The sequence below is a fragment of the Piliocolobus tephrosceles genome, chromosome 6, assembly GCF_002776525.5.
Source record: "Piliocolobus tephrosceles isolate RC106 chromosome 6, ASM277652v3, whole genome shotgun sequence".
Lineage (NCBI taxonomy): Eukaryota > Metazoa > Chordata > Mammalia > Primates > Cercopithecidae > Piliocolobus > Piliocolobus tephrosceles.
This window is the reverse complement of record NC_045439.1, coordinates 51,392,993-51,465,081: the sequence shown is the minus strand read 5'-3', so window position 1 is coordinate 51,465,081 and position 72,089 is coordinate 51,392,993.

Sequence of the window (72,089 nt, the reverse complement as noted above, 5' to 3'; positions counted from 1 at the left end):
GATGCTCTAGAATTCAGAGAGAGACCCCTATCTAACTCATTTGCAACTCCAGGGCAGGGATATTCTCAAGGCTAATCAAACTGTGGATGATTTCCCGGCCAGGTTATATATAAGCAGCATCAGATTCAGAAACAGTTGAGTGGTTTGCCCAGTACATTGCATGTAGATGATTTCCAACAGACATTTACTTAATTTTACTTAAACCAGAAAAGAAAGACATACTATATCAGAAAAAAGTTTGCAATTAATACTAAGAGCAATTCAAAGATTATGAGTAAAATATCACAGGAAGCACTGTACCTCCAACTTGAGTTTGCTTCCTGAGGTCACGTGCGTGAGTGTGTGGTAGTCTACATGCATGTTCATGATTCAGGACTGAGCGAATATGTGAATTTCACGTCAACTTACTAGACTCCTACAGGCTTAAAACAATGCAATTACCAAGTTTCTGAAATCAGAAATCTGAAATTCAGTCAACACTAGACTTTTGAGTTTGCTAGTATTCAGTTTAAATATTTGTTCTGCCTTGGTGGATATGTTATCTATGGCAAGTCACTTTACTTTCCGGAAACCCAGTTTTTTAAGATGTAAGGTTGAGATGATACTTTGCCTAGACCTCTAGGAAGCAGAGCCAAGGCAAGGACTAAAGCACTGAAGCTTTCTTTGACAAATGCAAACCCAGAGCCATGCATGTAAAGGGAAGTAGGGAAGCAAGGCAAGGAAAGATGAGGAAAAATGTGATGCCATGTGCCACTGGGCTGGCCACTGCTTTACAGGAAGTTGTTCAGCAGGGTATTCTTTAGAAAGCTTATAGAAACCATATCTCAGAGCTATTCATGCAGGGGAGAAAGGAGAGGGACTTATGGATTCAATCCCTTACTATCTCTTGTCTCCCGTTGGTACAGATTGACCTCATTGGCAACTACCTCCTCCCCAGCTTCAAGGTTGCATCTTCTAGCCCTTTGGCGACTGCTCAGGAATCCCACTCCAATGGTCTGCAGTGTGGCATTTGATCCCAGTGTGGAAGCAGAAGGGGATTCAGCGATGATGAGGCTCAACAGGTACGGTGTGAAAGCTGGGCAGACCCAGGGGTTCACGTGGATGCTGATCAGCCAAGGGTGCTGGGCAGGGGCACAATAAAGGTGCCCACAGTGGTGCAGCCTGAGAGAAGCCTTTGGAATGAAGCAGGTGACCAAGAGAATTGAGAAACCACACAAAGTTTATGCGCAATCCATGCTGGTACCTACCACATAGAATTCTAGTCAAAATTGAACTCATGAGAAGTATAGAGTGCAATACCTGGTGTCGCAGTGACCATGTGGACTCTGAACCAGATGACTTGAGTTGACTTTAGCTTTGCCACTTGAAACCATGTAAATGCAGGTAAGTCACTTGCTTTAAACCTTGGGAATCTCACTGTAAAAGCAACGATAATAATTGTATCTATTTTGTGGAGTTTGGGGGAGGAATAAATGAGATAATACAGTACCTAGCACAATGCCTCATGTGGGGTAAGTGGTCAGTAAATGTTAGCCTTGATGATGACGATAAAGATGATAATGAACCAACAGTGTTTTTATGTAAAGCAAAAATTTCGTTCCCTAGATTCCTGGGTTCCTGACGCAATTCTTCTTTAATGTCAATTATGTATAATTGTCTGAGGAAATCGTTGGTATCTGGCATTTTCTATTTTTTGGTTGCATTCTTGTTGTAGTTGAATTATATTAAATTTGATTTCAGTTTCTCTCAAAACCTTGGTTGCTGGAGATTTACCCAGTGGCTGAATGTGATAGCAGCAACTGCTGTAAGAAAATCACTATGCAGACTATCGGGCAGCAAGATCTCTTAATAAATCTTGAGCCTGGTCTGAAGTTTAATAACTTTGAAGGCAGCCGTAGTTGGCCAGTCAACCAAAGACACATCAACTTTATTAATATGATGTTATGGAGTCCTTATCAATGTATGCATCAGTGGGCACCCTAGCAACAGAGCGCATCTCAGTGCTGTCTATGAACATTTTTGGTTTCTGGTTTCTGCAATACTTTCTGAGTATGGATGGATCTATGTCTTCCACTAGAGGCGAACTAAGTGATTTTCATCATTCAGGGCTGAAATGTCGTTCCTCATGAAAAAAAGAACTAATTATATATACTTAACTTTAGACACTTTTGTGTTTTCTTGAAATAAACCAGGAAACAAGTAGTTAAAAAAATGGAATATGTTGCCTAAATTCACCATAGATGTAGGACAAATCCCAGCAACTCAGATCAGATGTCTGTGTGGTCTACATACCTTTGAAAGCTAAGTGATTTGGAACAGGGTGTGTGGAGAAGGTGCAGGAGCCAGGGTACTTCCAAGGAGGATTTACATAATGCAGTTCCCTTAGCCTGTCACCGTCTCTCCCCTCCTCTACATACACTTCAGCCTGTGAGCCCCTCTCATCTAGCTCATGTACCCTAACTCAACAATAGATAAATACAGACCTCTGAGAGTTGCCTGAATAAGAAAAAAAACCTCAGTTACTGACCTGGACCAAGGGCAGTAGTTCTGTATTGAAGGAAATCATTTTCTCAGCAGGCTTACTCAGCTACATTTTCTCAGCAGGTTTACACAGGTACTACAGATTGGTTACAACGATGGATTTAGACTCACTCAGATATTAGTTTGAGTACTGTTCTATCATTTACTATTTATGACTCTAGGCAGGCTACTGAGTCTCTGCTCCTCAGTTTTCCTATTTCTAAAATAGGGTTGATGATGAAAAAAAAGATGATGATGTTAATTACTCTTTAAGAAGCCCCCTAAATGCCCCCTAAACTATACTATGTGCTTCATCTACATTCTTTCACTCATCTTCACAATAACTCTTTGATGATTTTACTATCACAACAGACAGCACTCTTTAAGGAGTAGTTACTATCCTGCTCACTGCAAATGTCCACCACTGTTACTCCAGGAACTCTTTCATTCCTAACTCCAGATACTGCTGCGAGGATGTGACAAATATTCTCATCTGTTTTCTTGAGGCATCAAAGCCTTTCCCTTTTTGTCTCAGTGCTAGATATATCCAAGATATACTGATGGCAAGGATATTTTGTTCCATCATTCTTCCAAGAGCTGCGTAGTACATGTAGTTTTGTCTTATATTATTTAAGGATATTGATCTGTTCTACTCCAAATTGACTTAATGAAGAGTCTGAATGAGGAATTGTTCTACAGAATCAGGCTTCCTTAAAACTGAATAAAATTTTAAAAGATAAAAATAAAAGCAATAATAAAAATAATCTTCCCAATAATTCTGTAAAATATCTTTTAGACTTAGGTATTGAATTTTCTTTGGCACTGTCAGGAGATTTTGTAATTCAAACTGTTCTTTGTGCGGCAGTTACTTTGTGACATTAGCTCCATTTTATAGATCTGTTCTATTGATGCCGGTGCCTACAGAGCAGCAGCCCTGATCAAGACAGGTAGTCAGCCTCCAGGAAGGTGAAATCTCTACTGCCGGAGACATTATAATATTCATTTCTACCCTTGGCTGTGATTTATTAGTAGTGTTTGGATGGTAATTTAACTTAACCCATAAAGCATTGCTTATGGGTTATCAGCAGTTTATCATAGGCAGTGCCCTGCATCGCATTACACTCTAAACTCCTGAACCCATCCTGAGAACAATCACAGACACAGAATTACTTGTGCTTTTCCAAAATGGCATATTTATTTTAGTTAAAAATTGTAACTTCCTGTAACCTATTAGTTGACACATTTTTTAAAAAGTCAAGCACAGTTGCCTATAAGAATATGCAGAACTGTAAGAAACTTAACTGCAGAAGCTCTGCACTGCTTGTGGAATACACACTAGGCTGCAGGATCCACTGGCTCACTTGGGAGTGTTGGGAAGGGCAGGGGCTCCTACACTCACTTCCAGGAGGTCTGGGATTGGGCTTCCCTTGGAAGGTGTCCCCCGCTGAGGACTCTGAGCCTAAAGCCCACTCTGAGCTCATTTCAAGGACACTCTGGAGTCCTCTTCTGTGTGCAGTGAGACTAAGCAGAAACCCAAGGAGCAGGTTTATGGCTGGGGTTGCCCAGAGGCAGAGGATTGGCCAGTGTGACTTTACAAGGCTTCTTCTAGTTTAATGAAGTCTCTTCTGAGAGACTGTGACACTGCCACTCCTCTTTAAAAGCCAAGGATGATGAAGAGAGAGCTGAAGGAAGAAGCATGGCTGTGGTATTTTAAGCAGCTCAGCAAAATGGTAATGAGGTGATTCGCAAACAGGACCAACTGAATGGCCTTGTAGGGCCTGTTGAACACACAGGTCAGGGCCTAGTCTACAGAGCTTTTGATTCAACTTTTTCATAGGGCCTGGATCTTTTTTTTTTTTTTTTTTTGTCAACTTTATTGAGATACAATTTGCATAACCTTTTGTTAGGGCCATACCCATATGGACTCATTTTAAGTACAAAGTTTGATCAGCTTTGATGATAGTATATGCCCCTGTAACCATCACCACAATCAAGATACAGAACATTTCCATCACCCAAGAAAGTTTCCCGTTTTTTGTACTCAAGCCCTGCTTACCCCTGGACCCAGCCATCCATTGATCTGCTATCCGTCCCTATAATTGGTGCCTTTTCTAGAATTTTATAAAAATGGTGTTATATAGCATATTTTCATATGTCTAGCTTATTTCTCTCAGCATAATGTTTTGAGATTCATTCATTTGTTTGCATTTCTGATTGATCCATTCCTTTTAATTGGTAAGTAGTAGTCCATTGTTTGGCTATATTGCAATTCGTTTATCTGTTCACTTTCTGATGGACATTTGGGCTGTTCTAGATTTTGGCTATTAAAAATAAAGCTGCTATAAGCAACCATGTGAAAGGTCACTGTGGAATTGCTGGGTCATAAGTGTTTGTTTTACGTTATGAGAAACTGCCAGATTGTTTTCCAAAGTGGTTGAATTAATTTTGAATTCTAACCAGCATTGTTCGAAAGTTTGTTACTCCATATTCTCACCAACACTTGGTATCATCAATCTTTTTAATTTTAGTCATTCTAGTTGGATATATATATATAATTACTGTAAGTTCTGGGAAACGTGCAGAACGTGCAGGTTTGTTACATAGGTATACATGTGCCATGGTGATTTGCTGCACCCATCAACCCATCATCTACACTAGGTATTTCTCCTAATGCTATCCCTCCCATAGCCCACCCACCAGCCCCCGATAGGTCCCAGTGTGTGATGTTCCCCTCCCCGTGTCCATGTACTCTCATTGTTCACCTCCCACATATGAGTGAGAGCATGTGGTGTTTGGTTTTTTGTTCCTGTGTTAGTTTGCTGAAAATGATGGTTTCCAGCTTCATTCATGTCCCTGCAAAGAACATGAACTCATCCTTTTTTATGGCTGCATAGTATTCCATGGTGTATATGTGCCACATTTTCTTTATCCAGTCTATCACTGATGGGCATTTGGGTTGGCTCCAAGTCTTTACTATTGTGAATAGTGCTGCAATAAATATACATGTCCATGTGTCTTTATAGTAGAATGATTTATAATCCTTTGGGTATATACCCAGTAATGGGATTGCTGGGTCAAATGGTATTTCGAGATCCTTGAGGAATTGCCTCACTGTCTTCCACAATGGTTGAACTAATTTACACTCCCATCAACAGTGTAAAAGTGTTCCTATTTCTCCACATCTTCTCCAGCATCTGTTGTTTCCCGACTTTTTAATGATTGCCATTCCTAACTGGCTTGAGATGGTATCTCATTGTGGTTTTGATTTGCATTTCTCTAATGACCAGTGATGATGAGCTTTTCTTCATGTGTTTGTTGACTGCGTAATGTCTTCTTTTGAGAAGTGTCTGTTCATATCCTTTGCCCACTTTTTGATGGGGTTGTTTTTATCTTGTAAATTTGTTTAAGTTCCTCATAGATTCTGGATATTAGCCCTTTGTCAGATGGATAGATTGCAAACATTTTCTCCCTTTCTGTAGGTTGCCTGTTCACTCTAATGATAGTTTCTTTTGCTGCGCAGAAGCTCTTTAGTTTAATTAGATTCCATTTGTCTGTTTTGGTTTTTGATGCCATTGCTTTTGGTGTTTTAGTCATGAAGTCTTTGCCAATGCCTATGTCCTGAATGGTATTGCCTAGGTTTTCTTCTAGGTTTTTTTGTGGTTTTAGGTCTTACATTTAAGTCTTTAATCCATCTTGAGTTAATTTTTGTATGAGGTGTAAGGAAGGGCTCCAGTTTCAGTTTTCTGCATATGTCTAGCTAGGTTTCCCAACACCATTTTTTAAAATAGGGAATCCTTTCCCCATTGCTTGTTTTTGTCAGGTTTGTCAAAGATGAGATGGTTGTAGATGTGTGGTGTTATTTCTGAGGCCTCTGTTCTGTTTCATTGGTCTATGTATCTGTTTTGGTACCAGTATCATGCTGTTTTGGTCACTGTAGCCTTTTAGTATAGTTTGAAGTCAGGTAGCAGCATGCCTCCAGCTTTGTTCTTTTTGCTGAGGATTGTCTTGGCTATATGGGCTCTTTCTGATTCCATATGAAGTTTAAGGTAGTTTTTTCTAATTCTGCGAAGAAAGTCAATGGTAGCTTGAGGGGAATAGCATTGAATCTATAAATTACTTTGGGCACTGTAGCCATTTTCACAATATTGATTCTTCCTATCCATGAGCATGGAATGTTCTTCCATTTGTTTGTGTCCTCTCTTATTTCCTTGAGCAGTGGTTTGTAGTTCTCCTTGAAGAGGTCCTTCATATTGCTTGTAAGTTGGATTCCTAGGTATTTTATTCTCTTAGTAGCAATTGTGAATGGGAGTTCATTCATGATATGGCTCTCTGTCTATTATTGGTATATAGGAATGCTTGTGATTTTTGCACATTGATTTTGTATCCTGAGACTTTGCTGAAGTTGCTTATCAGCTTAAGGAGATTTTAGGCTGAGACATTGGGGTTTTCTAAATATACAATCATGTCATCTGCAAACAGAGACAATTTGACTTCCTGTCTTCCTATTAAAATACGCTTTATTTCTTTCTCTTGCCTGATTTCCCTGGCCAGAACTTCCAATATTATTTTGAATAGGAGTGGTGAGAGAGGACATCCTTGTCTTGCTCCATTTTTCAAAGGGAATGCTTCCAGCTTTTGCCCATTTAGTATGATATTGGCTGTGGGTTTGTCATAAATAGCTCTTATTATTTTGAGATACAGTCTGTCAATATCTAGTTTATTGAGAGTTTTTAGCATGAAGTGGTGTTGAATTTTATCAAAGACCTTTTCTGCATCTATTGAGATAATCATGTGATTTTTGTCATTGGTTCTGTTTATGTGATGGATTACGTTTACTGAGTTGCTTATGTTGAACCAGCCTTGTATCCCAGGGATGAAGCCAACTTGATCATGATGGATAAGCTTTTTGATGTGCTGCTGGATTCTTTTTGCCAGTATTTTATTGAGGATTTTCACATCGATGCTCATCAGGGATATTTGCCTGAAGTTTTTTTTTTGTTGTTGTGTGTCTGCCAGGTTTTGGTATCAGGATGATGCTGGTCTCATAAAATGAGTTAGGGAGGAGTCCCCTTTTTTCTATTGTTTGGAATAGTTTCAGAAGGAATGGTACCAGCTCCTCTTTGTTAGAATTTGGCTGTAAATCCCTCTGGTCCTGGGCTTTTTTTGGTTGGTAGGCTATTAGTTACTGCCTCAATTTCAGAACTTATTATTGGTCTATTGAGGGATTCAACTTCTTCCTGATTTAGTCCTGGGAGGGGTCTGTGTCCAGGAATGTATCAATTTCTTCTAGATTTTCTAGTTTATTTGTGTAGAGGTGTTTCCAGTATTCTCTGACGGTATTATATATCTGTGGGATCAGTGGTGATATCCCCTTTATCATTTTTTATTGTGTCCATTTGATTCTTCTCTCTTTTCTTCTTTATTAATCTGGCTAGCAGTCTATTTTGTTAATCTTTTCAAAAATCCAGGTTCTGGATTCATTTATTTTTTGAAGGGTTTTTCATGTGTCGATCTCCTTCATTTCTGCTGTGATCTTAGTTATTTCTTGTCTTCTGCTACTTTTTGGATTTGTTTGCTCTTGTTTCTCTAGTTTTTTTCATTGTGATGTCAGGGTGTTGGTTTTAGATCTTTCCTACTTTCCCCTGTGGGCATTTGGTGCTATAAATTTCCTTCTAAACGCTACTTTAGCTGTGTCCCAGAGATTCTGGTACATTGTGTCTTTGCTCTCACTGGTTTCAAATAACTTATTTATTTCTGCCTTAATTTTGTTATTTATCCAGTGGTCATTCAGGAGCAGGTTGTTCAGTTTCCATGTAGTTGTGTAGTTTGAGTGAATTTCTTAATCCTGAGTTCTAATTTGATTGCATTGTGGTCTGAGAGACTATTTGTTATGATTTTCATTCTTTTGTATTTGCTGAGGAGTGTTTTACTTCCAATTATGTGGTCAATTTTATGATAAGTGTGATATGGTGCTGAGAAGAATGTATATTCTGATGATTTGGGATTGAGAGTTCTTTAGATGTCTATTAGGTCTGCTTGGTCCAGAGCTGAGTTCAAGTTTTGAATATCCTTGTTAATCTTCTGTCTCATTGATCTGTCTAATACTGACAGTGGGGTGTTAATGTCTCCCATCATTATTGTGTGAAAGTCTCAGTTTCTTTGTAGGTCCCTAAGTAGGTCTCTAAAAACTTGCTTTATGAATCTGGGTGCTTTAGGATAGTTAGGATAGTTAGCTCTTCTTGTTGCATGGATCCCTTTACCATTATGTAATGGCCTTCTTTGTCTCTTTTGATCTTTGTTGGTTTAAAGTCTGTTTTATAAAACACTAGGATTGCAACCCCTGCTGCTGCTGCTGCTGATGATGATGATTATTTGCTTTCCATTTTCTTGGTAAATATTCCTCCATCCCTTTATTTTGAGCCTATATGTGTCTTTGCATATGAGATGGGTCTCCTGAATATAGCACACCAATGGGTCTTGACTCTTTATCCAGTTTGTCAGTGTGTGTCTTTTAATTGGGGCATTTAGTCCATTTACATTTAAGGTTAATATTGTTATGTATGAATTTGATCCTGTCATTATGATGCTAGCTGATTATTTTGCCCATTGGTTGATGGAGTTTCTTCATAGTGTCGTTGGTCTTTAAAATTTGCTATGTTTTTGCGGTGGTTGGTACCAGTTTTTCCTTTCCATACATAGTACTTCCTTCAGGAACTCTTGTAAGGCAGGCCCGGTGGTGACAAAATCTCTCAGCATTTGCCTGTCTGTAAAGGATTTTATTTCTCCTTCACTTATGAATCTTAGTTTGGCTGGATATGAAATTCTGGGTTGAAAATTCTTTTCCTTAAGAATGTTGAATATTGGCCCCCACTCTTTTCTGGCTTGTAGGGTTTCTGCAGAGAGATCTGCTGTTAGTCTGATGGGCTTCCCTTTGTGGGTAACCAGACGTTTCTCTCTGGCTGCCCTTAACATTTTTTCCTTCATTTCAACCTTGGTGAATCTGATGATTATGTGTCTCAGTGTTGCTCTTCTCGAGGAGTATCTTTGTGGTGTTCTTTGTATTTCCTGAATTTGAATGTTGGCCTTCTTGCTAGGTTGGGGAAGGTCTCCTGGATAATATCCTGAAGAGTGTTTTCCAGCTTGGTTCCATTCTCCCCATCACTTTCAGGTACACCAATCAGACGTAGGTTTGGTCTTTTCACATAGTCCCATATTTCTTGGAGGCTTTTTTCATTCCTTTTCATTCTTTTTTCTCTAATCTTGTCTTCACGCCCTATTTCATTAAGTTCCTCTTCAATCTCTGATATCTTTTCTTCTGCTTGATTGATTTGGCTATTAATACCTGTGTATGCTTTGGGAAGTTTTCGTGCTGTGTTTTTCAGCTCCATTAGGTCATTTGTGTTTTGCTCTAAATTGGTTATTCTAGCTAGCAATTACTCTAACCTTTTTTCAAGGTTCTTAGCTTCCTTGCATTGCATTAGAACATACTCCTTTAGCTCAGAGGAGTTTGTTATTACCCATCTTCTGAAGCCTACTTCTGTCAGTTCAGCAAACTCATTCTCCATCCAGTTTTGTTCCCTTGCTGGCGAGGAGTTGTGATCCTTTGGAGGAGAAGAGACGTTCTGGTTTTTGGAATTTCCAGCTTTTTTGTGCTGGTTTCTCCTCATCTTCTTGGATTTATCTACCTTTGGTCTTTGATGTTGATGACCTTTGGGTGGGGTTTCTGTGTAGACATCCTTTTTGTTGATGTTGATGCTATTCCTTTCTGTTTGTTAGTTTTCCTTCTAACAGGCTCCTCTGCTGCAGGTCTGCTGGAGTTTGCTGGAGGTCCACTCCAGGCCCTTTTTGCCTGGGTATCACCAGTGGGGGCTGCAGAACAGCAAAGATTGCTTCCTATTCCTTCCTCTGGAAGCTTCATCCCAAAGGGACACCTGCCAGATGCCAGTTGGAGCTCTCCTGTATGAGGTGTCTGTTGACCCCTGCTGGGAGGTGTCTCCTAGTCAGGAGGCATGGGGGTCAGGGACCCACTTGAGGAGGCAGTCTGTCCCTTAGCAGGGCTTGAGCGCTGTGCTGGGAGATCCTCTGGTCTCTTCAGAGCCGGCAGGCAGAACGTTTAAGTCTGCTGAAGCTGTACCCACAGCCGCCTCTTCCCCTAGGTGCTCTGTCCCAGGGAGATGGGAGTGTTATCTATAATACCCTGCCTGGGGCTGCTGCCTTTCTTTCAGAGATGTCCTGCCCAGAGAGGATGAATCTAGAGAGGCAATCTGGCTACAGCAGCTTTGCCGAGCTGTGGTGGGCTCCACCCAGTTTGAACTTCCCAGCAGCCTTATTTACACTGTGAAGGGAAAACTGCCTGCTCAAGCCTCATTAATGGTGGATGCCCCTCCACCCACTAAGCTCGAGTATCCCAGGTCAACTTCAGACTGCTGTGCTGGCAGCGAGAATTTCAAGCCAGTGGATTTTATCTTGCTGGGTTCCATGGGGGTGGGATCCGCTGAGCAAGACCACTCAGCTCCCTGGCTTCAGCTCCCTGTCCAGGGGAATGAATGGTTCTGTCTCACTGGTGTTCCAGGTGGGGTATGAAAAAAAAAAAAACCTCTTGCAGCCAGCTCAGTGTCTGCCCAAACGGCCACCCAGTTGTGTGCTTGAAACCCAGGGCCCTGGTGTAGGCATCCCAGGGAATCTCCTGGTCTGTGGGTTGTGAAGACTGTGGGAAAAGCGTAGTATCTGGGCCAGAGTGCACCATTCCTCATGGCACAGTCCCTCACAGCTTCCCTTGGCTAGGGGAGGGAGTTCCCTGACCCCTTGCACTTCTCTGGTGCAATGCCCCACCCTGTTTTGGCTCACCCTCCGTGGGCTGCAACCCCTGTCTATCCAGTCCCAACGAGATGAGCTGGGTACCTCAGTTGGAAATGCAGAAATCACCTGCCTTCTGTGTTGGTGTTGCTGGGAGCTGCAGACTAGAGCTGTTCCTATTGAGCCATCTTGCCAGCCACCCTCCAGATACTTATATTTTTAATAATCTCCTGGATGATTCTAAGGAACACCAAAGTGTAAGAACTCCAGCTTTTAAAAATCAATAGCTTCTGACCGGGCATGGTGGCTCATGCCTGTAATCCCAGCACTTTGGGAGGCCGGGGTGGGCAGATCACGAGGTCAGAAGATCGAGACTGTCCTGGCTAACACGGTGAAACCCCGTCTCTACTAAAAATACAAAAACAAAATTAGCCAGGTGTGGTGGCAGGTACCTGTATTCCCAGCTACTCAGGAGGCTGAGGCAGGAGAATGGTGTGAACCTGGGAGGCGGAGCTTGCACTGAGCCGAGATCATGCCACTGTATTCCAGCCTGGGTGACAGAGCGAGATTCTGTCTCAAAAAAAAATCAATAGCTTCTGATAGCCTGAAAGCAACCCTGTTCCTGAGTCTCAACCTCAGCTCTAAGGCTGCCCCCGCTGTTTCACCCCTGGGCTCATCACTAATAAACAGGGTCCTGAGGACTCAATCTTTCTGGTGTCTGAGCATCCAGGCTTGCCTTCTCTGTGCCACTCTTGCCCACTAACTCTGTAAAGACCACCTCCATGTGCTGTCCTCACACCCGCCAACTCCATTACTAGTCCCTTGGAGCTGAATTATATTGGATGAGTAGGTGTTTGGAAGTGTAGGAGGTCACCTTCCTGACAGAGGGACAAGCAAGAACAAAAGTTCATAGTGATAAAATAGCCTAGCCCATTTGGGAAACCCAAAGTAACTAAATGACCTTGGAGCATAGGTCAGAAAGGAGAACCAGCCCACACAGGGCCTGTCTGCCATGGTCCAGGGTTTGAACTTTCTTCTTGGAAAGGCTGAAATGTGTGTTTCAGAAACTCTTCTGTGTTTCTGAAAAATTACCCTAGTATCTGGGAGGAAAATGAATTGGAGGAGAGGAACAAGAGAATAGAAAATTAGAAGTGTCGTGTTGTATTCCAGATGTATCCCCAGGACTTAGCCCAGTTCTGACTTCTTGTAGGTACCTCGTAATTATTTTTAAATTAAAGAGTGAAAAAAGGTGAATGAATCTTTTTGTGTTACTCACTTGGGTTTTTCTGTGTCTACCCCCACTCTCCACCCCACCAAAAGTAGTAGAACATATTAGGTGCAGAGCAGGAGGCACTGGGCCCTTCTCAGGTCTAAAGATCATCCCGCCAAGGTAAAGTACTTTGCCGGTCTCTGGAGCTGCCTTGTCATCGTCATAGTTTTGGTACCTTTCCCACCTGGTCCTCACTCATTCCTTCATTCAGCAGTCTTTGAATATTTATTAGGAGCCAGGTGTAAGCTGGGCATAGGGAGATGAGAAAACATTATCTCTGCTCTCAAGAAATTTGTATTATTTCCTCTCATCTGTAAGTCTTAAGCCAGGGCCTGTGAATTTTTTCAATTGAGGGCCAGGTAGTAGTTTTGGCTTTGCAAGTCACTTGATCCATTGCAACTATTCAACTCTGCCATGGTAGTAGCTAACGCAGTCACAGGTAATCCTAAACTCAGAGGCCTGGCTGGGCTCCAGTTAAACTTTATGGGCACAGAAACTTGAATTTCATGTCATTCTCATGTGCCATGAATGTTAGTCTTCTTTTGGGTTTTTAAAAAAAGATCTTTTAAAAATGATCAGGGGTTGTCCAAAACCAGGTCGGGGCAGGGCAGAATTTGGCCCAGGGCCTCAGTGTGCTTACCCCTGCCTTAGGTGCTTTTCTTATAATATATGGACAGAAATCTCTTTATTTTAACCCCAATATGGTCACCACTACCAGGAAACTCGTTCATGCTTGCATCTTTGTTCACCCTCCAACCCCCCATCCCGCCCACTCTAATCTGAAATCTGTGCTATCAGAATAACCTTCTTCAACATAAACATGATCCATTATTCAACACCCACCCTCCAGGTGCCCCCAGAGCTGTGCTGTGGGTGAATCCTAGCCCCCCAGGCCCTTCTGTGTCTGCTCCTCATGGCTCCTCTCTGTTCTTCTTTCCAGCTTCTTTCTTGCCCCTTCCCATCCCAACACTCCGTACCCTGGCTGTTCTAAGCCCTTTGCAGCAGCTCTCTCCAGCCTGTGTTCCTGGGCCCATTGTATTTTCTCTGCCTTGGATCATTAACCTTTCTATGTGGTGAACTCCTACTTGCTTTGAAGGCTCAGCCCACATTACAGCTTTAGGTAGTCTTCCTTGACCTCTCAGCCCAGGCAGAATTAGACATGCCTCCTCTGGGTTCCCAAGACTCCATGATACCTACTAAACTTGTAGCACCTTGAGGGTTGTGTCTTGTCCTTTCCTGAGTCCCCAGTTCAGTGTAGACCATATAGAAGATGCTCTTAGATATTTTCATGAATTCTCAAACATCAAGACCTATTTTTATATAATATATATAAAAACAAGTATTGTACATACACTCCTTTATTATTTTTCTCTTCCTAGTTTGATATAGTACTGCCACCATTAAAATTTAAGCTTTTAAGTGTAGACATAGAGTCCATTTGTCAGTATAGAGCCTCCCCTTCCTTTGGAATCCATAAAAGAACACTCTACAGCTCATGGACTCTCCAGTGGGGCCTCTGGGTGATCATGGTGACCTTCATTAAAATAACTTTAACCACCTTCCCTATGAGGAAGCACAGAATGTCACCGAGGTCCTGTTGGTCTTTTCCTTTGACAGATGAGGAAACTGCAGCCTCAGAACAATGAAACAGCTTGCTCAAGGACACTCGGTTGGTAAATGACAGAAAGAAAACAGGGGCTGGGAGTCCAGCCTTGGCATTACTAGCATTCTAAGTTTTCAGGCAGCTTGCCAGCGAAAGCGCTGTGCTCTGAATGTAGATTTGTAATTTATGAGCGTGGAGGTGTGGGGTGGGCGGGGGGCTTGGGGGTGTACCTAGGAGGCTGGGCCATGGTAACCTTTCGCTCTTCACATTCTCTGAATAGGATGCCTTGTTTGCTTTTCTTGCTGCTTTTGTGTATCAGTCATTCCCTTAAAACAGCCACACTCATTATAGCTGGCAAACAAACGGTCGGGAACTAGGCAACTCCAATTATTTAACTCAGCATGTGAAACCATTCAATCAGAGATCACAGGACTGAGGGGCAGTATTAAAAAAGAAATAGGCGCCCTGTCTGGCCCCCAGAACGAACTCGTTTCAGGAGAGAAGAGAGCTTATATTATTTATTGTGGCAGGAATAAGATATACTGTAGTATGTAAATGAGAAAAGGACTAGATGATAAGAGCATGGAAACCAGGGTTCCATCTGAACTCCCTTGCTGAGTTCTAGTTCTTTCCTCTTCCTTGTTTCTAGTTTAAATTTTGGAACAATTATTTAATTATGGTGTAACTTCATTTCCTCACCATAAAATAGAATCACTGTTATTTTGTATCTTTGAAGCTGTCTTATGATACTGCTGTGAAACCTGGCATGCTGCTGCCGTCATCATCTTGCACTCATTCAAATGGTTATAGTTATTGAAGTACCAAAAAGACCACATTAAACAGTGGTTTCAGCTGCAAGAGGTATAATTTGGTGGCAGTTCCGCCATGCACACAGATACATTTTTAAATGTTTAGAAATCATAAGCACACATTTAATTTTTCATTTAATTTTGTGTTCATCATCTTTTGATTTAAAAAAAAAAATAGTATAGGCAGCCTTTTGTTAAGTATAAGATTGTAGGGGGTGGGGCACTGTCTGGGAAATGTAATAATTGAAAAGCACATTGAAGGCTGATTTGGAAGGAGATGCCACAGATGGCAAGAGTCCTTCCTCTTTATCATTTCTGGTTTCAGAAAAGAGCCTTGCAGGGCTAAGTGTACAAGGGAGCAGGAGGCTGCCGAGGGACAGGAGACTTCCTCACCAACCAGCCGTCACTCAGAGCAGCACACAGGGCTCTGCGTGCTCCCTTTCTGTCTCTCCTGAGGTGTTGTTAATTTGTAGAACATTATTTGAAAAATACTTGCTCTGTTTGTCGTCAAGGATATCATGCATCTTTTCTCAGAAAAACAAGTTAATGCTCTCATCTTGATGAAGTTTAAATAAATAAATGTACAGTCATGAGAAATATGATAGGATGCAACTTCTTTTTTATTTTCTGTTTTTAGAGTTGGCGTCTCACTCTGTTGCCCAGGCTGGAGTGCACTGGCAGGATCATAGCTCTCTGCAGCCTCTGACTCCTGGGCTCAGCCTCCCAAGTAGCTGGGACTACAGGCATGCACCCTCACACCTGGTTAATTTTTTAAACACTTTTTGTGGAGATGGGGGTTTCACTTTGTTTCTCAGGTTGGTCTTAAAATCCTGGCTTCAGGTGATCCTCCTGCATCCTTGGCCTCCCAAAGCACCAGGCATGATCCACCACACCCGGCCTAGGATGCGACTTCTAAATAACCACGTGGAAATATGCTTTTCTCAAAACATACAACGGCATGGGCTAACCTCTAACACCTCCATTCAGTAAAATTAATTTTGCGTAAATGCTACCCAGAAAGCCCCTTTGGTTTTGAGGGGTGTGTGTGTGTGTGTGTTTTCTGTTTTGGAATTTTTCTCTTTTAGTTCTCATTGTCCCTCAGAGCTGTTCTTCTCTCTCATATGGCTTTGGGAGGCCACTGCTAGCCAAATGCTGCACAGATAGTCAAAGTCGGTAGTGCGCAGTGTGGGCAGTGCAGGAATTACTGGGGATTCAACCCATGTATAAGGTTTATGCAGCCTTCGTGAAGTCTGGACCCTGTAATAGGTCTTCTAAGTAGGCATGACGAGGATTTTAATATGTACTATCTCTCCCATTTCATTTGAATTGAGTTCTGGGGTCCAATGTCAGTGGAGGAAACTGGAGTCGTGTGCCCTGAGCAAAATGTCATATTCTTTCACTGCACAGACAGAAAGACCTGGAGGTAAAGAGGACCTAGCAGGAGAAACAGGGTAAGTGGTGGCCAGGCCCATGTTAATTATTGTAATTTGATTGGTCAAACAGAACCTTGGAACCATTAGGTCACTCTTTGGATTGTTTTGCATTTCTGTCTACCTGTCCCTTTTGTTTTAAAATCTCTATGTTTTAAAATTCATCTCCCCGCAAAAAAAAAAAAAAAAAAAAAAAAAAGAAAATGTGTGTGTGTGTGTGTGTGTACATATATGACAGATTTTAACTCTGACCAAGAAAAGCCATTCCCAGTAGGAATCATCCTGAACCACAACTCAACTGTGGGCCTGAGGCAGCCAAGAAATAATCTTTTTAAATATTCCGATCAGGGACTTGGAAAACAGAAAATTTAAAACTTCAGCTCAGAAGTGTATGATTAACTCTGAGCGGATATGGTGGTTCTAGCCACGTAATTTTAGGCATTCTAATTGGCAGTTTAAAAATAGCAGAGTCGCAGGCTGCTCCTCTGTGCTGCTTCTCGCTTTGTTTCGCCCCTGAGTATGCACTGTATTTAAGGAGTCTTAAGGTTGCTGGTGACAGGCTGGGAACCATGACTCTTATGTCCCGTCTCCCAGGTCTGCTGGATTCTGTCCTGACACACCACAGCATCATACAAACTTGTGTTTTCTTAGGATTATTCCTAGCCTCCGGCTCACAGACATATTCCCCCTCCTTCTCTAATAACTAGGTGCTTAAAAGTAGTGCTTCGATGATAATATTCAAGTAAATCAATTTCTGGGTACCTGAAACTTCCAGGTGAGCTGCGTCGTTTGCTTGCCAGGTAATAAGTACTTCAGGATGTCATCAAGAAAAGGAAAACACTGATTTAAAATAACCAATTATTTACAAAATTCTTTTCCGTATCTATGTGAGGCAATGTCCATAAGATAAAACAAATATTTGTTTCTCTTTGCTGCTGTTTCCATGGGCAGCAAGATGACACATCAGCATAGACACCACGAGGGAGCTGCATTTTCCCCTTTCGCATTTCCAAGGAATCCCAGGAGTCCCATCTGGTCTAGCATAAAAGTCACATATCTTTACCTAATTTTGGCCTCTGAGTTTTCCTTCTGGGAGACACTTACTGCTTCACTGTGGAGGGGTCTAGAAAGCCAGCTGGGTCTGTGGAGCTGCTTGTAACACCCCAGGAACTGTTGTTCTGCCCCAAGCAGGGGGTTTGTTGGGGCCCATGCAGGGGGAGTCTCAATGGGCAACCCCCATTCCCCATGGGATGTGGTTTATTATTCCTGCTTTGAGTTTCATTAACACAGAATCTTGCACTTTCCCAACCAATGATGCCACAAAAGAATAACCTATATTAAGTCCATAAATCTCAGACTGCCAAGTCCTTGGAATATCAATTGATGAAACTGTCCGCTTTCTAACCTGAGGTGAGTAATAAGTTTCCCTCTCCATTTGCATCACAAGCCTCAGGGTGGAGACAGCACTGCTATTCTCAGGGCACCGTTTTCTCTCTGCTCTCTTCCCTGCTGGGTCTCGTAACCACTGCTCTCATGCCTCTTAAACCCTCTTGTAGGCGAGCATGGCGGCTCAGGCCTGTAATCCCGGTACCTGTGAGGCCACAGTGAGAGGATCACTTGAGACCAGGAGTTAGAGGCTGCCATGAGCTGTGATTGCACCACTGCATTCTAGCCTGGGTGACAGAGCCAGACCCTACCTCTAAAAAGAAAAACCCAACAACAACAACAACAACAAACATCCTCAACAACAACAACAACAAAAACCCTCTGATAATGCACTGTTTTTGAAAACAGGAAATGAACAAAGCCGTTTTTGCCTAGCTGGCTGGGAACAGAAGGTGAAGCCTGCTGATAGGATTCTTGTTTTTCATCCCAAGCTCTTGGATACACTTTAGGAATATTAACCAAGGCGTGTGTTCCTTTTCTCACTCCTCAGTGTCTCCTTCAAGCCTCTTCCTCTGGAGCCAGAAAGAAGAGGATTCACAGGAAAAGAGAGGCTATTCCCTCTCTTCCCAAAGAGTCATGGTGAGAAAGGAGGCCTGAGGGTGGAGAGAGCCTTCGCTCTCCTTTCACCGGCCACCCCTTCAGCAATGAAGTCATTCAGTCATCAAAGGGACCTGTAAGAAGGTCCGCCTGTTCTCCTGTGAACAGTGGTTAAGAACGCATTCAAGTGGTTTCCAGCGGGATGAGGCTGGGTGTGGTGGAGAGGGCTTGGGATCATTGTTTAAATCACTTGGCAGGAACACTGGTCCATTTTCCTTTGGTGACATGGCAAGGGAAAGGGTCTGGGACACCAGAGGTCCCTCTTTCCTGATGATCAAGTGTGGCCATGCCCTCTTTTCTGTGGAAACATGGGATTGAGCCATACTTTCCTGGTTCTTCATTTCATTACATAGTGTGGGCTTCCTTTTATGCTTTGAAAAGTGACTTCATTACTGTTCTCATCTGATTTCTTTTTTACATCTTGCTAACAAGGCCTTCTGCATATTTGCAGGTATTGGATTGTGAGTCTGTTTTTTCTTTGTATTTACATTACTTTTTAAAAATTAATAGATTATATTTTTGGAGCAGTCTTAGGTTGACAGAAAAGTGAGCAGAAAGTGCAGTGCTCCCATGTGGTTCTTACTGCCCTCAGTTTCCCTTATTATTAACACCTTTTGCTTTTTATTAACATGAACAGCAGTGTCAGGTAAGAATTTTTGTGATGATAAAGGACTTTCGCTTCCATTATCTCATTTAATAGTGGACTGCACAGGAAACAAGAGTGTTACATGATGGTAGACATCATCATAGTTAGTGATGGGTTGGGGACAGCTGGAAAGCCCACAGAGTCTCACCCCATCCCAGTTCTCAGGAACCTAACCATGGTGAAGATAGATTCATAAAAGAAGTAGGGTTGAGGCGAGTTCCCCAGCGCCCAGAAGGGAAAAATGGGACTATTTCCTATTGTTGCTACAACAAATTACATTAATGCATTAGCTATTTATTCTGATGCTAAATAAATAAATAGCTAAATGCATTTAGCTATTTATCCTAATGCTCTGTCTTCTCCCGCCCTCCCAACAGGTCCCAGTGTGTGATGTTTCCGTCCCTGTGTCCTTGTGTTCTCATTGTTCAGCTCCCACTTATAAGTGTTTGTTGTGTTTAGTTTTCTGTTACTGTGTTAGTTTGCTGAGGATAATGGCTTCCAGCTCCATCCACGTCCCTTCAAAGAACATGATCTCGTTCCTTTTCATAGCTGCATAGTGTTCCATGGTGTATATGTACCACATTTTCTTTATCTAGTCTATCATTGATGGGCATTTGGGTTGATTCCATGTCTTTGCTATTGTGAATAGTGCTGCAGTGAACATATGCGTGCATGTATCTCTATGATAGAATGATTTACATTCCTTTGGATATATACCCAGTAATGGGGTTGCTGGGTCAAATAGTATTTCTGGTTCTAGGTCTTTGAGAAATTGCTACACTGTATTCCACAATGGTTGAATTAATGTACATTCCCACCAACAGTGTAAACGTGTTCCTATTTTGCCACAGCCTTGCCAGCAACTGTTGTTTCTTGACTTTTTAATAATTGCCATTGTGGTTGGAGTGAGATGGTATCCCATGGTGGTTTTGATTTGCATTTCTCTAATCATCAGTGATGTTCAGCTTTTTTCTTGTTTTTTGGCTATATGACTGTCTTCTTTTAAGAAGTGTCTGTTCCTGTCCTTTGCCCACTTTTTATTGGGGTTGTTTTTTGAAGAATCTGTTTTCTTGCCTTTTCCAACTTCTAGAGGCTGCCTTCATTCCCTGGCTAACAGCCCTTTCCTCCACCTGCAAAGCCAGCAATGGCAAGTTGAGTCTTTCTCATATCACATCTCTCTGACATTGACTGTTCTTCTGCCTCCTCCTGTCACATATAAGGACTTTTGTAATTAAGTAATTAAGTTATGCCCATGTGCACAAAACAGGAGAATCTCCCCATCTCAAGGTCAGCTGATTAGAAGTCTTCAGTCCCTCTACAATCTTAACTTCTCCTTGCTGGGTGAGGTAGCATATTCACAGGTTCTGGGAAATAGGACATAGACATCTCTGAGGAACATTTTTCTGCCAACCATATGAAGCATTGTCCTGGAGAAGTGGAGCCTGGAGTCAAAGTCACCAGTGAATTGCAATCTCATCCTCCTCAGGTGTAAATGGAAACTGAATGACTTCTTCATTCAGTTCATGTGTCATTCCCTCTGGGAAGCCTTCTGTATTGTCTGGCCTGGCCAATACAGAAAACAATAGACACATGTGGCTATTGATTACTTGAAATGTAACTAGTCTAAGTGTAAAATGTACATTAGATTCCAAATACTTAGAACAAAAAAGAATAAAATACCTTACTAATGGTTTTGTTTGTTTTATCAAAGACAGGGTCTCATCCTGTTGCTAGGCTGGAGTAAATGGTGTGATCGTGGTTCATTGCAGCCTTGACCTCTCAGGCTCAGGCAATCCTCCCACCTCAGCCCCCTGAGATGCTGGGACTATAGGCACATGCCACCACACCTGGCTAATTTTTATATTTTTTTATAGAGGTGAGGTCTCACCCTGTTGCTCAGGCTGGTCTTGAACTCCTGGACTCAAGCAATCCAGCCACCTCAGCCCCCCAGTGTGTTGGGATTACAGGTATAAGCTGCGATGCCCAGAATTACTAATGATTTTTAAAATATTGATTATATGCTGAAATTTTAACATTTTGATATATTGGATTAAATAAAATTGTGAAATTACCAAATTAATTTCACTTACTTTGTTTTGTTTTTGCTTTTTTAATGTGGCTGCTAGAAACTTTAAAGTTGCATATTTGGCTTGTACTACATGAGGGGTCTTTAAAAGTCCATGGAAAGTGCATATTATGAAACCATGCATGGATTTCAATATTTTTTTGCACCAAAATAAACTTTTAGTAACTTGTTACAACACGTCTGAATAGGATCTAGTTTGAGGTGCTAAGAAGGATTAGCCATCAGTTTGAAAAGAGCTTCCATCAAAGCAACATGAATTCTGCTAAAATTGAAGCAAAAACAAACTTCATAATTATGATAAAGCTTGGGTGGAAGAATCGTGAGATCACTGATGCTTTATGAAAAGCTTATGAAGACAATACCCCAAACAAATCAGCAGTTTACAAATGTATAACTCATTTTAAGAGGTGGCTAGACAATGTTGAATCTGAAGCCTGCAACAGCAGATCATTCACATTAATTTTCAAGGAAAAAGTCATCTTGTTTTTGAAGAGGACAATTAGCAGAAAAAATAACTGACACCATAGACATCTCAATTGGTTCAGATTATACAATTCTGACTAAAAAATTAAAAGTTGAGCAGATTTTCCACTTGACTGATGCCAAAGCCTTTGTGCCCAAATCAGTTGCAGACAAAAGCAGAACTTTCCATGGAAATTTCAAACAAGTGTCATCAAAATTCTAAAGCATTTTTTCAAAGAATTGTAATAGGAGATGAAACATGGTTTCACCAGTATGATCCTGAAGACAAAGCACAACCAAAGCAATGGCTACTAAGAGGTCGAAGTGGTCCAGTCAAAGCAAAAGAAGACCAGTCAAGAGCGAAGCTCAGGGCAAAAGGTTTTTAGGATGCACAACGCATTTTGCTTGCTGACCTTCTGGAGTGCCAAAGAATGATAACACCTGCCCATTATGAGAGTGTTTTGAGAAAGTTAGCAAAGCTTTAGCAGAGAAACACCCAGGAAAGCTTCACTGGAGAGTCCTTCACTACAACAATACTCCTGCTCATTCCTCACTTCAACAAGGACAATTCGTGTGAGAGTTTCCATGGGAAATCATTGGTCATCCACCTTATAGTCCTGATTTGTCTCCTTCTGACTGCTGTTTCCTAATCTTAAAATATCTGCAAAGGGCACCCATTTTTCTTCAGGGTATAATGTACAAAAACTGCATTGACATGGTTAAATGCCCAGGAGCCTCAGGTCTTTAGGGATGGACTAAATGGCTGGTATGACCACTTACGAAAGTGTCTTGAACTTGATGGAGTTTATATTGAGAAACAAAGTTTATATTTTTTATTTTTATCTTTTCATTCCACTTTCCACAAACCTTTTGAAGTTTGTTTGTATTTTTATTGGCCAGGTCTGCTCTGGGCTGAGCCAAGTGCTTCTTCCATGTGCTCCTGTTGTCCTTTTTTTCTACCTCTAACACTTACCTTCCAGCATAATTATCAACTTGCATGTCTACTTTCCCCACATGGTGAGTTCTTAAAGGGCAGGGGCTATGTCTTGTAAATCATTGTATCCCTCGTTCTAGTATGATGCCCAGAATGTTGTAATACTAATCGTTGTCATAATCGTAATTAACATTTATATAGTGCTTACTATGTGCCAGGCTCTGTTCCAAGCGCTTTGCCTAATAACTCATTTAATCCTTACAACTCTCTCTAGCTATGTGGGTTTAGGAAGTTATTTTAACATTTTGTATCTCAGTTTCCTCAACCATAATATGGAGATAGTAGTACCTACCTCGTAGCTACTTATAATGTGAGGGTGGCTTAACTAGTTATTTTATATATACATACATATTCACATACACATGTATGGATATACATGCATCCATATACATACAGTAGTACTCCCATCTGCAGCTTCACTTTCCATAGTTTCAGTGATCTGCAGTACAATAGATATTGAGAGAGAGATAGAGGCCACATTCACATAACTTTTATTATAGTATATTGTTACAATTGTTCTCTTTTATTATTAGTTATTGTTGTTAATCTCTTAGTGTGTCTAATTTATAAACTAAACTTTTTCATAGATCAAATAACAGGTATCATAGGCATTTCAAGGTATACATTTTACCTATATGCATAATATAGGAAAGATATAATGTATATATAGGATCCTGCACTGTCTGTGGTTTCAGGCATCCGCTGGGGGTCTTGGAAAGTATCTCCCACAGATAAGGGGACACTACAGTACATACCTTTATATACATATTATTATATATATATTCTCTCTCTATAATATGTAAGTATGTATGAATGTATGTAATACTTATAAAAAGTTTAGAAGAGGGCCTGTACATCCTCAATGTGATGAAAATGTTTTTTAAATAAGCAACTCTTTAAGAAAGGCACTACTCTTATCTCCATTTTAAAGATGTCAAAACTGGCACAGAGAGGTTAAGCAACTTGCCCAAGTTTGCACAGCTTGATAGTTTTAGAGACAGGACTGTAACGCAGGCCGTCTACACCTTTTAAATACTATGTTGTACTGCTGGTTAATATTTGAATGCATGAATGACAATATAAGTGAATTAAAGAAAGCTCTACAATAAAGTGATTTACTCAACACTGCACTGCTTATTGGAAGAAAAGTTGGGGCTAAAAGTCAAATTCGTAAAATTGAAGATGATTTAAGAGGATGACAGTGGTTGGTGAGGAGCCTATACATTATTCACACCTTAATGAGAATCAATTTAATAAGACTCTTATCTCTCTAACATTTACTGAGGTTAGTTGTACTGAGGGAGAGAATGGGAATAGCAATGGAGAAGAGCAGAGAAGAATCTGGGGTTGTGAGTGTGAGGTTAAGAAAGACCAAGACTGGGTAACATAGACAGTGAATGTTTTGCCAGCAGAGAGACCCGGGGACAGGTTTGACTTTAGAAGAAACTTCAAAGTTGCAGCAGTTTTCTTTCACTCTAGTCAGGCCTGCTCAAAGAATAGACTAGAATTGGCTATGATTTGGAGATTACAAGCCCTGCCCGTAAAAAGTACAGGGTACAGAAAAAGGGTTTGCTGCTCCCATTTCCAGGCCACATGCATTCCATCTGCTTAGGTAGAAGCATTCTACCCCGACTTTGTTTCTCTCATCTGATGAACTGACTGTAGAGAAGAAGCAGGGATAGATGGGAGACTCACATACTTGCCTAGAGTCATCTGATGTGACCCACTGTTGTGTGGTTTGAATGTGTCCCCCAAAGTTCACGTAATAAAAACTTAATCTTCAATGCAACCGTGTTGGGAGATGGAACCTAATGGGAGGGGTTTAGGTTATGAGGGCTCCACCCTCAAGAATGGATTGATGCCAATCATAAAAGTGCTTGTTTCTGTGAGTTTGATCTCTTGCTCTCTCTGGCACATGTGATCTCCTGCCCTTCTGCCTTCTACCAGGAGATGACACAGCAAGAAGGCTCTCATCAGATACAGACTCTTGACCTTGGACTTCCCAGCCTCCATAACTGTAAGAAATAAATCACTATTCTTTATAAAGTACCCAGTCTCAAGTATTCTATTATAGCAACACAAAACCAACTAAGACACCCACCAAGGGGATGTATAGGAACTTAGTGGTGAGATGGATTTTACTAATCATATCTTACTAAAAGCAGTGGTTTTACACTTCAAAATTATTCAGTTCCTGTAGCTCAGGCATAGGTAATCAGGCCAAAGTACATAACTTAAAAATAATGATTTAACAAAGAAAAATTTATCTTTGTCCATGACTCCAAAGCAAGGAGGCAGTATCGTTAACTCAAGGAGTTCATTGGAGCCACCAATAAATTGTTCACTTCTTGATGTATGGTGTTAGGGTCTTCTCTAGATGTGGTTTGGGTATGTCCCAGAGACCTGCCAACCTTGGCACATCTACACTGGCAATCTCTTTGGTTCCATCTCAGGCTATCGGAAAATCGAGGTCATTCTGCAAGGCATGGACTGTAAATTTCCAACCCCGAGTCTAAATGTGCACAAAGTGGTATGTGTATGTCTCTAGCCAGATTTCACTGCCACAGAAGGTGAGGGAATCAAAGGCAGGGGCTGGTCTTTAAAAGGCCTGGAGAAATTTATGACTCAATTTAAAATCACTTCTAGTTTATCAAAGCAAAGGAAATGGAATCACAAGCTTCAGGGCAGGAGCAGATTTTCTTTAAGAATGAAAGAGGAGCCTGTCCTTCTATCTAGTCTTTCATGACAGCAGAATCTTTCCCCAAATCTCACAGATTTAGCAACAAATCAATGATTAAGTAAAATTTATAAATGTCAAGACTGCCTTTTTTATCTTTGATGAATTGGATGGTCCAAGAGCCTCCTGGGGTGGCTCAACGACAACAGAACAGAAGAAATACACAGCATAGGTATACCCAAAGCTTTGAGTTTGGTCTCAAACTTGACCATTTACCTATGTGACCTTCTCCAAGCGACTAACTATTCTTTTTTTTTTTTTTAATTATACTTTAAGTTCTAGGGTACATGTGCACAACATGCAGGCTTGTTGCATATGTATACTTGTGCCATGTTGCTGTGCTGCACCCTTCAACTCGTCAGCACCCATCAACTCGTCATTTACATCAGGTATAACTCCCAATGCAATCCCTCCCTTCTCCCCCGTCCCCATAATAAGCCCCGGTGTGTGATGTTCCCCTTCCCGAGTCCAAGTGATCTCATTGTTCAGTTCCCACCTATGAATGAGAACATGCGGTGTTTGGTTTTCTGTTTTGCGATAGTTTCCTGAGAATGATGGATCCATGTCCCTACAAAGGACACAAACTCATCCTTTTTTATGGCTGCATAGTATTCCATGGTGTATATATACCACATTTTCTTAATCCAGTCTGTCACTGATGGACATTTGGGTTGATTCCAAGTCTTTGCTATTGTGAATAGGGCTGCAATGAACATACGTGTGCATGTGTCTTTATAGTAGCATGATTTATAATCCTTTGGGTATATACCCAGTAATGGGATGGCTGGGTCATATGGTACTTCTAGTTCTAGATCCTTGAGGAATCGCCATGCTGTTTTCCATAATGGTTGAAGTAGTTTACAATCCCACCAACAGTGTAAAAGTGTTCCTATTTTTCCACATCCTCTCCAGCACCTGTTGTTTCCTGACTTTTTAATGATTGCCATTCTAACTGGTGTGAGATGGTATCTCATTGTGGTTTGGATTTGCATTTCTCTGATGGCCGGTGATGATGAGCATTTTTTCATGTGTCTGTTGCCTGTATGAATGTCTTCTTTTGAGAATGTCTGTTCATATCCTTTGCCCACTGTTTGATGGGGTTGTTTGTTTGTTTTTCTCGTAAATTTGTTTGAGTTCTTTGTAGGTTCTGGATATTAGCCCTTTGTCAGATGAGTAGATTGCAAAAATTTTCTCCCATTCTGTAGGTTGCCTGTTCACTCTGATGGTAGTTTCTTTTGCTGTGCAGAAGCTCTTTAGTTTAGTTAGATCCCATTTGTCAATTTTGGCTTTTGTTGCTGTTGCTTTTGGTGTTTTAGACATGAAGTCCTTGTCCATGCCTATGTCCTGAATGGTATTACCTAGGTTTTCTTCTAGAGTTTTTATTGTTTTAGGTCTAACATTTAAGTCTGTAATCCATCTTGAATTAATTTTCATATAAGGAGTAAGGAAAGGATCCAGTTTCAGCTTTCTACTTATGGTTCGCCAATTTTCCTAGCACCATTTATTAAATAGGGAATCCTTTCCCCATTTCTTGTTTTTCTCAGGTTTGTCAAAGATCAGATGGCTGTAGATGTGTGGTATTATTTCTGAGGACTCTGTTCTGTTCCATTGGTCTATATCTCTGTTTTGGTACCAGTACCATGCTGTTTTGGTTACTGTAGCCCTGTAGTATAGTTTGAAGTCAGGTAGCGTGATGCCTCCAGCTGTGTTCTTTTGACTTTGGATTGTCTTGGCAATGTGGGCTCTTTTTTGGTTCCATATGAACTTTAAAGCCGTTTTTTCCAGTTCTGTGAAGAAACTCATTGGTAGCTTGATGGGAATGGCATTGAATCTATAAATTACCTTGGGCAGTATGGCCATTTTCACGATATTGATTCTTCCTATCCATAAGCTTGGTATGTTCTTCCATTTGTTTGTATCCTCTTTGATTTCACTGAGCAGTGGTTTGTAGTTCTCCTTGAAGAGATCCTTCACATCCCTTGTAAGTTAGATTTCTAGGTATTTTACTCTCTTTGAAGCAATTGTGAATGGAAGTTCATTCATGATTTGGCTCTCTGTTTGTCTGTTACTAGTGTATAAGAATGCTTGTGATTTTTGCACATTAATTTTGTATCCTGAGACTTTGCTGAAGTTGCTTATCAGCTTAAGGAGATTTTGGGCTGAGATGATGGGGTTTTCTAAATATACAGTCACGTCATCGGCTAACAGGGACAATTTGACTTCTTTTTTTCCTACTTGAATACCCTTGATTTCTTTCTCCTGCCTGATTGCCCTAGCCAGAACTTCCAACACTATGTTGAATAGGAGTGGTGAGAGAGGGCATCCCTGTCTTGTGCCAGTTTTCAAAGGGAATGCTTCCAGTTTTTGCCCATTGAGTATGATATTGGCTGTGGGTTTGTCATAAATAGCTCTTATTATTTTGAGATATGTTCCATCAACACCTAGTTTATTGAGAGTTTTTAGCATGAAGGGCTGTTGAATTTTGTAGAAGGCCTTTTCTGCATCTATTGAGGTAATCATGTGGTTTTTGTCTTTGGTTCTGTTTATATGCTGGATTACGTTTATTGATTTGCGTATATTGTACCAGCCTTGCATCCCAGGGATGAAGCCCACTGGATCATGGTGGATAAGCTTTTTGATGTGCTGCTAGATTTGGTGTGCCAGCATTTTATTGAGGATTTTTGCATCGATGTTCATCAGGGATACTGGTCTAAGATTCTCTTTTTTTGTTGTGTCTCTGCCAGCCTTTGGTATCAGGATGATGCTGGCCTCATAAAATGAATTAGGGAGGATTCCCTCTTTTTCTATTGATTGGAATAGTTTCAGAAGGAATGGTACCAGCTCCTCCTTGTACTTCTGGTAGAATTCAGCTGTGAATCCATCTGGTCCTGGACTTTTTTTGGTTGGTAGGCTATTAATTATTGCCTCAATTTCAGAGCCTGCTATTGGTCTCTTCAGGGATTCAACTTCTTCCTGTTTTAGTCTTGGGAGAGTGTAAGTGTCCAGGAAAGTATCCATTTCTTCTAGATTTTCTAGTTTATTTGCGTAGAGGTGTTTATAGTATTCTCTGATGGTAGTTTGTGTTTCTGTGGGGTCGGTGGTGATATCCCCTTTATCATTTTTTATTGCGTCTATTTGATTCTTCTCTCTTTTCTTCTTTATTAGTCTTGCTAGCAGTCTATCAACTTTGTTGATCTTTTCAAAAACCCAGCTCCTGAATTCATTGATTTTTTAAAGGGATTTTTTGTGTCTCTATCTCCTTCAGTTCTACTCTGATCTTAGTTATTTCTTGCCTTCTGCTAGCTTTTGAATGTGTTTGCTCTTGCTTCTCTAGTTCTTTTAATTGTGATGTTAGAGTGTCCATTTTAGATCTTTCCTGCTTTCTCTTGTGGGCATTTAGTGCTACAAATTTCCTTCTATACACTGCTTTAAATGTGTCCCAGAGATTCTGGTATGTTGTATCTTTGTTCTCATTGGTTTCAAAGAACATCTTTATTTCTGTCTTCCTTTCGTTATGTACCCAGTAGTCATTCAGGAGCAGGTTGTTCAGTTTCCATGTAGTTGAGCGGTTTTGATTGAGTTTCTTAGTCCTGAGTTCTAGTTTGATTGCACTGTGGTCTAAGAGACAGTTTGTTATAATTTCTGTTCTTGTACATTTGCTGAGGAGTGCTTTACTTCCAATTATGTGGTCAATTTTGGAATAAGTGTGATGTGGTGCTGAGAAGAATGTATATTCTGTTGATTTGGGGTGCAGAGTTCTGTAGATGTCTATTAGGTCTGCTTGGTGCAGAGTTGAGTTCAATTCCTGGATATCCTTGTTAACTTTCTGTCTCGTTGATCTGTCTAATGTTGACAGTGGAGTGTTGAAGTCTCCCATTATTATTGTATGGGAGTCTAAGTCTCTTTGTAAGTCTCTAAGGACTTGCTTTATGAATCTGGGTGCTCCTGTATTGGGTGCATATATATTTAGGATAGTTAGCTCTTGTTGAATTGATCCCTTTACCATTATGTAATGGCCTTCTTTGTCTCTTTTGGTCTTTTTTGGTTTAAAGTCTGTTTTATCAGAGACTAGGATTGCAACCCCTGCTTTTTTTTGTTCTCCATTTGCTTGGTAGATCTTTCTGCATCCCTTTATTTTGAGCCTATGTGTGTCTCCATGTGAGATGGGTCTCCTGAATACAGCAAACTGATGGGTCTTGACTCTTTATCCAATTTGCCAGTCTGTGTCTTTTAATTGGAGCATTTAGTCCATTTACATTTAAGGTTACTATTGTTATGTGTGAACTTGATGCTGTCATTATAATATTAATTGGTTATTTTGCTCATTAGTTGATGCAGTTTCTTCCTAGCCTCGATGGTCTTTACATTTTGGCATGTTTTTGCAATGGCTGGTACCGGTTGTTCCTTTCCATGTTTAGTGCTTCCTTTAGGGTCTCTTGTAGGGCAGGCCTGGTGGTGACAAAATCTCTAAGCATTTGCTTATCTGTAAAGGATTTTATTTCTCCTTCACTTATGAAACTTAGTTTGGCTGGATATGAAATCCTGGGTTGAAAATTCTTTTCTTTAAGAATGTTGAATATTAGCCCCCACTCTCTTCTGGCTTGTAGAGTTTCTGTCGAGAGATCTGCTGTTAGTCTGATGGGCTTCCCTTTGTGAGTAACCCGACCTTTCTCTCTGGCTGCCCTTAAGATTTTTTCCTTCATTTAAACTTTGGTCAATCTGACAATTACGTGTCTTGGAGTTGCTCTTCTCGAGGAGTATCTTTGTGGTGTTCTCTGTATTTCCTGAATTTGAATGTTGGCCTGCCTTACTAGGTTGGGGAAGTTCTCCTGGATGATATCTTGCAGAGTGTTTTCCAACTTGGTTGCATTTTCCCCCTCACTTTCAGGCACCCCAGTCAGATGTAGATTTGGTCTTTTCACATAATCCCATACTTCTTGAATGCTTTGTTCATTTCTTTTTCCTCTTTTTTCTTTAGACTTCTCTTCTCGCTTCATTTCATTCATTTGATCCTCAATCGCTGATACTCTTTCTTCCAGTTGATCGAGTCGGTTACTGAAGCTTGTGCATTTGTCACATATTTCTCGTGTCATGTTTTTTATCTCTCTCAGTTCGTTTATGGCCTTCTCTGCATTGATTATTCTAGTTACCAATTCTTCCATTCTTTTTTCAAGATTGTTAGTTTCTTTGCGTTGGGTACATAATTCCTCCTTTAGCTCTGAGAAGTTTGATGGACTGAAGCCTTCTTCTCTCAACTCGTCAAAGTCATTCTCTGTCCAGCTTTGATCCATTGCTGACGATGAACTGCGTTCCTTTGGAGGGGGAGATGCGCTCTTGTTTTTTGAATTTCCAGCTTTTCTGCCCTGCTTTTGCCCCATCTTTGTGGTTTTATCTGCCTTTGTTCTTTGATGATATGGTGACGTACTGATGGAGTTTTGGTGTGGGTGTCCTTCCTGTTTGTTAGTTTTCCTTCTAACAGTCAGGACCCTCAGCTGTTGGTCTATTGGAGATTGCTTGAGGTCCACTCCAGACCCTGTTTGCCTGGGTATCAGCAGCAGAGGCTGCAGAAGATACAATATTGCTGAACAGCGAGTGTACGTGTCTGATTCTTGTTTTGGAAGCTTCATCTCAGGGGTGTACCCTGCTGTGTGAGGTGTGTGGTGTCGGTCTGCACCTAGTGGGGGATGTCTCCCAGTTAGGCTACTCAGGGGTCAGGGACCCACTTGAGCAGGCAGTCTGTCTGTTTTCAGATCTCAACCCCCTGTTGGGAGATCCACTGCTCTCTTCAAAGCTGTCAGACAGGGTCGTTTGCATCTGTAGATGTTTCTGCTGCTTTTTGTTTAGCTGTGCTCTGTCCCCAGAGATGGAGTCTACAGAGACAGGCAGGCCTCCTTGAGCTGCTGTGGACTCCAGCCAGTTCGAGTGTCCCATCGGCTTTGTTTACCTACTTAAGCCTCAGCAATGGCAGACGCCCCTCCCCCAGCCTCGCTGCTGCCTTGCCCTTAGATCGCAGACTGCTGTGCTAGCAATGCGGGAGGCTCCGTGGGAGTGGGACCCTCCCGGCCAGGTATGGGATATAATCTCCTGGTGTGCCCATTTGCTAAGAACGTTGGTAAAGCACAGTATTGGGGTAGGAGTTACCTGATTTTCCAGGTGTTGTGTGTCTCAGTTCCCCTGGCTAGGAAAAGGGATTCCCTTCCCCCTTGTGCTTCCCAGGTGAGGCGATGCCTCACTGTGCTTCAGCTCTCGCTGGTCGGGCTGCAGCAGCTGACTGGCACCGATTGTCCAGCACTCCCTAGTGAGATGAACCTGGTACCTCAGTTGAAAATGCAGAAATCACCCATCTTCTGTGTCGCTCGCGCTGGGAGCTGGAGGCTGGAGCTGTTCCTATTCCGCCATCTTGCTCGGCCTTCTGAGAAAAATCTTTCGCAACTAACTATTCTTTATGTAACAGATTGAGGGGAATGAAATAGAAGATCCCTCATCAAATGTTCATTAGTTATTTGATGGTGTACAGTAGTCCAGTCTGCAAGCCATATGAACAAGTACGTTGAAGCACACTGGTAGATTTCTGTATGTATGACCTAGGCTCTGGGAGATAGATGTACCTGACCAGAATGGGTGCAACTAAGTGGTATTTATGGCTGCTAGGAACAGAGACCTGACCAAAGTGGCTTAAATACACAGGATTTATTTCTTTCACATATTGTGAAGTCTGGAGGTAAATAGAGACTGACCATAGCTCAACAGCACAAAGATATCACAACTGAGGTGTTTGTGATTTATTTGGACATTCCTTCATTGTTTCAAGATGGCTGCTGGAGCTCCAACAATTGCAATCTGAATTTCAGGCAACAGAATGGGCAGCAAGGATAAAAACGGGCCTTATTGGAAGCCTCAATCAATGACTTACTTCCATCACATCTGCCACCCTTAAATGTAAAGGAGGTTGGAAAATTTAAGGTTTTTTCCCTATGAGGCATATTTTTGACTCCAATAATGTAGAGAGAAGGGGAAGGTGGATATCGGGTAGGAAACTAGCAGTTTCTTTCTCAATACACAACCAACAATTTAGTAGTGTGGGAAAATATGAATACAGTTGTGAGGTTCATGTAAACCGAACTTGTGTGCAGTTTGATCAAACTTTTCTATGTCCACATGCACTCATGACTTACTCTTCTTCTCTCTTCTTAGATTAGTTATCTAAAAAGCCTTTTGCTCTCCTCAAGGTCAGGGCCTTATTTGCTCACTGATTCGCAATGTACTTTGCCCATAATAGGTCCAAAAAAGACTCATTGAATTGTTTGATGCATGGGAACTGAATTGGACGCTTGGCGATAGAAATATTTATACAAATACTTACTATATGAAACAATCACTGATATTCTCAATTATTTTAGACTGAGAAAAAAATTACGAGGGAGATGTGTCTTCCTAACACTTTTTCAAGATGTAGCATTCTGTGGGATGCTGCTTGAATGAGGGAATAAAACTGAAGTTTCCTGCTTATCCTTCCACACCCATCGTAAGTGTCATGGATTCTATAAAACTTCTTTCTTTTTTATATAAAAAGAGAAGATTACTCTGCCAGTCAAACATGGCACCTACCATGCACCATGCAAGTCAAAGAGAAGAATCTATTGGTGATTTCTGATCCTGAGTGCAAATCAGAATTACCAGGAGAATTGTTGTAAAATACAGATTCCCGGGGCTCTGCCCCAGCGATTCAGATCCGCAGTCTGTAATTTCATAAAGCACTCCAGATAATTAGGCTGTTCAGCCACACGTGGACATCTCTGGGGCAGAGTCCTCCCTTCTTTGTACCACTGCCATGGCTTCCCTTTGTAGCACTGATCACATGCTAGGTTAGCTTGTTGTCCTGTCTGTGACTCCACCAGACCCTGAAGGTGGGGCCATCTTCTCTCTTGGCATTCTCATCTGCAGCCCAGTGTCTGAGGGCCTGATGCATAGTAGGTGCTCTGTAATTATTTAAGATAATTCTGGTATTTAAGCAAATTGAAGGTACAGTTATCCACCTCTACAGACTCCCAGGTGATGCTGAGAACACTAGCACAAAGAAGCTTGTCTTACCTACCAAGCAACTTGTCTTAACTTTGGACTCAGGGACAGAATGTTCTATGGATGTGACCAAAAAGGAGTTTCTAACACACTGGGTAGTGAGTCAGCTTGCGAAGCCTGAGCATCTTGAACAGTACTGAATTGTCACCAAATAACACTTCTACAAATGGTTGTGATGCTGGTTACCTGTGGTGGTTATAAGGTTTATGAAATAATACATGTAAAGTGCTTAGCATGGTACCAGGAGCAAAACGATTACTCAATAAATGTTAGTTGATAGTGGTGATAATTACAACTATAGTTATAAGAGAAAACTCTGCTTACTAAAAGAAACTTAGGACATATAGAAAAGCATAATGAAGCAACCAAAAATTTACCTTTAATTGTGCCAGGAAAATCAATAGCCTTGTATTAATATAATTTTTTCCAGTTTTTTTCCAAGCATCTATACTAACACATATTTTTAAAAATATACATAGGATATAAAGGTTAATATTATTTCTACATATTTTAATGTTATTTTACTTTAAATGTATTATTTATATTACATATAAGTTACATATATAATATTTTTAATGTAAACAATATGGTATCTTATACTACAACATAATATAAATAATGTCTATAACTAGGAATAAGTGTACCCAGTTTCGTATCAAGCAGCCGCATCCCTGGCGATGACTCTTTATGCCTTTCCCTGTTTCACTAGCTTCATTGTTCTGGGCTCCTTTAGCCACTGCCCTCTCTTTCACTGTCTAGAGAACCCTGTCCCGTGCTCCACATAGGCCAGCTTGGGGTAGCAAGGCTGGACTGTTCTAATAGTGACAATAATGAGTGTGACCAGGAGGCCTGAACAGCCTGGTCCTGCTTGTGGGGTCTGCTGAGCTCTGGTCACTTTATGTTGCCAATGAGAGAACTCTTTTACCTTCAAGCTGTGCTCATGTTCATTCACGGGCCTTCCTTTTGTGCCAATCAGAAAGATGACATGTGCTTGTCTCTCTTGGTTGCCACACGTTAAGCCTCAGCTCACAATGGGTACTTGGTCTGGAACTATCCTTGGCATTTGAAAGTGACATTGCTATTTCCTACAATCTAACACTTGTGAATCATTTCTAGCCAAAGGTAAAAATTTACATTTCAATGACCAGCAAGTTTTAGCACATTTAAGAAATTGGCCAGAGCCGTCCAGCCCCTTATACACAGGTTTTGTTAATGAATTTGGCAGAGAGTAGTTGCATTCCTAGGCTAAGTATTAGAACAAAAAGGACGTGTTTTCCTATGTAATGAATTGCTGAGAAATTATTCAAAATTTGACTTAACAAGCCTCTTGCCAGTGAGCTCAACTCTCTGAGCCATGAATTAGATAAAGGGCTTTTAGAAACCCACAGAAGGAAACCCTCTGGGGATTTATGTGGGTGAGGAGAGAATGTCTGTTCGGTGCTACCACCTCCTCCCAAGTGCTTGTGCATGATGCAGAGGCTCAGGGATCTTGCATACAAATGCCAAGGCTGATTGCAGCCACTGCAAGGGTGGGCTCAGCAATGTTCATGCTGCACCCTGGCCCCAGACTCCCAGCTGCAGCTTCCACTGAAGTGTAGCAGTGTACTGCCTCTCCCCTGCCCCGAGTTAGAGGCCACAGGTGAAAGAATGGTCAAGAGGACAGGGAAGGCCTCCTCCCCAGTCCCTAAAGACACTGTCCTTCCTAAAGGACAATATCTTCCTTTAAAACCTCTTCCTAAATACTTTCCTAAAGATGTTGTCCTGGCCAGGCATGGTAACTCACACCTGTAATCGGAGCACTCTGGAAGGCCAAGGCGGGAAGATTGCTTGAGCCCAGGAGTTCAAGACCAGCCTGGCCAACATGGTGAAACCCAGTCTCTACTAAAAATACAAAATAAATAAATAAATAAATAAATAGATAGATAAATAAAAAATAACCAGGTGCAGTGGCACATGCCTATAATCCCAGCTACTTAGGAGGCTAAGGTGGGAGGATCACTTGAAGCCAGGAAACAGAGGTTGCAGTCAGCCAAGATCTCACTACTGCACTAGGTGACAGAGAAAGACCATGTATCCAAAAAAAAAAAAAAAAAAAAGGTGTCCCTGTCTCCATCTTCAACACTAATTCAGATAAGATCTGAATATCTGAACTTCTCATGACACTGAGGCTTATAGCTCCTGAGTGTATATGGAAGAGTGTTTAAAGATGATTCCAGGCCAGGCGTGGTGGCTGATGCCTGTAATCCCAGCACTTTGGGAGGCCAAGGCAGGCAGATCATAAGATCAGGAGATCGAGACCACCCTGGCCAACATGGTGAAATCCCATCTCTACTAAAAATACAAAAATTAGCTGGCTGTGGTGGCGCACACCTATAGTCCCACCTACTCAGGAAGCTGAGGCAGGAGAATCACTTGAATCTGGGAGGCAGAGGTTGCAGTGAGCCAAGATCACACTACTGTACTCCAGCCTGGGCGACAGAGCGAGACTCCGTCTCAAAAAAAAAAAAAAAAGGTGATTCCATATAAATGAAGTCCCACACACTAGGGACAGAATTCCTTTCAGGAAAAGAGCTATAAGAATGAAGGATGTAGTGACCAACCAAGAAAGTATCAGACTGCGACGGGATTTCATGATGTCCTTTAACCAAGCTTTCCCTAAAAACAAGGGCACTCACAGGCACACAGAGCTGTTCAGTGCATTGACATTTTCTCCCTGCCTACATTTTCCCAGATATGAAATAAAAAGTCTATTTCTTGCCTTGTTTAACTTTGATTACCTATCAGCCTACCTGCCTTCCCTGACCCAGGTCTATCTCTGATTCAACTATGCCTCATGCTCGCTGCCCACTCCAACCGTGTGTGCCCTTGGACTGCCAGCTTGGAGCTCTGGCCTGGCTCCCACTAACTACTTGGGCATGAGGACAACCTGGATATGACATCTGTCAGTCCAATGATGGCCAAGATGGTCTGGCAACACCTACTTTGTTTGATTTCCAAGAGGTTCCAAAAACTAGCAATCCCATGGAAGCAATGAGTGATTTCCTCTCTAACCAGGGTTTACATGCTCTTTAAGAAGGAAATAAGTAAGGGACAAGAGGGTTTTTTTTTTTTTTTTAATATTGGAGCCAGAAAGATACAATGGGTGAGCATGTCCAGAAGTATTGCGCCAGACTTCCCCAGTGTAAAAACTATAAAAACACAGAATTCCCTTCATGGATAGTCACTGGGCCTGGAGATGTCATCATTCTAGGAGTGAAAAACCCCATGTTTCTACTTCCAATAGCTGTCTTCTCAAAGTTCAAGAAAACATAGACCCAAGAGCCCACATTGTTTCCCAGGAGCTAGAAAGCAGATTGATATTAACAAGAGTTTTGGTAGATCCTGAAAGTGTGGCCTGAAAGCTGGTTGGCTCAGTTGGTTAGAACCCTGCAGCAAGCGGATTAAGTTTGCATCAACAGATGGCCCAGCCAGCATTCTTCCCATTTGTGGATGAGAGGAATTACCCCCAGTTTCTGTATGGTCACACTGGGACAGATGAATGAGTGTTTATGTCATTCTACCTTTAATCCATTACATCTGTACTGAGTACAATCACCAGCACTGGAGTCGGTGCTTCAAAATATAAAAATAAGTGTAAGTGTATCAAGTAGTTGAAGATTGCTTCAAATTCATTATTTTGTTTTTCCTCGTCATTCTAGGGCTCCTGAAGCTGAAATCTTTTTTTTTTTTTTTGAGACGGAGTCTCGCTGTATCGCCCAGGCTGGAGTGCAGTGGCCAGATCTCAGCTCACTGCAAGCTCCGCCTCCTGGGTTTACGCCATTCTCCTGCCTCAGCCTCCCGAGTAGCTGGGACTACAGGCTCCCGCCACCTCGCCCAGCTAGTTTTTTGTATTTTTTAGTAGAGACGGGGTTTCACGGGGTTAGCCAGGATGGTCTCGATCTCCTAACCTCGTGATCCACCCGTCTCGGCCTCCCAAAGCTGAAATCTTAAACTGGAAATCTCAGCCCTAAGTTTTCCAGACATTGTGCTCCACGTCAGCAAGGTATTAACAGTTATATACTCTCCAGTTGTTGGAATCTGGGATTTGTCTGGCAACTGCGTGCCCTCGATCAAAGCCATGACCAACTGCCCTGTCATCATTGTGCTATTATTGACTTTGTTTCTTGATTTGTACCTAAAGATGCCTCCTGGGTGTGAAGTTTTTCTTTAAATACTAAACTACATTTGTGAGGTTTGGAGAGTTCGCCTAGCTTTTGCCAGTACCTATTCTTGAGGAATGAACACTGGTCCATCTGTAACCAGCACTACTGGGTGAAGTCCTAGACCACACTTGGGCCACCCCTTGACTTACATGCTGTCTTCTGCCTACGCCACTTCCATATCGGGAACACCTGGTTATTGATGTCGTTTGGTCAGAGCTGAGCACGACATTTGCCATTTAGATGACCGGTGAGCAATCCCTCATGATCCACCTTTGGTCTTACCATGTCCTGGCTTCCTCTCTCTAACTGACTCATACTGAGGTTTCTGCAAAAATTGGAGCTGAAACTCTTAGGACAGAAAAACTTATGCTAGGTGAATTCTACCATCCATTTTATGCTAGTTATCAGTATTATTCCTTTCCCATGTGGATAGAACCAAGTATTGTAATCTCTCAAAGCATTTCCTAAATCAGAGCTATTTCCTCTCTCTGTCAGTATTCCTCAAAGCTTCCAAACCTAGCTGTCTCATCTGTTTAAAGCAAATAATTTTAAATCCCTCCATTTCTACATCGCTTTGGTCTTACCAAACATGAACCTCTAGGTTGAAAAGTCAGAACTTTAGAAGTTAGAAGAATGAGAAACTTAAATAAATAATAGGTACTTAATAATAAGTACTAGCTGTACTCCAAATTAATTAGTGGTAAAATGTAATTAGCTGTAAAATACAGTAAGATGAAAAGGGTGTGACCTAGAAAGCATCCAAAGATGTTAACAATAACACATTATTTGTCCTTCTGTTTTTTAAAGGTCTTGAATTGCCCATGGAAGATGCCTGTTGTCTTTTCTTTCTAAGTATGCTCTCTTCTGGTGATGAAATCACTCTTCTTTTTTTCTCATGCTCTGCTAATGTAGTACCCCTGACTACAAGGGTGACATGTGGACCAGGCCTTGCTAATCAGAACATTCCATTGCCCAGAATTAGTTCAAGGATGAACATATGACTTAAGCCAGACAAATCAGGGGCAGCCTATTTTTTGGGTATTAATGTTAACATTAAGGACTATGGAAACTTTTGTTTGTTAGGAGACATTTTGCTCATCATACATAGAAACCCTGCTACCATGGAGGACAGCAAGGTCATAGGATGCAACAAAACATATTTCTGATGATGCCACCTGACCTAGCCAAGCTTGAAACTCCATCTCATGAACTATTTAGTGGCATGAATACTTTGTGCTTTCCTTACATTATCTTGAGTTAAATGTCTCCTCACATTTTAAATCAAAACATTCCTGACAACTATGGGTCTTCTCTTTAGGAACGATGAGGATTTAGCCAGGGACATAATGAAATTATGGGGAAGAAAGTAGTGGATGTTCCTGTACATACAAGGCAAGTAATGTACAAGTCAAGCTCACAGCAATTAACAGGGTTTAGCTTTTAAAAGCATTTCTTCTCTTTCAGAGGGAGATTGACATTTGAAAACAAAAGATGTATTTTACTCTAGAGGCCCAGATAGTTATGACATGAAAACCACAGTTTTCAAATATTGCTGGCTGAAGTCATTGGAAATTGCTGCATGATCAAACAAACTTGAGGGAAATCCATTTTTTTTTAAGCATTTAGAACTAAGTACAATGAATCACATGACAAACCTCTCTGCCATGACAAACCTCTCTGCCCTTCCACTTTGTCATGAAAATGCTTAAGTGCTGAGCCTTATAATCACATGAACGCATCATGATACATAATTTATTTTAGGACCAGGGTAATTTGCAGGCACTATCAATTGGCAGCATAGAACAGAAAAAATGAAAGTAATAGTGGCTTGAACAGGACAGGAGCTGCTCTGGCAGCTCTACTAAGTCATCAGAGACCCAGGTCCCTCCCAGCTCTCCCCTCTGCCCTCCCTGGGGCTCTGAGATGTCTTGTTGAACCTCCAGCCTCATATTTTGCTCTAGGCAGCTAGACAGATGTAGGGACCAAGAGCATGACCCTTCCTTTTTGGAAACTTCCAGAAGTTACATGGAACTCTATGGCCAAACTTAGTCACATGGTCACTGCCAACTACTTTATGGCTTGGTGAAGGTAGTCTTTCCATTGGGTGGCAATGTGCCCAGGTAAACAGCAGGGCTAATATTATAGAAAAAGGACAGAATGGATGTTTACAGGTAACTAGTAGTCTGTGTGTGTTGGGAGGGGTATGTGACAGGGTGGAAGCAAAAATTCAGGGATCCTGAATCTTTTGAGGCTAGCAAATATCAGTGCTTCCTGAACTTTTTGAGGGGGAGCTATCGAATTGTTCATGATGGTGAATACTTGGTCTTTTACTTCTTTGAAAAACCTTGTGTTCCAGCTTTCTCTGTCTTGTCTTTCATAAAAATCAAGTTCCAAAAATGCACACAGTAGACATTTCCATTACCCATGGCTTTTTATTCATTGTATCAGCTAGGCTATTCATATGTTTGCTGATAATGGCTCTAAGTCAAGATTTTAATAATAAAAATGAAATATGAATATGTTATTTTCTCTCTTACTATGCATATTTTCTAGTTCTTCCCTCTGAAAAATGAAAGCAAAACAATCATAGCTCTTAGATTCAATAAAAATTCATTTGGTTTAAACGTTTAGATGATGACAGAAAAAAGAATACTACAGTTTGGAGGAGGTAGACTGAAAGTTCTTTCTCAAACGTTCATTGTTTATCAACTCCCACTGCCTCCTGCCTACCTCTCTGCAGTCTTCCAAAATTTAAAAGGCCCTTTATGGGGCAGGTTGGGGAATCTCTGCATGGAACTGTGCGTGGATTCTAGTCTGTTGTCTGTTTGGTTGGCTGATTGGTGAGTAGGTGAGTTGATTGGTGAAATAAAGAAGGATTAAAGAGTATATAGAGACCTCCAGTCAAAATGTCACAGTATGTTCATACTTTGATGTACTCATGCAAAACACATGGCAAAAATGGGTTTATTAATGTGAACTGTATAAAGTTGCTGATATTTGATCATTTTACCAACAAACTAGCAATTTCATATGGTCCAGTCTAGTCATGTAGAGAGAGAAAAGCAAAATGACATAGGATCAAAAATAAGACTAACATAACTTCAGATTTGGGAAAGAATCACTAAGTGATGAAAGGAGCTGAAACCACTGGCATATATGGGATCTTGAACTCAGAGAATGGTATATAGGAGTTTGGGTCTTGTGGGGTAATGAAGACTCAACATGCTCTGTGTGAGATTTCTGAAGCTCACTGCTTGAATTAGTGGAGCCACCCTGATCCTAAAAGCAGTCTGAAAAAAGCTACTTCAAACTGTTGTCTGGGCAAGGCTCTTGATATGCTACAGGTCTAGGAAAATAGGAAGAACCAGACATAATCTCGCAATGTGGAGCCAAACTAAGCCACTGGCTGGCTAGATGAATCTGCATGTCACCAATATCACATCAAGACAGGAAAACTGAACTTCTGTTATGTTACCAGATCTGAAAGCTAAATAATGACATGCATAAAACCACTGCACAAGGATAATTGCACATAGGAGGAGAAAGAGAATGAAAAACACTGAAAATTGACCGGCAAACTCAAAATGCAAAACATGCAAAGAAATTTAATGCTAACAAAGACGACAACTTTGGATCTTTAACATGAATTTATTTTAGAGGAAATGAACCTTTTAATAAAAGTTTTATATTAAACCATAAAACAAAACTAAAGATAAATTAAGAATGAGAAAATAAATAATTAGAAATTTTCAAAATTAAAAAATAGTCATTGAAATAAAAATTTAATAGATGCCTTTACTTTAGATTGGAATGAATGAAGAGACAATAAATGAATAGGTATTTGTACAGGACATAACACAGAGAGACAAAGAGTTTAAAATTATGGCTGAACTGTTAAAAGATACAGGATAAATGAAAAACCTCCAACATATATCTAATAGAAATGCTAGAAAAAGAGATGGGAAAGAATAATAAAGAGTAATTATGTGAAGAGACAATAACTTTAACTTCTAGTTAAGAAAGCATTTATTACTGCTTCTTACCAAGATTTTACTAACATGACAGTAAAAGGATAACAAATAAATAAATCTATTAAGTTATAGCTAGGAGAAATGAAAACAGATCCAAAACTTAAGCTTGAAAATAAATGAATAAATTATAGCAGATTTGGTGAATGAGAGCTTAAGCCAAATCCACAAAGGGAGAAGTCAACAGTAACCAACACGATTGATACCTCAAAAAACAAGAATGGTTCAGAAATTGGAGACTTGGATATATCTAATAGGAAAATTGGTTGAAAGTCTTTATTGAAGAAGCAGTGAACTACCCAGATCTCCTTTTTCACCAGGTCCAGCCAAGTCAAGTTACCACCCCTCCTCACTCTCTGGGAGAAGACTGGAATTTTGTTTGTTTAAGAAGTTATACTGAGGGACTCTGGAATCAGGGAAAACAGGCACAGATGAAATGGCTTGATTCCATTCAGTACAATTACAAGTACTGAAGAAAATGTGTTTCTAGGTTGCCAGGGCCCACCAAATTCTTCCCCAAAAGAAAAAGACCTACACCAATGTATGTTATTTTGAAATTCCCAGTCCCTGGAGATTAAGAAGAGACTCCTGAGGTCAGGAGTTCAAGACCAGCCTGACCAACATAATGAAACCCCATCTCTACTAAAAATACAAAAATTAGCCAGGTGTGGTGGCGAGTGCCTATAATTCTAGCTACTTGGGAGGCTGAGGCAGGAGAATCTCTTAAACCCAGGAGGCAGAGGTTGCAGTGAGCCAAAATCGTGCCACTGGACTCCAGCCTGGGTGACAAGAGCAAAACTCCATCTCAAAAAGAGGAGAGAATCTAGTATATTTTAAATAGTATTTATAAAACTTCAAGCACAAAATATCGAGAATAAGAAATTTAAACTGCTCAACAGCAAATTCTGAGAAAATTTTTTAGTCTAGAATCCTCTTTCTCTCTTTCTTTTGTTTTTTGTTTTTGTTTTTGAGATGGGTCTCACTCTGTCACCCATACTGGAGTGCAGTGGTGTGATCTCAGCTCCCTGCAGCCTCTACCTCCTGGGCTCAAGTGATCCTCCCAACTCAGCCTCCTGAGTAGCTGGGACATGAGCACCACCATGCCCCAACTAATTTTTTTTTTTTTTTTTTTTTTTTTTAAGAGATGGCGTTTTGCCATATTGCCAGACTGGTCTCAAACTCCTGGGCTCAAGTGATCCACTGCCTCAGCCTCCCAAAGTGCTAGTAGTCTAGAATTTTATACTAGGCTACTTTATTCATTCTAAAGAATAAAATAAAGATCTTGTTTTTCAGGCATGCAAGATCTCAAAAATTTTACTTTCTGTGCACCCTTCCTCAGAAAGCTGTTTGAAAATATACTCCATCAACATCAAAACATAATCCAAAAAAGGACAAAAGCATAACATCTAGGGAACAGTGAATTCAATTAGAAAAGAAGAAAAAAGAATCGAGATGCTTAAGGAAGATTCCTGGATTACAACTGTGCAACCAACGTAGGAAGCAACTTGTTCAGATTGGAAGAGGAGGTTGAAGGACTCCATGAGAGATATCTATAAGACATAAATAAAACTGGCATATTATCTGATGTGTCTGATCATATAAAAATATGTTTTAAAGTTGGATTAATGCTAGGTATAGAAAAATGTAATCGAATAAAAGAACAAGGCAATTATTTGTATATGGGAAATAAAATTTTTCAATAAAAAAGTGTGATCACAGCATGGTTCAGTTATAAATAATATTTTAATAGTTATAATAGTGTAAATGTTCAGTCAGTTTAAAATTATAACGTAACTGTATTGGAAGGATTGGAGACTGCAAAATGTGTGTTTGAGGAGGGTGAGGATTAAAAGGGATGTATTCTTATCCTTCATGTTAGAAAGTCAATAGATAAATCTAAAACTAAAAAAAAAAAATAAAAATAATAGTATACAAATGTTATTTTTAATAATAGAAGTAAACTCTAGAAGAAACAGCTAAAATATTTAAAAGTAGAAAGTGGCTGCTTCAAAGGAGAAAAAAAAAAAAAATCAGGACTGGAGAAAGGTGAGCCAGAAATTTGCTGTTTTTCATTCTGTCTTACAGAAATATTTTCCTATTAAAATTATGTGCATGCATTTTTATTTAGATAAAAATTGAATTAAAAAGCCAAAGACAATAGCTAAGAATATTTTATGACTCCTCAGATGACATACATTCCATGTACCCAACAGAATAAATAAAAATAAATCTATTCCTAGATATGTTATAGTAAAATAGAAGAATGCAAAGGACAAAAAGAAAGCTACCAAAGCAGAGGAATAAAAGACTGGCAGAACCTTCTTTTTAGAAGAAGGAACTTTTAGACTCTTCAGAAACAATAGGCACTATGAAGACATAATTTCAAAGTGTTGAGCGTAGAAAAGCGCTGTCAACATACACATTTATACCGATATAAACTGTCATTCAGGAATAAGACATTTTAAAAGAAAGACTAATGTAATATATCTCATATGGTTGGGCTGCTTCCCCACCCAAATCTTTGTAATCCTCATAATCCCCACACATCTAGGGAGAGAACTGGTGCGAGGAGACTGGATCATGGGGGTGGTTCCTCCAAGCTGTTCTCCTGATAGTGACTGGGTTCTCACGAGATCTGGTGGTTTTATAAGGGGCTCTTTCCCCTTCGCGCTTCACTCTTCTCTCTCCTGCCGCCATGTAAAGAAGGTCCTTGCTTCCCCTTCGTTTTCTGCAATGATTATAAATTTCTAGAGGCCTCCCCAGCCATGTAAAACTATGAGTCAATTAAACCTCTTTCCTTTATAAATTTTCTTTATAGTTATGTGAAAATGTACTAACACAATATCACTCATAGAACAATAAGAGGATGTACATCCTCTAAAAGAACGATTAGAGAATGTACTTCAATACAAATAAAAGTGAATTTAGGGGAACTGAATAGAAAAAATTGATAATGGCAAATTTCATCAACAATTAGCTATTTATTTACAAAATTATTAAATTTTTGTGCTTTTAATATAAAGTAGAACTAAAACTCTAGGAAACAGTAACATGAGGAAGGAAGTGTTAATGGGTAGCTAAAACCTGTTCAGGTCCTTATGACAGAAAAAAAGAGAACCCAGGTATACATTTTGAAAGTTCAAGGGTATTCACCAACAGAATAGAAGGAGTAATGCTCTTATCCAGTTGGAGTGTAAGCTTGTATAACTTTAAAAAGTAAGTTGGCAATACCTAATAAAGTTAAGACTGTACAAACTCTAAAACCTAGGAATTCCATTTCTAGATGTAGATGCCAGAGAAACTCTCAAAACTTGCACAAGAGATATGCATGAGAATGTTCATTGCCGCATTGTAACCTAAATGTCAATCAAAGAAGAATGATTTAAAAAATTGTTAATGGTTAAACAAATTTATTCATACAATGAAATATTATATAGCAAAAAATTGATGGATTTAACTAGAGTAACATATACAAACTACATCAATCTAAAAACATTGAGGACAAAAAACAAGATATAGGATGTGTACAAAATAATATAATTGCATAGTTTGAAAACACACAAAACAATACAACTCTATGTTGTTCATCTGTAGTAAAAGTACACAAATTGCTTGGGAATTAGAAACACAATACAGGATAGAGTTTACCTCAGAGAAGAGAGGAGAGCACATGGAATTAGGGAGAGGTAGTTAGGTGACTTCAACTGTGTATGTGACATTTTCTTGTTTTATTTTGTTGTTGAATATGAAACAGTTGAGCAAAATGTTAAGATTTATCCAAATTGGGTGCTGAGAACACAAGCGTTCATTTTTCTGTTCCTTATGCTTCTCTGTATGTTTGAAATATTTCATAGTTTTAATTTTTTGTTTGTTTGTTTGTTTTGCTCAGGGGCACCAGGCCCCAACTAAAAATAATACTTAAAAAAGAAAGTGATCCAGAAGCCCAAGAGAAGGAATAATAAGAAAAAACTACATAGGACCTAGCATCACTCTATTTCATAAAATCAGGAATGCAGCTGTCTTATTCACTGTCGTGTTGATACCATGTCTAACATGTAGTCCATGCTTAACGCTTAACAAATATTAATTGAATGAATAAATTAGGATGTGTTAGGAGTAAGAGAAATAAAATATGCAAGGAGTGGACAAGGGATGCCCATAATGAGAGCAGTGGCCTTCGAACATTTTTGTTCACATAACACTTACTTTTCAAAATAATTTTGAAAAATGATGTAGCCCTTGCAGATTTTAGATTGACACCCCCCAGAAAATCATCATTAGTTCAATAGTTATGAAGGGTGTAATTTCCAGCATAGTGTAACTATTGACATTGAAAAATAAAACCTTTACATTGCCCTTTAAAACATATCCAGCCAGACACGGTGGCTCACTCATGTAATCCCAGCACTTTGGGAGGCCGAGGTGGGCGGATCATGAAGTCAGGAGATCGAGACTATCCTCCCTAACACGGTGAAACCCCGTCTCCACTAAAAATACAAAAAATTAGCCGGGTGTGGTGGTGGGCGCCTGAAGTCCCAGCTACTCGGGAGGCTGAGGCAGAACCCGGGATGCGGAGCTTTCAGTGTGCCAAAATCGTGCCACTGCACTCCAGCCTGGGTGACAGAGTGAGACTCTGTCTCAAGAAAAAAAAAAAAAAAAAAAAATCCAAAGGACTCTAACTACCATAGTAATTTCATACACATTATCCACTTAAAAAATGGATGTGTTATATATAAGAAAAAATTCTATTATCTCAAAAGGTATATAGATGCCAAAAATGAGGAAAATATATTTTTAAAATGGGAAATTTTACATTATTCCTTTTTGTGCTTCAAGTTTCACCCAAAGAAATTTATCTTAATGTAGTAATTTTACTTACAAATCTTACTTTTTTTACTCCATTATACTTTGTAACAAAAGTGGGGGTGTGTGTGTGTGTGTGTGTGGAATTTAATGTTTCAATTCCTTATGACTAGTCTTTAAATGATAAAATTTCTCCTGGATTGGTTACCAATATAAGTATTAGAAATATTAACTTAATGAAAAATAGCAAAAATATGTTAGAAAGCTTGATAATAATTAAATACAAAAGTAAGATTTTATTGAAAATTTATTTCTTAATATGAATAGTGCATGTAAAATTTTCACCTTAATCATTTGTTAGTAGATGGAGATACTGCTAAAATAAGGTAGAGTTCAACAACAATTTTATTCCCATTTTGTTTTCATTGATATAAACTGATAAACCATATTTAGCCAAGTGCAGCCTGTGTCCACAAAAACTTTGGGGTCAGTCTGCCTGAGTTCAAATCCCAGCTCTGTCATTTCCTACCTCTCCGACCTTGGACAAACAGTTAACCTTTCTGAGCTTTCTTTTTCATCTGTAAAATAGGGGTGATAATAAAACTTACCTTATGGGGTTCTTGTGAGTATTAAATGAGTTAATGCTTGTAAAGGGCTTAAACCTGTTCCTGGCACATACTGACTTTCTCCAGGTATTTAAGCAAAGTGCTAAATAAGTAGATGGAATAGAAAGAGGTTTGCTATAATAGAGTTGCCAGTTGTGTTCATCCTTCTGAGTTATTTGCAAAACAAAAAAATCACATGATAATCTATTGTCCAAAATTATTTTTAACAATATATGAGGTGACAACTAGATTAGGTCTTCCTAAGTTTCCTTTAAAAGCTAAGAATTGAAAAACCACCTGACATGAGAAAGAAATTGCTACCCAGTCATCAGGATCATTTCCTTTCTCAGTGCCTACACTAATGTCCCTAACTTTGCTTGGTGACTCAGAGGTTTTTACACCCCTGGATCATCAGTAAAGTTATCAATGAGAAAGCAAGAAGGCTTTTCTTGCCTTTTTTGATCAAGCGACAAAGGCAGATTGTAAAATGGATTATTTGTCTGAAGGCAAGGTAACAAGATCAGTTATAGGTAGGGGCACATCTGGAAGTCTGAAATCTTCACACTGACCCCCATAGAGCTTTGGTTGACGGTGAAACTTGGACATTTTTGTGACTCCCCAGCAGCTATTGCTTCCCTGTTGGAGGTCTACCGATGAGATTCTGGCTCTGGGGGTGGCAGCAGCTATGTGGGATCCACTTTAGTCTGCATCAAAGGAAGAAGCTGGAATAACTTAGTTCCAGGAGGGACGGATAGCCGTTCCTTAGCTCACAGGACAGAGCATCTCTGGCAGTCGGCAAGCTTGGAGCTGGAGAGCAGCTGAGCTTGTGAGCTGATTTGTGTTTCAGGTGTCACCTTCCAGCATTGCATAAAGCCCATAGGGCAAAATTCTCTCTACAGCCAAGGACTCATCAGCCTGATCCAAATGCTGGGTTTGAATCACAGATGTGGCTTTGCTTTTAATCACATATTGATAGCAGATTCTCCTATACAAGAACTTCCTCTTTGTATTCGTTGAAAATGGGACTTTTAGCTGTATCCCTACACACACACTTTAAACCTACAAGTGAATTCAAATAGCCAGTTATTTTTAAAATTACCAGCTATTTTTCAAAATTCCAGATCACAGCTGGTTAGGTAATGCTTTTTTTGTTTTCATCAGGTGCGTGTGGGTGTGGTGGCGCACACACACACACAGAGACACACACATACATACACACACACAGCCTTTGCCAAGAGGTGCCCATTGGGGCTCTTATTACCCCAGAGACACATCTAACCTGCTTCTGGACTCAGGCACTAACACATTTCAAATACCAATGAAATATCACCTGATTGGGACTGCTCTCAGGTTATCAGTTATTTTGGGGGGACTGGGAGAGGTAAGGTGATCACAGAGAATCAATAAATTTGTTGAAATTATGTGTATTTGTGAGAGCATTTGGCATGCCTCAAATGCTTTATGTAATTTTATAAAGGCATCTTGTAATCAAAAGCCAGGATTTAGAGAATAGGCCATTTCCCATAAGAGAAAGAAAGAATGAAAAGGGTTAAAGAAAAGATAAAAAGCTATACTTCAAAAGGTCCTACAGGATTATTTATAGAAACAGCATCAGACATTGAGAACTGACAAAATTATTTTCCAATGTTACATGGTCTGGTATCATCAAGGGAACCTTGCATCTGATTAAAAATAATTATTGCTGGCATTAAATCCAGTTGGAATCACCCCGCATGATTTATCTTCTATTTCATGCTGCTACCATATGCCTGACATTGTGGTACAGAAACATTCTCTTTCATTCTGATAAATAGTACTTTGTAAATATTTAGAGACGGGAGCTCTGGGTGGCTGAACAATTGACAGGGAACATGTGCAAACGAGCCCGTTATTCATGTTCCTGACAGAGACTCTCTTTGAGGTGTGGGACCCAGAAGCATTTGTGAAGCTGAGAATTCCTTTCCCAAAAGTCTTGTTCAGAATTAACGGCAATTGGAGGAGCATGGTTGGGCACTCTAGCATGAGCCATGCTGCCCCAGGTGCGCACATACATCAGTGAGACATTTTGCCGTCTGTCATGCGCTGGGTAAGTTGATAAACTGCTACATTTATTCAACTGGCTTTTCCTGGAACATTTGATTCAAGAAACCATACCTAACATGACCTTATTTGGAGACAGGGTCTTTACAGAGATAATCGAGTTAAAATGAGGTCCTTAGTACAGATCCTAATCCAATATGAGTGGTGTCCTTACAAAAAAAGAAAAGAAAGGAATGAGGGAAGGAAGGAAGGGAGGGAAGGAAGGAAATTTGAACACAGACAAAGGGAGGATAATGTGAAAAGATGAAGATGACCGTTGACAAGAGAGAAGATGGCTATCTTCAAGCCAAGGAGAGGGGTCTGGACAGATCCTTCCTTATGGCTCCGAGAAGAACCCAACCCTGCCAAGACCTTCATTTCAGACATTCAGCCTCCAGCGCTGTGAGACAATGCATTCCTGTTATTTAAGCCACTCAGTTTGTGATATACTGTTACAAAAGCCTTAGCAAATTGATACAGAAAGACACCATACATAACACTTTTGTATACTTCTATTTGGAGAATTAGAGTCTCCTAAGAGAGAGAACTTTTACTTCCCTCTTCAGAAGGCAGCTGCCTAGGTGAATCCTTGTCCCTCTTTATCTTCATGTGAGAAGTGAATCATGGGATACACTGGTGCATCATGGGTCACTGACTGTGTGTGGCCCAGTCTTTCTCTCTTTTGAGACTGCCAGCCCTCAGACTCTGGTTCCCCTCTTCGCCACTCCTGCTTCCATGTGGCAAACTGTCCACACCAGGCTGCTCACTCCCTGCACTGGGGCAACCATCTTTCCTCTAGTGCTGAACTTGGGCTCCATTCAGGGAGAGCGGTAAGAAGTCCCAGGGCAGGCTCATGCTTAGCTGGCTTTCTAGCTAACATCTACAGTGACAAAGTTTGTAATTTGATATCTGTTGTCTCGATTCCTTGTGAGAATAATCTGTTAGCTGGGACTCTGGTACCCTGAAGCCACCCCTTCGAGTTTATTTGACTTAAATACTAGATTGTGTGGGTCCCTGACTCTTCTGGGGATTTGAATTGGGCTATGGTGCTCATCCTTCTTGTTTATATGTGGGAGTACTATCCCCCCAGTTAGAATTTTTACAGGAACATTTTAAAAACGTAATTGCAACGTTCGGTTATAATTGCAGTGGACGTCAGCTGGGGACCCTCTAATTCAATTCCAACACTATCCACCTGGAGACAGTGTTAGATTCCCACAGGTTGAAGGCTCAGTCTCCAAGACTGTCCTCCCCACCTCTGATGCCTGTCACAAGCCCCAGGCAATGTTGCCTGTGTTTCTGACCAACAAGCTATATATCAGAGTTCCTATGACCCCCTCCTCAGGTTTGAATAATTTGCTAGAGTGGCTCGTAAAACTCAGGCAAACATTCTCTTATATTTATCAGCTTTTTGCAAAAGATACTTTAAAAGACACAAATAGTCAGGTCAAGAGATACATGGGGTGAGGTCTGGAAGGGTCTCGAGCATAGGAGCTTCTGTCCCTGTGGAGTTGCGGTGCACCACCCTTTCACCTGCCTGTAAGCGTCCATGTGCTCAGCTGTCTGGAAACCCTTGTAACCCTGCCCTTAATCTTCAGTCCCTCTCCTCTCCCTAGAGGTTGGGAGGTAGAGCTGAAGGCCCCAACCCTCTAATCCTACCATGGTCTTTCTGGTGACCAGTCCCCATCCTGAAGCTGCGTAGGGGTTGCCAATCACGATTCCAACTCATTAGCATACAAAACACATCACTTTGGAGATTCTAAGGACTCTAGGAGTTGTATGTCAGGAAACAGAGGTCTAAGACCAAATATATACTCCACAATATCACAGTCATTTTATATCTTGCCTGCTCATTGTTAGAAATCATTTATTCATCTTGACTACATCTTCCTAAATATTTGCTATGTGTAATTCATCAAGGCAAAAGAGTTTTTCTCCTCAGCAAAGTCAGAAACTGGTATCTCTTTGATATAAAAAATGAACTGTACCAAAAAGAAAGCCAATTGTCATGATATACAAAGAGCAAGAGGAAGAAATGGGAGAAAAATGTAAGGCAAAGAAGCAAATTCATTGTTACTAAAGTGATCAGAGTATCTGCTCTAGGAAGTTAGAGAGCTGGCTTTCCATGTTCTCCTGAAACTATGGACCAGAGCCCAGCCATGCTATCAGAAAGAGGGAGGGAGGAGTGAGAGAGAGGAAGGAGATAATAAGGGAATGTTAGTAAAGTTTTGAGACACAGAGAAAAAGGAGGAAATTATGTGTCTTCATATATTTTCTTCTGATTAAACATACACAGATAAAATTAAATACCAAGGCTTTCCTAAATAGTCACCAATTCCCTTTTTTTTTTCTTTTCTTTTCTTTCTTTCTTTTTTTTTTTAAGATAGAGTCTCACTCTGTCTCCCAGGCTGGAGTGCAATGGTGTGATCTTGGCTCACTGCAACCTCCCCTTCCCAGGTTCAAGCAAGTTTCCTTCCTCAGCCTCCCGAGTAGCTGGGATTACAAGTGCCCACCACCACGCCCAGCTAATTTTTGTATTTTTTGGAGAGATGAGGTTTCACCGTGTTGGCCAGACTGGTCTCGAACTCCTCACCTCATGATCTGCCCACCTCAGCCTCCCAAAGTGCTGAGATTACAGGCGTGAGCCACCATGCCCGGCCAATAGTCACCAATTTCTATAGCAAAATTGATATCATAGTATTTTAAAATAACGTTTATATAGAATATGGGCTCATGGGATTTGTAAAATCCTTTATCAGATAAAAATTTGGAAACTTCACATGGAAAAACTTGTGTCTTATAGCCAGTGCACCCAGTTGAACTAGGGTGACACCTCCTTTACGGAAACAACAGATGATTTAGAAAAGAACAGGCTCAGCATTTTTCACTAACTGGTGAGAAGGACAAGTTGTTTAACTCTGAGTAGTGAGAAGAACACACCCACGAGGACTGCTGTCCGAAGTCATTATGAAAGGATGCATGATTCATTTCTGACTGTGTGTGGCACTTTCCAGTTTTAACCATGATGGACTATGAGAGAGGCAGAGGACTATTGGAGGAGCCTCTGGTCACCCTGATTCCTTATGAAGAATGTGGCAAAGTAAGATGTGGATCATGCAGGAGGAGCAGCCACTCCTACCATCACTGAGACCTGAAGAGAACATCTCAGGGGAACAGAGGGTTGATGCACAGTGATAAATTAAACCTGCAGCTCTGGCTTAAATGAATCTGGTAACATACTGAGAAGTATTGGAGACTCTCTAGAAACAAAGATGAACAGTTCCTGCTTAGTGCTTCAGGGCCATCTCAAAGATACTGTTGTTAACATGTGTCTTCAGTGCTTTTGAGAAGGTACTTGGTACCTAAAGTATCCTGTCTCCTGAGAATGGTAGGTTCCTTCTCTCTGTCTTTGCATATGCCTGTATTAAGGTTCTCTAGAGGGACAGAGCTAATCGGATATATGTACATATGAAGGGGAGTTTATTGAGGAGAATAATCTGTAGTTTATCAGTTTTTACAAAGAGTGCTTCTAAGGTACCTGAGTGTTGAAAATATGTTCCTTCCAGCACATTAGAGACCTAATCTACTTTAAACATTGCATACTAGATATATGCACAATGTTTTACAAACCAAATAAATACAGGTGTGGTTGTCTGTTTAGCAAAAAAAGTCACTATGTTATTCTAAATGTACCCAGTTACGTGATGTCTAAAGGGTGGCAAATGCTAACTTGGCCCAAATCAATGAAGTTTTTCAACATTGTAATTATTTATCTGAAATACAAATGACCTAGGATACTTCTAGGAACTGAGTTGTGCCCATATTTTGCTTTGCAAATGGTAGTAGAAATATGGCTTACTTTGAGATGCAGATTTATTTGCAGGCAGTTTACTGGGAGTACACTGAGAAACAATACCTTTCAGGAAATGGGCAGAGGGAGATGAATGATGATGCAGTTGCAACAGAGGCCTCTTTTGATCCCATAGGAACCTCTGGAGCTTGAGTGGCCCTTCAGAATTATGCAAATCGAGGAAAGCAGCTGAGCCTTTGTATAACCACCACTACCCACATCCACACCCATACTATGTTCCCTCTCCACCCTATACACTGACCAGCCTGGGAGAAAGAGGGCATAACATCGGGCGAGGTAACTCCCTTCAGCTCTTGGCAATTTTTAAAGGGTAACTTTGCTGTGGCCCTTCAGCAGCCAACACTGCAGGAAGCTGAGGGAATGAGGGTCTAGATTCTAAAAGCAGGATTTGGGTGCCATACCACAGCATCCACTACACCACATGAAAGAGGAACAATTCATACGACTTGACTTTAACCTTCTGGTTTGCTATATTTCAAGCAAGTGCTATAGGTTCTATTACAGATGCTCCTTGACTGAACAATGGGGTTACATCCCCATAAACCCATAAGCTTAAAATATTGTAAGTTGAAAATGCATTTAATACACCTAACCTACTGAACACCATAGCTCAGCCTAGCCTACCTTAAACATTCTCAGGGCACTTACATTAGCCTATGGTTGGGCAAAATCCTCTCACACAAAGCCTACGTTCTAATAAAGTGTTGAATGTTTCACATAATTCATTGAACACTGTACTGAAAGTGAAAAACAGAAAGGTTGTATGGGGTAATCAAAGTATGGTTTCTCCTGAAGACATATCTTTTTTGCACAGTGGTAAAATAAAAAAATTTTAACTTGAACTATTGTAAGTCAGGAGCCATCACTATCTGCAGTGGATCCTAATTTCAGGACTGAACAAGTTACCTGTGGACTAATTGCCCAGGGTTCTCCTGTGGAAATTGGAACTACTGTATGAGAAGTAGCCATAATGAAGAAAAGAGTTACCTAGATCTGTTTTAAATTGAATATCCATGAACAGCCCCTTAACAAGACTTATACCACTTTAATAAAATAGGTTCCCAACCCCTGTGACTTTTTCCCCTAGGGTCAAAAGAATAGCTCATTCATCTCCTGCCTATTGCCTTTATCTTGATTCTCCCCTGGCAAGAAAGGGGAATCAATCTGGCAATTCTGTGAACAGTGAAACTCACAGGATTTTCTTCCTATGTGCTGAAAATGAGAAATTAGAAGGATTATATCATATCTTTACTGAAAATGAGAAATTAGAAGAATTCTACCTCAGTATTGGAACTTTTACATATCTTGCTCCTTCATAGTATCATAATATAGCACATTTGTTTCAAATCTGATTAAAACCCAGGAGTAAAAAATGTATATTAATTGATCCATGCATTTAGGGGAATAATAAATTGAGTCCCTAGATTGATTTTTCTGGGGAAGCCAGTAAAGTGAGAAATCTTGCATTATTTATCACTGATCAACCCATGTAATGTTTAAGGCAGCTGAACTGGTGTCCATTCTGTCTCTCCAGGGAGAAGAGCAGGCTTATTTAAGAGATCAGATTTTTTTATACAGTATCACATTTGTACTCCAAGCCTTTCAAAACTTGACAGAAGGGTCATCCAAAGCTGTCTTCTTGCTTTTCAGGTGAGTAAACCTGTGTCCAAGGAAAGACAATTCCTCTGTAACCTTAGAAAGAAGACAATAGACCCAAATGAAACCAAGTGTATTTTTACCAATCAGATGAGTCATTTTTCCCACAAGGTTAATTATCGTTAATGACTTTAATTAAGGAGTCATGTGAAGTATGTATCTTGAAAAATGTAGATCCATGTGGTTTGTGCTATTGGATTTTCCCTCTCTGCTGTGATAGCGCTCTTCAAAACACCCTATTGAGGTTGAATCTCTTTGGTACTACATGCTAGGGTTGTGAAGCCTGAGGACATATTTTATAGTGACACTGGCCAGGTTTAGCCTGGCATTTAGCTAACTGTGGAGCTAGAATTATTCTTGTTCATTTGAGGCTTCCAGCTTGGAATTTGAAGATAAATGAGTCAGTTGCATCCATTCTCTAGCAATTAACTGATAATTGGGATGTTTAATCAGAAAACTGACTTGAAGGACGCTAGCCTGATTAGATGCTGTTGGCATGAAAAACAGGTTCTACTCCTAGTTCATCTCATTCACATGCTATATTAACACCCTAACTCCGGATCAAACCCAAATCTAGCTTGTTAATGAATATCTAACAAATAAATGAGTACTTACAAAAATGCTTTCTGGAAAGTTAGTAGATTTAGAAGCCAATCTTCTACAAAATACTTGAGTCACTAATATTTGTTCTACAATTACTTATAGCTCACCTACGGAGGGCAAGGAAGGTGCTTATAGGTATGTAAACATTAGTAATGTAGCTTTTGAATTCAGGAAGCCTAGATCAACCTAAGTTCTACTCAGAATATAAATCAAGGTAAATAACGCCCTCAGTTTCTTCTCTGAAAATCAGATAACCCCCCAACTTCTTGATCCATACCATGAAGACACAATGGGCATGCAGGGTTTTGTGGTTTGTACCAAAATAATCAAGACTACACCTGTATTAGGGTTCTCTAGAGGGTCAGAGCTACTAGGTATATATAAAGGGGAGTTTATTAAGTATTAACTCACGTGATCTCCAGGTCCCACAATGGGCCATCTGAAAACTGAGGAGCAAGGAGAGCCAGTCCAAGTCCTAAAACTGAAGAACTTGGAGTATGATGTTCAAGGGCAGGAGCATCCAGCATGTGAGAAAGATGTAATCTGGGAGGCTAGACCAGTCTCTCTTTTCACATTTTTCTGCTTGCTTATATTCCAGCCATGCTGGCAGTTGATTAGATTGTGACCATCCAGATTAAGGTGGAGTCTGCTTTTCCCAGCCCTCTGAAAAGTCAGTAGTTAAGTCTAGGTATGTATTAGAGTTACCTGGAATGTTTTTAAAAACATAATAATGCCTGGACCACTCCTTCGCTGCGTTAAATCAGGATATCTGAGCATGGGAGCTTTGCATCAAGATTTTTGAAGCAGCTTAGATGATTTTAACATGTTAAGAAATGCTGACAATAAGAAAATACAATTTTATTTAACTTTAAAGGTATGAATCCAGAGCTGCAGCATGAAGATAGTGGATTCTAACAGTCCATAAGACCATAAGAAATATAGGCATGGGTATAAAGGGATGACGAAGGTGGGGACATGGAAGCCAAAAAGCCATCATCTGGCCATCTGAATCTGGCCCTGCAATTGTCTTTTCACTCATGAATACATGACTTTACTTTCCAGGAAACAGCTGACAGGATGGCCTCTGCCTCCCATCTGCCTTCCAACCAAGCAAGTATCATTTGATGACTTTTCACCTATGCAGAATAGCAAGACACCATAAAACATAAACAATGGGGTTGAGATCTACAGCCTAAGTATCCCTCACTGACTCCCAGTATAGCCAGGTGATTTGACTGGTTATTTATTCTTGTCTTCCTTCAAGGTTTTCACCTGACCCACACAAACGTTGGTGTTCCCGGGGTTCTATCCTCAGCCCGTGGCTTTTCTTGCCCAACAGGCTAATGGATGTTTCATACTTCGAGATTCATAGTTGGGAGATCACCTCTATTCTCTTGGTCTCAGTTACTATCTAACTCAGTATCTGTAGCTAACATCTCTCCCCTGAACTTCAAATTAATATATCCAACTCTCTGCCAAACAGCTCCACTCAGATATTCCAGGTAATGTGAAGTCAACCTATCACTAAGGCTGTACTTGTTTCTCTTCTTATTGCTATTCAAGTTACTATGAATGTCGCCATCACTGACCCAGGCACCCAGGCTGCATTTCTCAACTATATATTGAGCTCCTTCCTTTGCCTCATCTCTCATATTCACTCTCCAAGAACTACCTTTTGTGTCATCTAAATCTTTCTCATTCATCTTGTCCTCTCCAGCCCTGCTACCATTGTCCTAGTTCAAGCCCCTGTCATTTCTTACCTAGATTTCTGTAGCAGCTGCCTAGTTGATTTTCCTAGATCCAGTCTTCAGCTCAACTCTGTCTTCTGTATAGTTGACAATGATAGTATTATACACAAGCTTGATTACATCAGCTACCCCGCTCAAACCTGTTCCATGGTTCTTCAACACCTGTTGCAGTGGCCTTAAACTCTGGCTGCACATCAAAATCCATATAGAGTCTATTATAAGGCATATCTTGGGAGCTTAAAACTATCAATACCTAAGCCTCACTTCAGACCAATTGAATCAGAGTCCCTAAGGTTAGAATTCGGGAATCAATATTTTTAAAAGGCTCCCTAAGTGACTTTAATATGTAGTTAGTGCATATGAGGCCCAATTCTGTGTTGGTTGTCTATTGCTACCCAAACTTCGTGCAACAATTCAGTGGCTTAAAAAAATCATCATTTTATTATGTTTCACAGTTTTGCGGATTGCAAATTCAAACAGGACTTGTCTGAGCAAGCATTTTAACAAGTCAACAAGTCAACATTTTAACAAACTCCTTGAGTAATTCCTATCCACACTGAAGGTTGAGAATCACTGACCTATAAGTCAAAGGCTCACATGCTTAAGGTATTTGAGGTCTTATTTTATCTGGCACTGGCCATACCTTGTCAGCTTCAACACTCTTCATTTTTGCCCCCTGGACTTTAAGATTCAGGAACACTAACTAACTTAGTTTCCTGCACTTTATACTCCATGCTTTCGTTCATTGCTCTCTGTTCTTTGTTGTTAGACACCAACAAAGAAAATGTAGTAAACTTAAAGACATAGCAATTGAAACCAAAATTAAACAGAGAGAGAAAAGACTGAAAAAAGAAAAGAAAAGAAAAGAAAAACAGAGCGTCAGTGAGCTGTGGGACAATTTCAGTGGCCTAATATATATGTTTTAGAGTCCAAGAAGGTGAGAAAAGGAGAAGTGAGTAAAAGTATATATATAGGAGAAGCTTAATGGCCAAAATGTTTCCCATTTGCTGCAAATTATAATCCTACAGTGTCAAGGAGCTCAGTAAACCACACACACACACACAAACACACGAGGAAAATGACACTGAGGACATAATCAAATTGCTTAAAACTAGTGATAAGGAAAAAATCTTAAAAGTGGCCAGGGAAAAAAGATACATTGTTTTTAGGAAAATGCAGGTTAAAATTTGCATTTAGTCACTAGAGACAGTGCAAGCCAGGAAACAGTGGAACAACATCTTTGAAGTATTAAAAGTTGAAAAAAAATTCTGGAATTCTACAATAAGGGTAGTTCAGAAATGCTTATCAAAAACAAAGACTTTCGAACATACAAAAGCTAAAAGGATCCATCACCAGCAAACCTGAATTTCTATGATGTTAAAGAAAGTCTTCAGGAGGAGGAAATTAGTCCACCAAGTATCAGATGGAAATCAGAATCTACATAAAAAAGTATGAGGCACACCTGTAAATATAGCAAATATTTTTCTTATTTTTAATCATTTAAAAATAAGTGACCATCTAAAACCAAACTAGTAACAATGTGTTGTGAGGTTTATAACATATATAGAAGCAAAACGTATGAGAACAATACACGAAGGCCCGGAGGAGGGAAATGAAAGTATACTGGTGTAAGATTCTTGTACTACCTGTAAAGTGGAATAATATCACTTGAAGGTAGACTGTGATTATTTAAAGATATATTCTATAACCCTTAAAGCAACCGCTAATAGAAAAGGTTGTAACTGCTAAGCCAACCAAAAAGAAGGAGAAGGAGGAGGATGTGGAGGAAGAGGAAGAGAAAAGTGGAGGAGGAAGAAGAAAGTGAGCAGAAAGACTGGAAAGGGAAAGGTAAAACTTGTCTTTACTTACAGACAACATGATTGTGTATGGAGAAAATTCTACCAAATCTACAAAAAAAAAAAAAAATACTAAAATGGCACGATATGAGGTAGATAATTTAAAAATCAGTTGTATTTCTTTATACTAGCAGTAGACACATACATTTAAAGACAGTACTATTTACAATAGCATCAAAGATATAAAATATTTGGGGATACATTTGACAAAATATATGCAGGACTTTTATACTAAAACTAAAAAGATTGTCGAGAGAAATTAAAGAAAACCTAAATAAATGGAGAGAGATACTGTGTTCATGGATCAAAACACTCAATGTTGTTCATCTATCAATGCTACTCAAGTTGATCTATAGATTTAATGCAGTCCCAATCAAAATTCCAGTTGGGTTTCGAAGAAATTGACAAGCTGATTCTAGAATTCTGAAGATCTTGAATGACCAAAGAAACTTTGAAGAAGATTCTGCCTTTTTAAGAAACTTCCTAGTCAGGATGCTGTTGCTAAGCTGTAGACCACATTTTGTGTAGCAAGACAATACTGTATGAATGTAACTAGATTTATATGTATCAGCATAGATACGTCTTAAAATAGTAGAAGGAAAAAAACAGTTTCGGAAAGATTTGTATAGTGTGATAGCTTCGGTGTTGAAATGTAAAAACACAAAGTAGTACTATACATTGTTCACGAATACAAATGTAAGAGGAAAAAAGATTAAAAACGTATACATGGAGCTCAAACAACAGGAAAGGTTGATTGTAGGAGGAAAAACAAGGGAATAAATCATGCAGAAGAGGGAAACAAGAATTTGCACTTTAACTGTAATTATCTATTTTATTTATATTAAAAAACCCTGAAGGTAAAAATCTAGAAGAGTAACATTTTTTCCTTCTGTTGGATGTGTATACAGAATTTTATAGGATTAGGTGAACTTTGACATATTTTAAATTTATAAAACAAATGCAGAAGGAAATTCATTTCCCTTTCCAACCTATGATACATTACAACTTCTATAATACTAATAGAGCCAGATCCAACCTATTACACAGTTCAACTTCTATCACAACCTATTACAAATCCAGCCTATTACATAGTTCACCTTCTATAATGCTAATAGGGCCAGAAACCTCCACACCCAATGCAAAGGTGATATGTTGCCACTGGGCCTTGAAGACAGAGAGTCTCACCAAAGCCTCACAAAATACAAGGTAGCATCGGGTAATATCTTGGTAGAGACCCCAGCACACTCTCATTTTTGTGGCCTCAGGCTCCCTAAGTGAATGCCACTTTGCAGTATTTTCTTTCTTTAGTCATCAGCTTGTGCTGTAGTGTAGTTGAAATTTATGGACTATACCTGTATATGACTGATGCAATTTGAATATAATAGAATACTTTGCATGTAGGTGGCAATGCTATGCTTGAAATGCAAGTGTGGGAATAGCTGTAGCCATATGATTTTAAAGGGTAGGATACTTTAGCCTGGTCACCCATGATATGACAAGACAGTGCAGCCTTCATGCCTGGCTGCTGTCTTTCAGAGACTGGTCAACATTAGCTGGCCTCCTGAAAGGAAGAGCTCCAGAGCAGTTTAAGGAATGAGGATAGACACCTAGTTTGTGTTACTATTGCTGCAGCTCCTGAGACCTTTTACATTCAGGTTATTTCTTCCTTCAAATGGATAAAGACCCAACTTCCCAGGAATCCATAGGCCATCAGAACAACTCCTTCCTCACAGCCAGATTGCGTTGAGTCCCACCTGAATTGGTGAGAAACTTTAGCCCTTTAATTTTATATGAATCCCTGCTCTTCCCCTAACTCAGTAATGGGAGGACAGCGAGCGCAATTAAAGTGTAGTTGTTTTGGATGTCTACTCCGAGTCTGTGCTTTTGTGTAGAAGAAAAAGGTCACACTTCACTTCAGGAATTAGAGAATTGATCTTAACTACACTGGGAGACTTAGCTGGGTGCAGGGCTCCCCTCAGCTGTGATGAGGGAGCCTTCCACTTACTCATCCAACCCCTGTGGTCAGTGTCAAGCCCAGAATCTGCAGTCTGGGCTCTGGCAGGTTCACAGAGGTGCCCCTCTAGAAGTGGAACTTGGCCCTTGGCCCTCTAGGCACCTGTGAAGGTGGGAATCTGTTGCAGTCATTGTTGGGGAAACTGGAATCATGCCACTGTACCTTGAGGCCAGAGATCTTGTCACCACTCTGGCAAAAAGAGAAGAATGCTCTTCTGTATTTTGCTCAGACAGGGAGGCAGGGAAAGAGAAGAAAGAGTTGTCAGGAAGGGTCATCAAGCCCCAAAGTGCTGCCGTGCTTAATATAAAGCCATTCAATTTCACATAACTAAGCTTTGTTTCTACAACAACAAGTGCTGTCACCTGCACTAGGTCGGGATGACTCTGGTATCACCTGTTGGACCATTTCTGAAACCCCCTTCCATTCTGGTTTCCTGGGCCAGGCTCCTTGTTCCCTGTGATAACTTTTCTCTGAAGACTTGAATGTCCTTTTGGCTCCTATTGAGACCAAGCCAGCCCATCAGACATGGCTGGAATTCCCAAAAGTAAACAGGATCAAGTCCTTTGTTTTCCCCAGGAAGCTTCAGTCCCCTCGAAATTAGTGGAAGGGAGAGCAAATGTCAAGGGGAGGAGCAGAGTCCAGTCCTACTTACCAGAAGCTTCAAGGGCTGGTTAGTGCCTCACGGAGACTCTGTCGTTGGCAGGCTACCCCTTGTTTCCCTTTGGTTTCCATTTATTCTCACACGAACTCTGTGAGCTGGATAGTATCTAGATATTCCAACTGGGACTCAGTAAATTATAAGTGAAATGGTCATTTACAGAAGAGAGAAATTAGTCAGAGAAGGTAAAATGAGCCACATTTTAAAAGAGAAAGATTTAGAAAGTAACTGTGAAAAGTGACATTTTAAGTTCAGAGTGTTTAGGCAGGGTTAATAGCCCAAGCAAATAATCCAAAGACAGAATGAGCTTGGTACACATAGGGAGAGAGTGCACAGACAGCCCCATTGGAACAGAACTTGTGATGGTCCAGATTCAGGTAAGTGGAGTGAGGCCTGTTTCCAGGGGTATCCAAAGTTAGGCAGGTGAGGCAAGGGAGGTTATTAAGCAAGGACAGAAAGATCTCCTAATATAAAAATTCTGTGGGCTGAGGACTGGGCCAAGAGAATGAGAGGAGAGAAAAATCTTGGGGACAGTAGGTTGGAAGTTACCACAGTAACTCAAGCAAGAAAGGCCCAATCTAGGGTGGGAATAGAAAAGAAAGGACAAATCTTAGGCATTTCAGGATGATAGCCCACAGTAACAGACAGAAGATAATGAGGATGTAAGAGTCTAAAGTGTGCAGGACATAAATGGGACTGTAGAAAAGAGAAGCCATTTTGGAAGGAAGGACCAATTATCTTTGGGACATGTTACACTTGAAGCAACAGAGCAGTTTGAATCCAACAAAAGATAAATTTTTAAAGAAAAGTGTCTATTAATTATAACATTGGAGTTGAACTCTTGAGAAGAGCAATTTAAGACTGAGTTTCTATATTACAAAGTAGCCCTGCGATGTCTGAGATTTTCCATAGGTAGACCTGCGTGAAGCAATTTCAGGAGTTTGTAATAAGAGGACAGTCACTAGGATAACATTCTGTACTGTGGGATGATCATGTGGAATGTCGTAAGACCAGAGACAAAGTGCTACCATGGAGGGAAGTAGCTTATTCATTTTTTATTCAGCCATATCACATCAGAATCAGAAGTATGGATACCACAGTTAAAAAGAGATCAAATTTCTGAGGTCTCTAGGGCTTTGACTATTATTTGAGTAAAATACACAGTTGAACTAAAATCCCAAAATATTGGTGGGAAACTTGAGCTAGAAGGTAGAGTTGATTCAATAACATAATGAGAAAAAATGCTATTCTAATCTCATCTGTGTTCTGGAAAACCCTTTTGTTTTACTGGACATCTTGTAGGTTTTAATCATGCAAAGGTAATCCTGGAGCTTTAGAAATTTGAGCAGCTGCATATTAAAGGCAGTGTTGGGTTTGGCATGGCAGATTCTCTGGAGTGTGAGGGAGTGATGAGCCCAGGAGTGGGACCAGTCTGAAGCATCTCTGCACAGAATGGTGAGTGTAAAATCTTGGTGGATGAGAGGCCAGCAGGGATGTGTAATGTTCAACTTAAAATTGCTTGAAATATTATGTTTAAAATCTCTCCTCTTTGGAGTAGATGAAAAATTTCTTAAGACAGGACTTAGAATATATAAACCATAAAAGAAAAAAATCAATAAATTCGACTTCATCAAAGTTTAAAACCTTTGCTCATCAAACAACAGCATTAAGGAGATGAACAGACAAGCCACAGAGCAGGAGAAAATGTTTGCAGAATATATACCTGAGAGAGGGCTTTTATCCAGAATGTATAAAGAGCTCTCATAATTCCTTAGTAAGAAGACAACGCAGTAAAACAGGCAAAAGACTTAACAAACACTTCACCACAATAAGATGTATGAATGGCAAATAAGCACATGAAATGATGTTCAACATGAAATCATAGGGGAAGTGCAAATTGAAACCACGATGAGATACCATTATGCGTCTGCTAGAACATCTAGCACTAAAAAGACTGCTAATTGTAAGTGTTGGTGTGGACGTAGAGGAAGTAGCACTCTCATGTTGCGCTGGTGGAATTCTAAAATGGTACAATGATTTTGAAAAGCTGCATTGCAGTTTTATGAAATTAATCATACCTAACACATGGTCCAACAATTCCCAAGCCTGGGTATTTTTTCCAAAGGAAACAACACATGCATCCACACAGACTTTTAAATAATAACATCCACACATAGCAGATTTAGCCGTCATAGACAACTCAATAACACCAGATGTCCACCAACAGGTGAGCGGATAAACATTTTGTAGTATATTCATACAATGGGATACTACTCAGAGGGGAAAGATACTTAAGTACTGATACTTAACAATGACAAAGATGAATCTCAAAAACATTATGTAGAGCAAAAACAGCCAGACACAAAAAAATACATATGGTATGATTTGATTTATATAAAATTCTAAAACAGACAAAACTAATCTATAAAGACAGCAGATCACTGGCTGTCTGGGACTAGGGGTGGGGTAGGGTAGAAATTGACCAAGGGGCCAAGGGAACTTTGTAGTATGATGGAAGTGTTCTATATCTTAATTATGGTGGTGGCTATGAAATAACTACATGAGTAAAACCTCAGCGAACTGTACTCTCAGAAGGGATGCATTTTACTATGTTTAAATAATAACTCTATAAACTTGATTTTAAAAATCTTCTTTTCTTTCCCAAACATTCAGTAAAGTACCTTCCACATATAAAGCCTTGTCAGTGTTTTTTGGAAATTGAAATATTTACATCAGGATTAATGTGGTGTCGAATAAAATAACACATTTGAATTAGTGAGAGCAACCCTAAATTGAATGATTTAAGCAAGGTCAGGCTCTTTGAGCCCACAGTAAGACTGAGAAGATAAACTTACACTCCACCATGTCCTTTCACCACCACCTTCCCAGAAAGTTACAGAAAGCTCAGGGCGGGGGAGATTTGGACCTCTACAAGACACAGAGTAAGAATGCAAGCCAAACTTATCTCGATCTCAAGGGGCAGGGACATCCCAGCTGTCATGTGGGTTATATTAAGAATAACCTTTACTGGTCCATTCTGATACAGCTTGCTGGGTTTGGATATGTATTTGAAAACTTTGTGTGGAAGCTTGAAGAATTTGGACAAGCTCTCAGTACTTTTTATTATGTACTCACCAATGAGATCCAGTGATGATGTTTAGTCCAGTCATTAAATTTTTTTCCTGCCCTTTGTAAAGTCTTCCAAAACCAATCTTTTCTCCCCTTCTCTCTTCCTTGCCCTTTCTTTATTCCTTTTTTTTTTTTTTTTTTTTTTTTGAGATGGAGTCTCGCTCTGTCACCCAGGCTGGAGTGCAGTGGCGTGGTTCAAGCGATTCTCCTGCCTCAGCCTCCTGAGTAGCTGGGACTACAGGCACACACCACCACGCCTAGCTAATTTTGTATTTTTAGTAGAGACAGGGTTTCACCATATTGGCCAGGCTGGTCTCGAACTCCTGACCTTATGATCTGCCTGCCTCAGTCTCTTTCTTTTTCATTCTTTCCCTCTCCTTCTCTCTCTTCCTCTTTTTCCTTTTCTCTGCCTTCTCCTCTGTGCCTCTTTTTGTCTTACTTTCTGCTTCTCCGTACCTTTTCTACCTTTATTTACTTAAATATTGTTTTATGCAATACATTTGTCCTTCTGGTAAAAAGACCATTAATCATCTAAAATAAAAACAAAGAATGATTCTACAATATTAAGCATTATTTTTGTTTATCCCCCAAAATTGAAAGCTGGACTTCAAACAATTTGTTTAAAGGGTAGCACTCATGAGAGTGGCTTGGATCCAGACTTCGCTAAGTTATTACCTGTAAAAAGAAATATAAAAACTGACCAAAGGTCTAGTTAATTTATGAATGAGAGCCTTGAATCAATTCACACGAAAAAGGCAGCTGTCCTCACACTGTCCTCCTGTTGCTACTTGTAAGTCTGTAGCATTTCATAGTAAATAACAACAAATAATGTTACTCCAAACACAAATGCTCAGCAGACTCGCCTACCAGGGTGGCAGAGGGTGATAAGTGTTATTATTGTGTTTCTTTTGTTGGGATTTTGTAAAGTCTGAACTTGGTAAAACTAAAAACAGATAATCAATTTTGAGACAGATGTAAAATCTTCTCTGCAATTCTCTCTCAAGAGAGGACAAAATTAAGCAACCTCCAGTGCAAGAAATGACTGTGCTTCCATGAAAAGCTTTGACTCGTTTGCCTTCCCCATCCATTCGGACACTCCAACAGCAGTGTACAATTATGGAGAAAAAAAAACTTTGCAAACTTGTTCTAAAAGGGTTATTTTGGGGAAAGTGTAATTGAAAAAAATCATGGCCAGTTGGTTTAGAATTTGCTTATGTAAAATGCATGTGTGTTTGCCTTCCACAATGCACAAAGGGTTCCTGTTATAAGCCTCTCTTGTACCAGTGAGGAGGGTTGGCCTACTGGCAAAGTCATCAAGGGATTTCTCAGATTAAGTACTATTTGTCTGTGAAATCTTTTGCAGATGGTGAAATTACTTTAGTTCTCTCTAGTGTCCTCCAGATTTGTATATTAAAAAATTGAACCTATGAGTTGTTACAATGCTAGGGTCTAATTAGACACACTATGCAGATATGGCTTTTGGAAGAAGTTATAACATCCAGCTAATGTCAACAAGCTTAATTTAAGAATGAAGAAAGATGTCCGAAATAATCTAATGATTTCTGGCAGGAAACAGGTGAAGAAAAATAAAGAAGAAAGGAGGGAGGGAGGGAGGAGGGAGGAAGGGAGGAAAGAAGGAAGGGAATGAGGAAGGGAGGGAGGGAGAAAGGAAGAAAGGAAGGTAGGTTCCTCTCACATTGAAATTAGAAATTTTGCTGGCCACCAGAAGCATCCATTTTCACATATGGCCATCACTGCTTCCGAATAGGGTGCCAGCTGTGTGCCATACATGCTGTTGACAGGGAAAGATTCTGCTTTGAAACCTCAGGTTGGTGTCATATCACCAGAAGATCAACCAACCTGGAAGGCCAAGGATGTCATTTATCTTAAAAGACGGGATGGGAAAGGTGAGCTCCCTAGCCCACAATGCTCAATCATGTGAAGGAAATCAAGTCCCTCCTGTAGGTCCCACCAGCATCCACCGTGGTGAAACTCTGGGATAACAGTGATGTAGAACATGTGGCCAGAATACGCTTTCCATTTCAGTGCAAACTCCTAGAGGGTAGGGCACACACCTCTGTCCCCGCAGGGGATAATAATAATAACTGGAGTTCGAAGGGGAAAACTGGGAATGTGTCAAGGTCAGATAGGAAGCTAGAGGCAGAGCAGGATTTAATCCAAGTCATCTGACTGCAGGTTCTTAATCCCCATTCTACACTACCTCCCCTGTACGGGGAGAGGGGCAGCAGTAAGGATGTTTGCTATTGATGGCTTCCAATGTCTAGGATTCTTTTCCATGATCTGTTAGTCAACCTCCCTTACTTTATCACCACCCCCAAATAGTAGTGCAGACAAAGGCAAAGATGTCCCTGTAAATTAGACAGAGAAAAAATAAGAAAATACTTGTCTCCCCAGTACCAGTAGCTTTTCACTCCAGCAAAAGTACCAGTAGCTTTTCACTCCAGCAAAAGCTTGAAGCAATGAGAAGATGGGATGGGGAGGGAGAGGGGCAGGAATGGGACAATCAGCATGCAAGTTACAGGATGTGTTTTTCTGTTTACCCAGGAATTTCTTTTTTGGGTTTATCTTGATGACTCTTGCGTGCTTCTATTAATGTAGACAAAGGAAGCTGTGAAGCAGAGAGCTGAAGAGAACTCCAAAGGTATTGGACATAGCCAAAAGTCTAAGGGATTTCAGCCAATAGGAGTAAGAGGGAGAGGGTCATTATTTATGCTCTTCCTAAGCTGGGGAGGGGAAGCAGGTTGCGGGGTAGGGGGGCGAGGGGAGAATCTGCTCTGTGTATCTGATTCCATACAGCTAGCATTCCAGCTCCAGCCCACAAAGATGGACGAATGCAATGATACATTGGAAGATTAATCATTGCAGAGTCAACAGAAAGAAAAATCTTTCCTTTCTTACCTCAGTGTACGGTCCTAACCCCAGGGGAGCACATCTACTGTCTATTAGCTATTCACAAAGGTAAACAGATTGTTATAATGGCTGCAAAGCACAAAGGCTACAGGCCATCAAACAAAAGGACTAAATGCATTGACATCAGAAACCTCTAGGAAGGGAGTCGTCAGCTGTGAACGGGCAGCAGCTGGTGAGACAATGCCCCTGAAGTCCCCAGAGCAGGAACTCAGATGTACCACCAGCAGTTCTGAGTTGCTTAGTCTTTTGTCAGTCTCCACCCACCACCATTTCTAGATCCCAACCCCCATCCCCTGCCCCAATTCCATTTCTCAAATCAACTTTTGGATTTTAATAGAGACGTGTGCAATTTTAACAGCTCATTAAAACCTCCAGTCCCACCTGTGTAGACTTGCCTTTTTACTAATCGTTTTAATAGTCCAAGTCTACCTCGCTCATTTGGTAAGTGTCAGCAATGATTTGTCACACAGGTGTTTGGTTACAGTTTCTGCAGAGAAACGTCCTAGGCCAAACCAGTGTAGCCAGTGCCCTAAGTCTTGAACCCTTCCAAGAGACCAACTCTGGGCAAAAACTGCTTTTAAAAATGTGGAATCAAAAAATTTGCTTCCATAGTAATAGAGCAATATCAAAGAACAGTTTGGAAAGAACAGTTTTTGTAATTGATTTAACTACATATTCAAATATTATTCAGTATTCATGAATATTTTTCATAGGCCTATTTTGTGATGACAATTTTTTTTTTCTGCAAGGTTTGTATAACTACAAGAAACCTTAATAGGAAAAGTGGGATTAACTGATGGTTTTGACTTAATCTCTTTATGTACTTCCTGCGTGGAACTGGGAACAGAGTGTGGGTGGCCTGCAAACCACAATATAGGCTAAACCTGTGTGTAACAAATCAATTTGATGAGCATCAACCAACATTTTTTTAAAGTGGGACAGAATGGAATAGAGAATATCAGAATTGATCACATATGGTAAGAGTAAGTATGTTTTTCACGAAGAGCTTGCTTCAGTTTTGTGTGTTTATTGGTTCTTAATATTGGTATTTCTGTGGATCTCATAAAAAATTTGAAAGCTACTTTCTTGACAGCAGAGAAAATGGCAGTTTCTGTTAGATGGAGAGAGGTGGGATTATTCAGGATGTTGAATATCAAGATAAGGAGCTTGACTTCATGTAGAATTCATTGTACCTTCTTAGGCAGAGAAATGATATGATAAAGGTGAAGTTTTTAAATGAGTTTTGCAGCGGCATGGGTGATAACTTGGGGGAGGGGGCTGGATACAGAAAGGAGAATATCATTGAAGGTTCTCAGAACAGAAACTAATTCTTGCTGTCTTGAGCATAAAAGGAATTTTTCAAATGGATTATCACATCACTCACAGACATGCTGGAAGGTCAGAAAAGCAGGTTTAGGAAATGAGCAGGAGTGAAGAGGTCTTTATAGCCAGAGCCATGGTTGAATTTACTCCCATGGAATTGGTCTGGTGAGGACACCCATAGCACAGTGGCTGACCACTAGGCACTGAGGCTGAACTGGTGTGCTAGGACTTCCTGTGTGACACTAAAGGCATCCACTGCTGTTGCTGTCACTGCTGCTACCACCTAAGATTTCTCAACTGTTTCTGCCCTGTGCATTACTAGCCCCAGATTTCATGTTGAGGATGGATGCTTCTGATTAGGTAACTGAGCTCCAGCTGCAAGAGGCTGGGAGACAGATGAGCTGCCCTTTTGGGCTTCTACAGCAGGAAGTGGGCTCTATCTCCTATCAAGATTCACACAATGGAGAGCTGTCTGAACACAGGAAGAGGAGCTGGTTAATCACAGACTAGCTAGACTATTATTGCTGTATTCCAGCTGAGGTGGTGAGGGCTTGGACTAGGATGGTGACAAAGAAAAAGAAGCTGGAAAGAACTAACGTGAGAGAATAGTGAAGGAAGAAGCAGACTTGGTGATGGATTGCATGTAGATGATTAGCGATGGGGAGTGGAAAGAGCTAACTCCAGGCTTCTGTCCTGAAGTTGATGAAAAGAGACTGGTTCTACCCACAGATGTAAGAACTGAGAGAAGAGGAAACTGTAGAAAGATTGTGAAGCTGTATTAATGGGGACAAAGGGCTTAATTGTTTTTTGGAATTAGAGGCCATGGTGAAGATAACTCCTTCAGCTAGTCCCAATCTTTGGGATCATCAGCAAAAACAAATTATGTATCATTGTCTTGAGTGGCTCTTCTATACAGTGTCCCTGGTGCTCTGATATTTTTATGGGCTCAGGATTTCCTAAATCAGTGTTCCCACGTAGCCTTGTAGTCTGCGTTCTAAACTCTTTCAATAGTTACTTTAACATGCATTTGGAAGACTCGGACTCAAAAGAATATAGAATGCTTCATTTCTTTTAAAACTGTAACATTTAGCACCCACAAGAATCTCAATTCCCATTGAGATTCAGCATATTGAAAGACACAAGGTGTATTTACAATGCAAGCATGCAAACCCAGATACACACTAGATAGTACATCTATGTGGTCATTCACTGCCCATCCATTCCCCTCCCCAGATGAGGAGATATTGTCTATCTGTCATGGCTCAGATAGCCTTCATTCTCCCCATTTGAAATTGGGATTGGAACCTCATAGCCATGGATCTGGTGAGTTGACGTGCAACCCTGCTCATTGGCATCCTATGTCTCACTACAGCTTCTAATAAGCAGTTAAGAGAGTGCAGCAGGCTAAGTTGTTAAAAGAAGATGAAAAGACAAGACAAGATGGGGGTTCAAGTCAGTTGGTAGTGGCTTGCATCTAGAAGAATGGATCCTAGACCATTGCTTTCCTGGTGTCCCTTCTTCAGGCATCTTTCCCACCTCCTCCCATATGCAGAGCTTGTCCTATGTGGTTCACATTTCCTTGCTTTTAAGATGAAAGCAAAATATCAAAGTATCCCTAATTCTAAAGTTTTTATTTTCCAGTGGACTTTGTGATCTCTATGCTTTCAGAGTTCCATTCTTTTCCTTGTATTTCAGACAAAGAAACTGAGAAATCATAAGTAAAGGATTGAATTTAATGGGAGTTAGGTGAAAATCAAGAGATTTGGGGTGAGAGTAATTTTTTTCACTTCTGGAATAATATTTAAAAAGACCAAAAAAAAGTTTCAGTGAGTTCAGAATGAGTTCCAATCAATTCTTTTATTTTTGCAGATTTAAAAATTATACCAAAAAAGTCATTCCAGATCCAGTTTTACCTTTCTCCTAAGCACAGGTTGTGTTTGCTCTTTCTTGTCGCAAACAGGGATTGAAGACTGGACATTACATTCATACATTACACCTTCTTAAATCAAAGGAAAGACAAAAACAAGAAGGCTGGAGAAAACCCAACTGTATTTTATTCGATTCAATAGTCAAGACATAGTGATATATACTGGAACATGCTCAGAATCTTTGCACACAGGCTCCCTTCTACCTAGAATTTTCTTCTGCTCCCCCAGGCCATACCCCTTCATCTCATTAATTCCTACTCATCCCTCTTAGATCTCAGCTCAGATGTCATTTCCTCAGGGAAGCCATCCCTGACCTCCAGGCCAGGTCAAATCCCATGGTATCTTCTTTTCATAACATTCAAGTTTGCATGTATAAATCTCCTTTTCCACTACATACAAGGGCAGCAGTATTTCTTTTTGGATTGTTTATATGTTCTAGTATCTAACACGGTGCTTGACATATAATAATTGTGTAATAACTATTTCCTTAATGAATCACTCATGAGCCACAGTTCCTGAGTTCAAATTCTAACCTTGTTCCTAACAGTGGTATGTGACCTTGGAAGAACTGCCTTCTCCTTCTCGAACTTGATTTCTTTATCTATAAATTAAAGATTTGGAGCTAGATAATACCTTAGAGGCTTCCACTCTGAATTTCATGGTCCTGAAATGTTATGTGCAAATAATTTTTTTGTAAATTAAATAATATTAAAGTTTGCCTTTAAGGAAAATTCTTTAGTAATTTTTTTTTTTTTTTGAGATGGAGTCTCACTCTGTTTCCAGGCTGCAGTGCAATGGCATGATCTTGGTTCACTGCAACCTCTGCCTCCCAGGTTCAAGCAATTCTCCTGCCTCAGCCTCCTGAGTAGCTGGGACTACAGGTGCACACCACCACGCCCAGCTAATTTTTGTATTTTTAGTAGAGACGGAGTTTCGCCTCTCCCATGATCATGACATTAATCCATTCACAAGGGCAGAGGCCTCATAAACTAATTAGGTCTTATTAGGCTCTACTTCCCAACACTGTTGCATTGGGGATTAAGTTTTTAACACAAGAACTTAGGGGGACACATTCAAACCACTGTAGTTTTTGACACTTTGCCAATGTCTTTCATATAATCTTTGTCTGAAAGAGCAACTGCAACCCAACCATCTCTGAACTATATCTCATTTCACTTTA